Below are 70,754 nucleotides of genomic sequence, written 5' to 3'. Positions count from 1 at the left end.
CCAAAACAAAACACTGAAATTTGCATTCATGTATTCATTTGTATATTTATTTATGTTTTGCTCCAAAACTGTAAAAATGTTATCTATGAAGGGTTAACTTGATAATTTACGGTACAATCTTGTTTGGAAACAATTATATAAGTGATTTAGTCACTGCTCGTTAAAACAGGATAATGACAAAGTTATTTATTTATTACATTTATATTTCTAGATTACATCAATATATTATTCCCTGGAACAAACTCTTTCGTTTTAGTTTTTGGCCTGCTACTAGCCCACACTGCCGCTTTTCCGCCATTTTGACTTATGTTTTAATACAGCATATGTTACCTTATATAGATTACTCTCTGTTAGAAGCAGATGTCTTCCTCAAAATTTAAGCCTTTATACAGTGTTTGATTGACTTGTACATGCAAGCATATTTAGTAATAATTAAACAATGTTGCAGTGAAAGTCTTGGCAAAACTTTCATGTTTATTTGCTCGCAAACCATTTCATGGCCACTTGGTTCTTTTGAGAAAGTTTATTCAATTCAGAATTTACCCAAGGGCAAGTAGGAGTCACAAATCAAAAAGTTCATATTGAATGCGACAGTCTACGTCTAGTTTTGGAAACACTGCAACCGGTTTCTCTCACAAAACGGTGGAAAAGTTGGAATCCTATATGTAGGTTACACGATAAATGAACCAAAAATAACTAAAAGTTTGATTGCCAGTAAATGTGTCATATACTACTGTAGTTTGCACTTGCACAATAGGAAATAGAGTGGTTGTGAGTAGAGATTATCTTTCATCCTCTCACTGAACAGAAAGAGAAGAGAATCTGTGTCTCACAGGGTAGTACTTTCTATTCACTGAAAGAAAATTCCTAATTCACATATTTCTATTACATTTATAAATACATCTGATCATACAACTGATACCAATACCAAGAGAAGGAAAATGCCAAATGCCAGGAAGGACATGATCTCAGGGACTTTGTGAGAGATTACATCCTTAGGTTTGATTAAAAAAAAGGTTATGAGAGATTAGAGAGTTTGAAAAACCCATTGTAGGTCTGATTTTAAAGTGTTTTTTTTATTTATTTAATTTTTTTTAGGTACCAGCCTAAGAATATTACTCAGTCAACATGGTAAGTTGCTGTTTTCCTTTCTGAGATAAGCTTAAACTTTGAAACCTTTTTTTTTTTTTTTTTTTTTAATTAATTAATTTATTTATTTGCAATAACACAAGGGAAACCAATGCTTACTTACAACACTAACTCTATTTACATTATATTGCTCTAATTATTTACACTATTTAAATTACAATAACTAAACGACTTACATTACTAACAAATACAGTTACACGACTTACACAATTAAGAAATACAGTGACGACAAGGGGCAAAGAAAAAAAAAAAACTGAGAAGAAAAATAGCTAGTTATCATTACAGCTTGAGGTTGTAGTACAGAAACATAAAAAAACAGACCAAAGGCATGTGGTACATTAAAAGTAAAATGAGTTATGCATCTGACAGGAGATTAGAAATAGATTAATGGGTAGGAGATAGATAACCCTACAGAAAATATAATCTAAAATATTAATTAAATCCTCATGTATCCTGTAAGAGGTTTCCATTTCTTCGTGTCTCCACTTTTTGTTTCTATCTCATATTGTAATTTTAGTGTGCATATGAAAAGCGTAAGATTTGGATGATCATTTTTTGTTTTAGCGAGCCATATGTGATATCGTGCTAAGAGAAAGCAGTAATTTATAAGAAGCGCAAATTGAGAGAAATCTGGCCTCAGACCCAAAGCAGTAATATTTGTCAAAGCATAATCTCTAGGAAGTAAATTTAAGTTTTTCAGCCATTCAGTAAGTTTATTCCAAAAGTGAGATGTTTGACAGCATGACCAAAAAAGATGAATTATTGACTCAGAGGAGGTGTGACAAAAACTGCACTTTTCATCGCCCTGTAGACCTATTCTAAATAAAAAGTTATTGGTTGGTACACGTCTATGTAAGAATTTAAACTGAAACTCTATCAGCTTAGTGCTCTTTGTGCATTTTTTAGCTAAAAGATAGGCAGCATTCCAATTTATGTTGTCATTTATTGGTAGGCCACAATCCTCTAGCCACTTCTTTTGACTTGACTCTGGGGTTAAACTCTTGTTACTAATCAGTTTTTTATATATTATTGTAGTTGCTTTTTTGACCTGCAAAATTCTTGTTGTAAGTGGCTCATATTCGTGGTCGGTGTTCTGTAAATCTTGAAAATTAGAATCAGTCCGAAGAGACTTTACAGCCGATATTAATCCGTAGAAGCTGAGAGGGCGAGGGTCTATTTCATACTTACAGCGGAAATCATTTAACGAGAGAAAGTTGTTGTCCGGTCCTAAAAGATGTTTCACCCGAGTTATTCCCTTGGTGAACCAATTTTTAAAAAAAACTGTTTTGTTGGCTATCTTTATTAGGGAGTTATGCCAAAGTTGTTGATCCAGAAAGTGATCTTTCGATGTTATTTCAGGTTCAAAGTTAACTTCTGCCCAGATTCCTAATAGTTCTTTTAAAAAGGCATCCGAAGTTGTTATTGTTGATAAGGTGTCTCTAACGTTGAGGTTGTAGGAAAAAAAGTTTTGACAGCCATATTTTTTTAGGGTTATATCAAAAAAGATTTTCCATTTTCCCTTATTGTTGTTATCTAAATATTTTTTAATCCATCTGGTTTTGAGGGATTTATTGAAGGAACTAATATCAATCATTTTTAGGCCACCACCACCGAAATCATTGATCATTACCTTCCGTTTTATCTTGTCGCCTTTACCATTCCATAGAAAAGTGTAGAGTAAATCATTTATTTCTTTTAAAACCCTGTAGTTTGAGCGAAGAGGCGAGAGTAGATAAACCAATTGGGAGACCACTAGTGATTTGATAACAGTGATTTTCCCTAACAATGTGAGTCGGCGGTATTTCCAGCATCTCAGGATTTCTTTCACTTTTTCAAGTTTCTCATTGTAGTTTAAAGAGGCAGATAGTTCGGGATCTGTTGAAATCCATAGACCTAGGGATTTTACTTTGTCTTTTGGCCATTTAAGCTCTTTTCCTGATAACAGAATTTTATCACTTCCAATACTTGCGCCAATCCATAGAGCTTCCGTTTTCTTATCATTGAGTCTGAGGCCAGAGACTTTGCTGAAATCGTCAAGCATTGCAAGGGATGAAAGGAGAGATTCACGTGACCCGTCTAATATAAGTGTTGTGTCATCGGCATACTGACTTAACTTAAAAACTTTGAAACCTGGGTGCTTTTCAAAGTGTTGGAATATTCACTACATGATCAACAGGTATTTACATTTTGGACATGAGACATCTCCACATACATATACGCACACACTAAACCTTGAGTTGGCCATGAAAAGTAAAGGTACATGAAATAAAATAACTTGATTTTAAACACTGCTGTGTAAAGAAATTGAACACCAAGGGTCTCCTTGCACCCTGTAACTTGCTGAGAGTCCCTTGATGTTTGCTGGGAAAGCTCCTTACACAGGCTTTCCTTGTGCATGTTACCTTGAGCATCATAGTCCGGGAGTTTGTCATACGTTGTTCTCCTTCAGTTCTATGCTAGTACTGGTAAGAGCTGTTATCACTGGTTTGACATGCAAATGAGGCAAAAACGTCAATTTCCCTTTGTATTTGACACTTTTGCCTTGTGTGTATGCCTTTTACAAAAGAATTTTAACCTCAGACTCATCAGCTATCTATAGTGTTCAGCTATTCTCCATTCACAGATAATTTTTGCCCGGGAACACTGTAAAGTGTATCAAAGGATAGATTTTCTCAGCTGGGAACATTCTATTGGGCATCATACAGGGCAGGAAAATAAAATTGAAATCCAACTGCCCCGTGGGCCATTACATTTCAGATTTCAGTTGTTCCTAATAAAATATTATGCCTACTTGCCCAGTAGGCATGGAATGTTCATGCCTTATCAACTACATTATTTGCTAGGTTGCTGGTGAACCTTAGTGAGGCAGCACACTATTTCACGGGGTCAGTGGTGTTACACGACATAAAAGCGTTGAAAAATTTTGATTTTTTTGGATGTCAGATTTGGGGCATGTACAGTTTGGTGTTACACAACATTTAAGCGGTGAAAAATTTTGACTTTTTTGGATGTCAGATTTAGGGCATGTACAGTTTGGTTTTTATTAAGTGATGTCACAATTAATGCTTTGTCTGGCACATTCCACTCTGCATGTGTTACATACTGTACATGTTGCTGGTGGTAAGAGAGATTTGCCCAGTGAGGCACAACATCTCATTCTGACAAAATATTTGACCGTCAAGGACGTTCGCGCGAAAATTTTCTAACATTGATTTTTTTTCTGAGACTTTTACCACTGTGAGATGATGAGTTAGTTATGTCAGAAATGTAAAAAAAATGAGGGGTCACCGACTTGGAGAGAACATGCCCGGAAGAACACCCTAAATCTGAGAAAATCGGGCTTCATTAGCAAAAAAAGACCACAGTGTCCATAAGCCCAAAAATATTGCAATTAGATCTTTGAAATGAAATGTTCTCTGCCAAATATTGTTTAAGTGGACCTATTAAGGGAATTAAGTCAACTGGTGAGGTTCCTTAAAGAACAAGTTCTCATTTAGTGACCATAGTTTCACATGCCTTGCAGCTGCAAGATGACAGGATTCGATGTCCTGTAGACAGAAATCTTGAAATTTTTTTTTTGTAACCTCCCACATTGATTTTGTTGTTCATTTTTGGACAATGTGGAGATAATTGTAAATATAATCTGTTTCTGCAAAGAAAAGTAGGGGTCACCAAACATCCAAGATCATTAAATCCAGGCAAATCTATAGCAATGGCCATCTGCCCTATCATTGTTCATTTTATTACTTAGCGCGCACTCCCATGCATGGCGTGGTATGTGAATTTGCGTGTGCGCAGTAAGGGTGCACAGAAACAATTAGCGTGAATGTCCTTAAGTCAAAATTTTTCTCGTTGCAAATGTTCTTCTTCTCAATCTAAATGTTTTTCCAACATGCAGACAAAGTAGCATTATTTTAAAATGTGCTAGATAGTTATTGTAATGTACAATATTTATTTTGGAAAATGCCATCAGGGATTGATAAATGTAAATTGTGATACGCAACATCCAAACTGTTCTTGGAGCCCAGCCTTTATAAATACTATCCCTTCCAATAAGTCTGCAATATTAATTCTTGGAAATGTCACTATGGCATCATCACATTTAGATTCCCAGAATGAATTGGACCTCTTTGTTATTGTTATCGTCTTCTTAAATGCAACTTTACCTTCAATATCAGAGAACTGTTTATAGTTACAGTTAAGAATTTTGTGAGGTATTTCACATCCTTCACACTTGTGCTTACACTTGTCTTGAACTCAGGGCCTAAAACCCTTTGGAAAATGGCACGATAGTCATTGAAACCCCACAGATTTTCTAGCAATAGAGAGACTAGCTAGCTAATGGTATTTCACTCTATAACCAGTTCTCCCAATGTCACTTCACCTGATGGCAGTTCGCCCAGCCTTAAAGTTCAAAGAAGGATGTGTTAGATTCTTTCTTTTGACTGAACAAGCAAAAAAGACAACACTGTAGGCATCATGAAAAAAAATTACACAAGACCTGTTTATTTATCATTTGTTAATCCATTGACCAGGGGGCTAACAGTCTGCACGAACTGACTTACAGTCTGGACGAACTGGTATTGGGCAAAACGACCACCATTCATGGTAACACAAGGGGCCGGTGTTAGATGTAAAGAAGACATACCAAAACATTAGAGCACAAATCAATAGTTGCCATCATTTGTCCCCTCCAAACACCCCATCTTTGTAATAAGGGAGTTCCCTGGGACTGTTGAAGTAACTTAATTTTCTCTGTACCTCTCCTGTATCACAATAATGACCGCTTTCCCCTCGTCTGCACTCACTTTCACATAACATTAAAATTTCTAGTATTGTATACAATCAAGTAAGCTTGGATTTTAAATTAATCCATGCTTTCAACTCACTGTTTTGCTCCTCTTGCAAACTTAAGTTTTGAAATTTTTTTTGATTGGAAATTATCACTAACAAGACCACTGAAGCTAATTTCTCTTACCGAATGGACCACCAAACTTCCATTTTCTCTTGCCCAAGAGCAAAATTTACTTGCCTCAGGCAATTGTACCTGATTTTTTTTTTCCTGCCCTGCATCATAGTTTACCATGCTGTATATATCATCCCCTTTCAGGTTTCTTTCTGACAGGTCCCTTGCGTAGATTTTCCCTGGGAACTTTTTTAATAATAGCATATCATATTATTATCATATTTTCATGCCCTCAGATATATGCTGGCCACTTACAGCCCTGTTTATTGGGCACATACATGTACTACTGGGGTGTCTGCAGTACATTGAATGTAGTACATAGCAGTAACATCACAAATACCCCAAACTCTGTCAAATTCTACATCAAATTAAAGTTTATAGTTCAATAGTTCAATGTAATTTTTTTCTGGAGAAAAAAAATTAATGCTTTTTCACTTCAAAGGAACACTGTAATGGTAATATAAATTTCTAATGGTGAGGGTCCGCTTCTTGGGAACATTATGAGGGGGATAGTCTGAGAACTCCTCAGTGCCATGTTTTGGTGTCTTTCAGTTGTAATTAAAAATTGTAGCATATCATAGGCAAAGGACTCCACATATATTGCCCTCCTCAATTTCATTACTAACAGGGTCCTGTCCCAGGCAACAGTATAGCACAGTGCAGTGTCACATCAAAGTTCAAGAGCTCCTTAATACCATATATTGTCTACCAGCTTTAAGCTAACAGTGAAGGTCCATTGGATAGGGTTTTGCGCGTTATCATCAGGTATTATGGTCAAAGAGGTCCCTACATATCGTTTTTGACTGGATAGCATTCATCAGAACGTGCTTCCCTGGGAAATGTTACAGTGCATAATTCAAACTTACAGCTCCATGCACATTTTCTTTACTAGAAAGGTTCACTGTATCATTGTAACATAGTCCAAAGGCACCCTGTTTGTTCTCTTTCAATTTAAAGTTATTGACAGGGCCCATGGCACAGGTTTCCACTGGGAGCAATTATATTTTAGTCCAAGGATTCTGCATAATTTTAATTTTCTGGCCTCAGTTCAGGTCTTATTTACTCAGACCACTCCTTTCATTCAAGTGGCAGTCTACTTGTATTAACATTATAATTTGTGTTTTTACAGTCTAATATGAAAGTCAGTGACGAATGTGTCACAAAATACAATGCAATGAAGGCGGACAAGACCTATGGGTATTTAATCATGTCTATCAAAGACGAAAAGGAAGTGGTTGTTGATGAAGCTGGAGAAAAATTCGATAAAAACATGACACAAGATGAGAATGAAATTGCCTACGAAAAGTTGAAAAGCAAGTTGCTGGAAGGTGATAAGGACCCTAAGTATGTGCTTTTTGACTTCAAGTTTGAGACCAGAGAAGGCCGCAGAGACAAATTAGTATTTTTAAACTGGTAAGCTTAAAAATATTTTCTGTCATATATTGTGCATTTTTGAGTTTTTTTTTTTTTAAATACCTCTTAGTGGATGAGTGAGTGAGTGAGTGAGTGAGAGATGTGTGTATGTCACACCAATCAGATTGGAGCTGCTGTGAACTACCTTCCTCAAACTCATTAATAATTCATCAAGTTAAAACAATGGAAATGACAACCATGAAGGAGGTTTGGATACCCGGTCTTAATTAGCATAGATTTTAACGATTTTACTTCTCCTTGTACTCCTTAGTTTTTGTTTCAATTGAGAAGAAATATCAAACACTCGAGGCAGTGTTTCATCGGGTGTCCAAACACCTCGAATTTTGTCAAAAATACTCAGCTGTGTGTCATATTTTCAACTCTCCTCTCAGTGTATGGACATCCTGATGAAACACTGTCTCTCATGTTTGACATATTACATCAGGTTACTGCTTGTAAACATCATTCATGTGGGTAAAGATTTCATCCCCAATTTAGAATGACCATCTTTGTTTATCTGCAAACAGGAGCAGGTATTTTTGTGTTGGCCTTACTCTGACATTTCCAATGTCGTGTTTACTGTAGTTAAGCCCAGGACTTTGTGTGTGGGTTTCAAAAGAGTTCAGAATTTGATAATCTGCCGAGGAATCAGTCTTTGTCATGCATACACTAATGTGTAACCAAGGTGCTGCTTTTCGCATTACGTGAAATTTTGGATGAAATTATTCTTAGCCACTTGTCAACTAAGAGGTGTCTACAACAGAAACAAATTATTGTTTTTAGTGAAGAAGGCACTGCTGGGATGGGGAGGGGACTTTTGTGTGTGATGGTATTTGCAAGGTTTCAATCACTACTGTAAGTCTTCGAATTAGCACCCCCGCCCCTCGAAAGAGTGTCCCTCCTATCGGCCAAAATTTAAAATAAGTGCCGCCCTCACCTCCCCTATTTTGTGGATGAGTAATGAGGCAGGAAAGGATGTATAGTTTTCGTCTTGTAGTATTAGATTTGTATATTGTTTCAGTTTGTGACCATGTGAATTTCTAATGGTGCTGCGATCTAAACTTTAGGATCAGCTTTTTACATCTATAAAGAGCTTATGTTGTTGTTTGCACGCAGATGATGTATTAAAAAAATGATCGTGTCAGTGCACGATTTGGGAAAAATTAAAATAAGCGCCCCCCTCCCCCTCGATTTAGTACCCTCTCGAAAAGGCGTCTAGGAATTATTTTGGTGATCCCAAATGAAACTTTAAAGTGATTTTGACTTGAGCAAGTAGTTAAATTAACAATTATTTTATTATGTCACAAGCTCAGTCAAATAATCTGTGGCTGCTAAAAATAGTCATCACTCTGTCACATGTGAAAGTTTGGTGAATGTTCAAGAGAAAGATTTTGTATGTAGCTTTTGGGGCAATTCTCTGGCTTTTTGCAAGTGTAAGAAAAAAAGTCAAAATGTTTCTTTTTGAAAATCCCATGGCTTAGAAAATACTGTCATTTGAACAATTGAATCTATTGACCAGACCGTCAGTTAAAGGTCCTATCATTGCTTTCATTGACTTTTTTGAAAAGTTTAACTCCCCATAAATAATCAGGTATAATAAGTTGACTTCTTCATCAAACTAGATAACCTAGGAAATGTTTGATTTTTTGGTGTAGGATTTCTAATCTTGACGTCCTCTCATTATCGCATGTTGTCAATAACCCCAGGAGATATCCTGAATAAAATTGCTCTACTCTACACTTCAAAAAGCCAGGCAAAAACAAATGCCATGAGAAGTATCTTCGTTCAGTATTCATTCAGTATTTGTTCAGCGAAACTGCAAAAGAAGTTTTAAAAAGGAGACGGCGAATGAGACATCAGATAACAATTTTCACTGCGTCTGTAGGTGTAAATCTAAAAGTTCAAATGCAGAGTTTCAACTGAGAATTTACATTATGTCTTTGACATAGGAGATCATCCAACTGCGGTGAAATGTTTGATGATAGCAGCGGAAAGCTTCAGGTGAATGTCCGGTTTCAAGTGAAAGTCCAGTTCAATCTTTCAAATGCAGGGCAGAAAGGCCAAGCTCAGTGAATTTGTATTCACTGACTTGGACGATGCTGTTGAGCAGCAAAATCACTAAAATGCTCACAGTCGGGTTGGGGGCGGAAAGCTTTGCCAAACAAAACACTGGATAAATTTAAATCTTTGCAAAGCCTGTTGGCCAATTCACAAGAACATTGCGGGTTGCAAAGCACGATTCCAACGCTTCAATTTGCTCTGGTACCGCTTTGATTTGCTCCGGTTCCAAAACATTCCTGCAAGACGTCACATGTATCTCAAATGTTGACAAGATGTTGTCAATGCTCCTAACATAAGCCAATCATATTTTTGCATTGTGAGAGCAACGCATAATTCAAACTCTTGGGATTAGGCGGTAGTCCCTCGCCTCCAGGATTTCGCGCGGCCGTTTTTGTCTTGCAGTTTTCTTTCGGACTAAGCGAAAGAGGGACTACTCGCAGTCTACCTTTGTTTAGTCATGCGGATCAAGAATGTGAAAACATTTCCTTTTAAAGTGCATATGAAGTAAAAATCAATTGCTGCTTATTTGAAAGACTTTTCAAAGTACAGAAGAATGGTGTTTTCCTTTTCGGAATACCTTCTTTCATTTTAGAGATATTTTTGTATTATGCAAATGAGGAAAGTGATGATGTCATGATGTCATTACAGTTTTGTATTGTGCACTTTTTGCATGAGAGACTAAACAAGAGTAGAAGACATAACTAAAACTGTCATTTACGTAGAGTTAGAGACCATGATGTGATCATTGGTAATAACAAAATGTAGCTTTCAATTAATCTTCTTTGACAAAATCTCTGTGATAATTTGTGATAACAATGATATAGTGCTATGTTAACAGGGAAAGTCAAACTTGTTCAAATGTGGGTAGAAACCAGCCAGGAGTTATCTGTCATTTTGTATGCATACAACAACACCAAAAAGCTTTCTAAATTACTTGGCTTGTATAATTTAATTTCACTACTGAATTAATTACAGTCGAACCTCTGGTTGCGACCACCTCTCGTAAGCGGCCACCTCTCCTCAGTGACCAGTTTTCCAAAATACCAAAAGTTTCCAAGTCAAATCACCTCTTGTAAGTGACCATCTCTTGTAAACGACTGCGACCACTTTTGGAGCTGAAAGTTTGAACTTTTTTTTGTTTTTAACGTCCCGTAAGTGACCACTTAACAGAAATAGACTCAGCGTAAATTGAATAATAAGGTGTTGTAACCACATTGCATTTCTGGGTAGTATAAGAGACGTAAATTTGTTAATGGGAAGCACAGGATTTTTCTCGAAATTGACTTTTGACATGAATAAAACATTTAAAACATGGTCTCTGCAGTTACTATATGCTAATGAGGTAAAATTCTGACCCAATATGGTTTAAGCTCTGGTAAGTGACCACCTACTGTAAGCGCTTACAGGAGGTTTAACTATAGTAACTAATAAAACCACAAATTAATTATAAATTTCAGAGCGGTTTTCATCTGAGTGTCGAAAGTAATTAGACAATTACTTTGGTTTGGTTTTGGTTTTACTTCGGTTTGAGATTGGCTGATTAGTCTAATTGGTAAGTAATTGGTTTAGTTTTGGTTTTACGACACTCAATTGAAAACCACTCTAAATTGAATCATTATTTTAATAAGTGTCAAGCTTCTTTGTGAATATGTATCTTAGGTATAAGCAGGCTTACAATTGGCAAGGTGATTGATGATGGGATAAATGAACTATATGGACTATATAGTTTGGTCAAGCTTTTGTGTTCATTGCAAACACTTCGAATTGACTTAATTAATCAAAGAGCTGATCCCGGCGTCATGAATATAGAGTGCAAGTAAGCAACATGTTCATGTTATATTTCATTGTCCCTCCAGAGTGAGTACTTAGAGAGTTTAAAACTTATTTTGCAATACTGAAATGGGCCTAAAGAAATTATAAGCATATGGCAAATGAGAGAGGTGTCAAACTCGGCAAAGCGATGTGTAGAAAACAGCAAAAAGTCCGAAAGCCATGCCTTTGACCTCTAGAATAAATTTGCTATGGCACAGCCAAACGGCTCCTCTCTACTTAAAATTCCAGAATCACGTGTGAAATAATGAAAGGTCAAGAGACCAAAAATTAAATCACAACAGCAAATGCAAAATGTCTTGAACCACAGGAGTCATGTTGAGCGGTCAACCACATTTTACAAAGACCTGTCAAGTGTTTATCTCAAAGATGTCAACAATCAGCGATTTAACCAATCATATCATGATACCAGATCCTGGTATCATGGAACGGTAGCCTCCTACACAGATGTTCTTTGGGTTGGTCACACAGCATTCTCCCCCTTTGTGGAGAGGAAGATCGGTGCTGGGCCCAAAGAGCAAGTGCATAGGAGGCCCAATGGAATGGCAGCATCAATAGAACGTCTACAGGCTCCCTCGCTTCATTTGGACTCGCCAGGAGCCTGTTGGCTGGCTATGTTAGCACTTAACTTGACATCAGCATGAATAGTTTATCATGTGTCATTATTTTGCTTGATGTTTTGCAGGTGTTCAGACAATTCAAATCGTAAAAAGAAGATGTTACAAGGAAGCTCATGTGAAGGCGTAAAGAAGCATTTTCCAGGTTTTGCTGCAAGCGTCCAAGCCAATGACGATGATGAGCTGGACTACCACACTATTAGGAAGGATGTTATGGCTGGGAAGAAATAAATGTTTTTTCGTCATATAAAACCTGTGATATAAGCAGTGAAGATTTGTGTACAAGTAGTACTTAATCAGTAAGACTAGTCCTTTGTATAAGCATAGATAGCTTCATGTGTCATCACTACTCCCTTACCATTAAGAGCTTTTTCAACACGTGATTGATTTAGGTTATATAAATTCCCATCCCTCCCCCCTCTAATTATAAGCCCTTTAGTCTGGTGTTCAAGGAGATATTAATAATTCAATAATTGATTTTATTAGTAATTAAAGTTTCAAAGTGCAAATTCCATGAAATATTGTAGCATATCCCAGTTGCTCTTAAAACCAATGTGCTTGAAAGACAAGAATAGAACTTAATTGTTATGCTCTATACAGTGTTATTGTTAATAATTGTTGTTTGACTGACTGACTTGTAATGGTCTTATTAATGATCACTTTCCTCATTGTCTTGATTATTTTACTGTATCATTTTGAGATTTTGTCCACTGGTGATACCTCAACCCCCTCTCTTACCCCTGTTGGATATACCAACAGATCAAAGTTCCAGTCTGCTTACGGACATCAATTGACCAGGGGTTGCAGTATTTTTTGTCACAAAACTCTAGTGTGGTGGTTAAGTGCTGTTTTTAGAGTACAGGTGCCTCTTTAACTTATACACCGTGGAGGGGGGGGGGGGGGTACTTTAGAAAGTTTTATGCTGGGAGGCTCTGCCCCAAGGTTCAACCCCTTACCATTTTGTATACCATTTTAACAGAAAATCTACACCTTTCATATACCTATTATTGAAAAAGGTACCTCTTACACACCTACTTTAGAACACTGCATCCTTTTTTTCAACATTTTAAAAAAGTTAGGAGAACACCAACCATTAGCAGAAGAGATGTTAACCAAAAAACAAGTATTATTTGTTCAGTTCATGCTGTAGCAGGAGTCAAGATACTCTGATTTTCCTACCCTAACCTCAACTTGTGAAATCCCTGCCCTTGAATATACCTGAAGCCTGGAAAAGATACTCCTTTTGGGCAGAGCCCCCCATATAGGCCATTATGGAGAGTACCCAACCCCCCCCCCCCCCCCCCAAGGCTTATACATCTCTCAGTTGTTGGAAGATCAAAAGCCAATATTGGGAATGAAGAATTACAGTTGAGGAAAACTGAACAAACTAGGAAACCTTCCAGAACAACTAATCACCAGGAAATGATGGAATCCCACTCTGATTAGTATGCATTTCATATGTCTTGGGAATGAAAGATCTGAAGACCGCCTGATAGTCTAAACTTCTGTTCGGTATAATATTGTTCATAGAATGGTATTTTTTAGGGGTCGAATAAAGCTTGAGTCGTATCTAGATTAGTCTCCTGTATGGGTCTAATTTGAATTTTCAGTCTCATTTTCATAACATTTCACATTTTGCATGGGAGTCTGCCCTTGGTTTAACACCATCCCCCCCCCCCCCCCATCTACCAAAAAAGAAAAAAAGAAAAAACTATTGAGTCGCAAAAAGGAAAACAGCACTGGCAGAATTATTTACGAATAGAATATTTCTAACCTGCAGTTAACATTGCCTTTATGCATTTCAGCAAGTGGACCGTTATTACGACAACTGATCATTGAGCAATGGAAGTAAATTTGGTTTGGTGTTTCGCCCCGGCCGCCCCCCCCCCCCCCCCCCCGCGAAAATTGTAGATAATGGTGTTCGTCCCAGGATTGTTTCCTACTTAAACATTCTCTTGGTTGGTCACGCACTTCTCTTCCACGTTGGGGAGGAGTGCGTTACAAATCAACAGAATATCTGCGTATTCGTGTTCGCGCGAGTGAGTGCTGACTTCGCGAACAAACTCAGTAACTTTAAATTTATGAATTTGCTTTGGAGACTTAATATGTAGGCAGATATTAATGAAGCTCCATATGGATTAGGAACAAGCAGAGTTGGTTTGTCAAACCTCCCTAAGCCAGCAGGGATTTCTGGGACGTGGTCTGACCAATACCTCAAGCGTAAACTTCATCCCTTCTATTTGACAAGCAATGTTGACAGGTGTCCCCCTCTCCCCTCCATTCAGGAGCGTTCTGGATTTGTAATGGCTATGAGTAAATCTTTCAGTTCACCGAAAAACTAGCAATTGTCCATCACCTATTAATTTTCATCGGGTTGACGCCTGGGATGAGGGCAAGTGCAAGGTGGTAAGTTTTTGACCACGTACCCGTATCCAGGGAATTGATATATGTACTACAGTTCCTAAACCCTCGGGGATATATTTCATCTCAAATCCCCTTTGTTTTCTCACTAATCATCATCTCGTCTCGGGGAGGGGGGGGGGGGGAAGTTGTTGGGGGTTTTACTTTGACTTCTGCTTGAACAGTATCAATTCGTCTCTTCCAGAACACTGCCGAGGGTGAATAAAGGTTATTTTATCTTTTTGTTTAATCAGTCAAGCTAATTCCAGTGTAAAAAGCAAGTCTGAGTCAAATTGAATTTTGACATCTCAGGCAATTGTCTTCATACCGTCATACCGAGAAACACGAGACATTTTTACACACTGAATTCAAATTGTAGGTTATCATACATGTTAATGTTTCAAACTCAGCATGACTGAATCACGGTCGTGCGCCTCGTGAGATGGTTGCCGTTATTAGTGTAGCTTACATGGTCGCGGGAATTACTGGACTTAATTATGATTGCCAATTTCCCAGAGATACACTTAACTACGAAAATTGACTGCCCCCGTATTAACAATACATTCTCGTTACTGCCCCCATAACTCTGATCAACTTCGTCGATCTTTTAGTTAACCGTTGTCTAATATGTTTTTAATCAACATCGAACCAAAGAAGAACCTAACATGACAACGCTACTCCGCCTGGCCAAACTAGTTTTAACCCTTAAGTGCTTTTCATTCTCTGGTAACTTTTTCAAACAAGCACTAGGGTCCCACCGAGGAATTGCTCGAATGAGACCAAGCTATGACGATCTCTTTCACGTAAGAGAATTGCATAAGAGGCTCGAATTTTTTCCACCAAGCACAAATACCATTTTAGTGCAGCAAGAAGTTGTTTTGAGAAGTTAAGGTAAAATGGTACCCTAACAATGACCACAAGAGTTTCTGGAATTTGTACGAAGTATCTTTTAGGCTCACCTAAAGTTGCCCGAAAGTTCGGCCATTTTAGACCGCTTGAGAGGCCAAAATCATGATGTGGTGATATCTCGAAGAAAAACTAACGCCTACCTCGGCAAATGTCATGGTTGTTTATCTTTTCGGATAGCTTTTATTCTGTGAAATGATGAAGGTAAACGGCCGACCTCGATCATTTGGTACTGCCCGAATTTCTCTGCCAATGACACTTAAAGCGAAAAACGGATTTGCTATTTGACACTCGCACTTAGTAATTTGCTGATTGTGTTTGTTTAGACTTCCTCGTTGTGTTTGTTAAATTCATTCGGTTTGGTGAAATGCTTATTGGTGAATTATTGGGTTAAGTCAATTATGCAACTATTCTTTGAGAGCTCCGCTTTTAGGCTTAGCTAAATCTATATATTACTTCCCCCTGGATGTGAAATCCATCGCAGGGTTCCACTCTTTGATACACCTGGGTAAAGAGAGGCACTGTGAGAGTACAGTGTCTTGCCAAAAACACATCACAATAACCACGGCCTGGCCTCAACCTGGACCTCTCGCACGATAAATTGAATAACGCCACCGGGGACCCGTTTCTCGAAAGTCCCGGAAACTTTTCGGGCCCGTAAACCCATAGTAAGATCTCGAACCTTATGATTACAGAGCTGTTTTATTCACATATTCTTAATATGAAGAGAGGTTCCCTTCATACCAGAAGTTTCAGGTGTATACAGTTCTCCGTTTTCAGATACAGATGGACTAAAAATGGCTTTACGGGCCCGAAAAGTTTCCGGGGCTTTCGTGAAACGGGCCCCAGGCCCCTTTGGTTCTCCCTACCAAAACAAATGGGCAAACTTGTATTTCAAATTTATCAGGATCAACCCCTTTCCTGGTTTCTTTCTTCTTTTCGCCCACAGGTGTGCTTGGGAGCGGGAAGAAGACAGAGTCTAGGAACGAGATTGTTCCGTGACAAGGTTATCGTCCTAACACGGTCATGCTCCAGGCAAGAGTAAAATAACAACTTAAAAACAACACAATTTCGTTCAGAACAAGAAACGTTTTATTGTAGGTCAGAATCAATAAATCAGAACAATGTCGTACAATGGCAAAAGATTCAAAAGTCAAGATGATGTGTAAGACCACAGTTATTTATCGCAATTTTACTACTGAGTCTATGTGCAAAGTTTCGTGCTTTAGGTAGTTGTTTATGCTATAAGAGAAGGGTGAACACTTGTTGAAATGTTTGTGCAAAGTTTCGTGTTTTAAGATAACACTTCTTCAACTCAACTGCTGTTTTATTTCTTTTCTAATTTTTCTACCATTTTATTAAAATGCAAATCTTCCATGTCATTAGCGTGAATTTCCCCTTGTAAGCCTTCAAGTTTTTTCTTTAGTGTATCCTTTGTGGAACTGAATAACATTTTTGATCTCAGGGGGCAATCGCCAGGAATACCTGGTGGAACAACAAAGAGAAGAAAATTAACAAAATAGGACCGCAATGCGTACATTTGAGGCTCGAAAGTGATACCAGAAGTCACACTAAATAGGGCTTAATGCAGTTTCTAGCCTGAAGGTAACATTTTAAACATTTTTTTTTTGTGGTTGATTTCTAATTTTAGCCACAATACAGGACAATGATGACTCCAATTCTGTTGCATGAACTGGCTGCCGAGGGTATTACTAGTTTTCCTGAATAGCATGCTATTTCTACTGGTCAGTTTTATACCCCAGAAAGAGTTACATTAGAAAAAGTTGTGATATTAATGAGCTGATTTTCCTCAAATTTTGTAAAAAGACTTGGTATCTGTTAATATTGTTATGTCAAAGTGTAATGGCTCAGAAAAATATCAGTGTAAAATAAGGGGATCAAGCAGTTTGAAATAAGAACGCGTAAAATTGATTTTGAGTAAATCGACAAAGCATTGAGAGATTTGTAGTTGAAAGAGGAGCCATGATTTATTTCTAGCTCTTTTTTCTGCTTTTGTTTTCAGACATCTAGAGAATTTTAGTTTCAAGAAAAGTTTTATTTACTAGCTTACTGCCGGTGCAATACTTTATATGTGTCAGTATTTTTTTCACCACTTAAAATAGTTCAATTCAATCGTAATTGAAAATATGTCATTTGCCGGCCTTGGTCGGTCTATACCTGACGTCTTGAATAGCCAGTTTTATTGAAACTGCGAATATTAATAACGCCGATTTTGAAATCGCGAAAATACGCAGTAAAAAAACAAAATTGAATGATTTATGATTTTACCTGATAAATTGTGATATTAGCGTTGTTTAGTTGTTAGGTTTTCATTAGTTACTAGGTGGAATACTTGTAAACGTAGCTCTCAAGCTAAGCATATATCCACGTTAAATAAAGCATTCATTCATTCAAATGCCAAGGCATACTCAAAAGCAAAGTCGTTTCTCACGATACTATTCAAAGAAGGCAATTGAAAGCAGGTAAGCCTTTTTGGAGCATTTGGCGTTTAATTAAACGTCCAAGTTTTACAGTGAAAGATTTTAAAACAACACGGTCGCGCTGTTTGTTCCACACTGATTGGATGATGCTAAACAATGCCCTGTTATAAATGTCTCGTGTGGAAAGGGAGAAGGGACATATTCGCAGCGGCGGTTCATCTAGTAACTAGCCTGGTGTGAAGTTTATGGCGCGTGACACATGACTTGTAGTAAGTCAACGCAAAACCCACGGCATCGCTCAAATTCACCATCTTGAGCCGTAGAAACAATAATTCACAACAACTGAGGTAGGTTTACGTTTATTTTGAGCTTTAACGTAGACATTACTCGATAAACGTTTCGAGTAGAAGATTATCGTAATCTCTTGCATGAAGTCTATATGCCAGATGAAATCTCGAGTAGTCTAAAATAAATGCGTTTGAGGTGCTGGGAGGTGCTAATGTTTAAGGTGGCTGAACACAGTTTTTGATACCTGTGTTTCATTCACCTTTTTCTCGAAAACCCTTTATCCCTCGGTCGCAAAAAATGGCAGCAAGCAAGTTAACAACACAAACGTTGGTTTTTTGATGGTTGAGCTGACGTATGTGTTGTTACCATGGCAACATGAAAAAAATCTAAACAGGCTTTTAAAATTGGTTTTGTTTATTTGTAGAAAATCTAGTCATTAGATTTTCTTCATAATTTGCATGCAACAAGTTTGTAACGATTCTCACAAGTTAACACCATTTTGCTAATAATTTAACAGAGAGATCTTTAATTATCCCTTATTTAAGGTTCACTGGAATATCTAAAATTTCCCCTGTTAAAGTTCAATTATTTTCAATACTCCAGTTACTTATTTCCTAAAGTATTTTCGTACCAAATTACGTGAAATTCTAATGAGTGGTTCTCGAGAAATAGGCGCATTTCCGAGAGTGCAATTTTTCATTCAATCGCAATTTTTTTGACTTACTACGCATGCGCTGCATTTGACTGGGTTCTTTCGGTAACAAAGAAAAAGCTGAGAATTGCTGGGTTCTTTGCGTCGTTACCTTTTCTAACATATCCTTGTAATAAAGGACTAAAGCCATCAATACACTGCGTTCAATTATAGAGAAAAATGGCGAAGATAGTGCGGGTGTTGAGTAAATAAAACGATAACTCTGTTGACGGCATGTTTGTTTTTTGCAATCCTTGGCGCGCGGTGAATTGCATCAGCAAAAGCGCGCGCGAAAACTGTGTTAGGCCACCTTAAGCGCACTTGAGGTGCTCCGAAATTATAACGTTTCATACATTTAAAGACGCTTGAGGTTCTTAGAAAAATTTCACAGGCAAGTGAGAAAAAGAATATAGCGAGAAATTACACAACTTAGTGTGAGATTTGGCCATAGGCGTACGGGCAACTTTTTGCCAGGTCGGGGGGGGGGGGGGGGGGGGGGCATTTGCCCAGAAAAAAAAATCGCTCAAGTTGTCCAAATATTGACTAAGAGAATTAAATTAAAACTTAACTAGTGAGCAGCACTCTGCGAACTGTAGTTGCATAACTTCTTTATTTCTCCTACGCGTTTCGTGTGACTAACGTACACTTCGTCAGGGAGTTTAACAATACAACACGAAGTGCCGGTATATATACCTAACTCATAGTCTTTCCTATATGTATATCCGTAGGTGTGTTATTACGAAATGTAAACTCTAGTATGAGTTAGCTATATATACCGGCACTTCGTGTTGTATTGTTAAACTCATTGACGAAGTGTGCGTTAGCCTGACACGAAACGCGTAGGAGAAATAAAGAAGTTATGCAACTACAGTTCGCAGAGTGCTGCTCACTAGTTTTTATTAAATTTATTAAACTGAATTTAAATGGTTTTACCACGCCGCCCTCAGGTTAATTAAAATAGAAAATATCTATCTCTTCGAAAAAAAGAACATGGAAACTTCTGGCTTTGCTCAAATTTCTCTTGTTGCCCAAAACATTTTGTGTTGCCCAAATTTTGGGGTTGCTGCAGCCTCCCCTCCCCCCCGGCCCGTACGCCTATGGATTGGGCAAGCCAAGCACTGTGAAAAAATTGCAAGATTTCCATTTTATTATCCAGCTGCAGCGAATACCGGCACATGCCTTGGGAGCATTGTAAGCAAGAAGGGAGGCACTGATGAGGACATTCAGGCACGAATTGGAAAGGCAAGACAGGCATTTGCGATGCTGAGACCAATATGGCGATTCACAGCACTAACAACCAAGACCAAGCTGAGAGTCTTTGGGTCAAATGTGAAGGCGGTGCTCTTGTATGATTCTGAAACTTGGAGGCTGAAGTTACAATTGTTCATCAATAAGAGCCTGAGGAACATCTTGCGGATTTGGTGGCCTAGAAAAATCAGCAACAAGGAGCTTTGGAGACAAACAGGGTAGCGACCGATAGAGTAAGAGATAAGACAAAGAGCTTGGGGCTGGATCGGCCACACGTTGAGGAGACCAGATGGACATGTAGTCAAGAGGGCACTGGAGTGGAACCCACAGGGGAAGCGAAAGAGAGGGAGACCCCAGCACACCTGGCCACGTACGAGAATGGCAGAGTTGGAGAGGAAACATCTCGCGTGGAATAAGGCAAAGGGCACTGCACAAAATAGGGTTAGGTGGCGCGCTCTAGTTGAGGACTTATGTTCCACTAGGAACGAAGAGGAATAATGAATGTATTATAAAACACGGCACAAATTGTAAAAATATACAAACAAAACAAAAAACAAAAAGACTTTATTTAACGAAGGTAACATAATTTACTGGTTGCCCAGTAGTTTACAATATGGCCCTCCCTAATTTTACATAAAATCATTTACATATTATATACTTATGAATAGTGATTAAAATTAGAGTTAACTTAATACAGCGATACTACACACCAAAACATCTAATAAGATATATATATTGAGAATATGGAATATACTCAGACTGCATACAGGTATGCAAAGTTGTAGTATCTGCAAAGTATGAGCTGACTCCAAAGATTTAAGTGAGCAGTGGTACAACTTGAATGTGATTTGTCATGTGTAGACACGTACTTTCATTACTAATTTATTTCAAAACTCTTTGTACTCGTTTCATCTAAACTTTGTACATTCCAACATCTTTGTGGGAAAAGCATGAAATTTTGAAACATTTGACCCCCGGGGATGGGGGATAGTAAATTGGCCGGGAAAGCCTGGCGAGAAGTAGGTGGGGCAATAAACATGGCTACCTCGAAAGTACTCGAACCGAGAAAAACATTCCAGTGATTCATTTACAGCGTTGGTTACACTATTATCTGGGTCGAAAAAATCGGTTAGTTATCGACAGTCATGAACAAAGCAGAGTTTGCTGTGTGCCGAATCAAAGAAAAGCTTCCCGGCAATCAAGGGTTTTTAACAAAGGGAAGCGGTTGTGTAGTTCACTGCGAGACGCTGACAACTTCGTGGGGTTGGAAATGTCATCATTTTATTGTAACTCCCAGTGTCGTGCTGTGTCGGGAAGATTTGTCCTCAGACAAGACTTTTGTCGTCGAATTCTTGAGCAAAGATAAAAGAGGACTCGAAACGTTCGAGGTGAAGCAAATGGCCGAAGTTTGCAAGGATCTTGCTGGCCGCAGTTTAGACGGTGACTTTATCCGTGACCGCAATCTCACCTTCTTGTCTGTTGAACCACTTGATAAGCGCGGTTTTCTAAAGAAAATGGTCAAGAAAGGTAGTCTGCAAACATTTCGTCCCTTGGATTGCCTCGACTCTCGGAGTAAATTCGAAGAGGAATCGCTAATTAATGAAGGCTTGTTCTGCCACGTTATTGCAGATTTGTTTAGTGAGTCAACAAACCAGCCATTTTCGACTCAAACTTTTAAACTTGTTTATGAGTCACAAACTAGACAGTTTAGCCTGCAGGACTTTGGAGGATCAGCTATAACGTTCAGCCAGGGAAAGCCTCCAATTGGGGCTGTGATTTTCACTAAAAAAGGGGAATTTGCGGGAGTTGTAAACTTTGCGGAGGATTGCACCGTGTCGCCTGTCTTCTTGCCGGAACCTTCCATGACAGGTTTGTGAACTGTGAGCCATAACAAGAAGATCTGTTAGATCTTATAACCGCGCTTTTAAAATTTAACTGTTCGCTTAGCACTACCGTCGGAACGCAGTGCACATTCCAAAGCAGTCATTGATGATTCTTTTCTTACTGTAGACATCACATCACTTGATCAACACAAACTGTATTATTGCACCATCAGTGGTAGCCTTTGACAAATCTCCGATGACTTAATGGTCTTAATCTAGAACTTTCTTCGGGATATGTATGGGCATGAACGATATCAACGACACAATAATAACACTATTAACAACAGCTTTCTTTCTTAAAAGTCATGATTAAATTTAATTGGTGTTTTCCACGAGTAAAGGGCTAGCAAAGTAGTCACACAAGTCATAAAAAAACCCTATCCCGACCGATGTATCGACTTTGGTCACTCCAGTGACCACAGATTGAAAACGTGACAGAAAATTGGCGTTACTTTTGATTCTCACCAAATTTGTCGTATCCCCCCCCCCCTCGGGAGAATTTTGTTAAGTTAGCTAATTTAGTATGCAAGCCACCGTAATGGCGGTCGCCGCCGGCGAAATGTTTATTTGCTCAAAATTGGGGCAAAATCTTTCGGAGATGGAAATCAGGACATTTGTAAGGATACAGAAAGTAATTTGGGACCGGTTGCTGGCTTCTAAGGCTGAATTTATCCAGAAGTAAGCTGTATTTTCGTTTTCGTGTCGAAAGCCACGCGATGAAATATTATCGGCTTGTTCTGCTGTCTTGTTCTGTTTTTTCTCTTTGTCGTTTTTGTAGCCCGCCGAGGCCAGTCTTTCGTCTAAATCAGTTGAAAAAGGTTCGAAAAAGATGTTCCCATTCAAGTTTAAACTCTCAGGCGATAATTGTGGAGTTTTTTGGCCGAAACGTCGGCTTTGTTATGTTGGTGTTTTTCGGTTGCTATGGGCGACCGTTGCTTCCTTTGTTAGGACAAGTCTGGGAAGTGAGGTCACAAAAAAATTCTAATTAATTCTGGTTTTGTTCGATTTCGCTGAAATTTTAACACGATAAAGTTGGATTGTTAACGAATAGATTTACCGCCTGCCGATGTGTGGTAGCTATTAACGCTGAAGTGTTATATCGCTTCGAAGTCAGGGTTTTGAAGAGATTTTTTTGCAACATGTGGGTTCGGCGTGATTTTGTAATCTGAGGTTTCGGTTGACCCCGAAGGAAAAAATATCCGGAAAAGGTCATTTCATCGACGATTCAAACAAATAGAAATATGTATATGTTCCGAGCTAAATTTCTGGTGAAAAAATATAATTTTTGACGAGCGCTGGGTTTTTAATTTATTCCCGCGAAAGATGAGATTTATTGTTTCAACAGCTTTTGGCGAGTAAACATCAGAGGTTGCGTGACTCAAAATTTGGCCGAGTGGAAGCTTGGGTCTGCTCGCACCGAAGTCGAAAAAAAAAAAAACCACGGGTAAACCATGAACCACGCTCGGCCCATGGCCGCGCGGTTAATTATGAGACTTTACTTGCTATTTACCTGAACGCGTTCTTCAAATATACACCCAGGGTGTTATTTTAAAGGATTTTTTCTTTTAGTAGCTGTATGTAGTCTATACTAAACTTTTTCGGCAGTAGTTTGTCCAATTAGCTCTTTGCAGTTACACCTGTACTTTATTTGTTAGAAGGTACAAATTAATGAGGTTCTCTATGCAATAAATAATTAACCAAGCCAGGAGTATGTTTTTGGCAAGGGGGGAGGGGTGGGAGCAACGGTCGCCTGAAATGTCAGTATCTCTCACTGTCACCATATGTCACTGTCAATTTTTATTTTGCACTTTAGTGTGTAATGCATGCTCTCTGCACAGCAACTCAGTGTAAATTGGCGTGACTTGGTGTACATGTACAAGCTGAAATTGAGAAACTGCAGTAAAATCATTTTATTTTGAACTTCAAACCATACAATGCTGGAAACCGCCTGAACCAGAAGTTCATCCAGCAATGCAGCACAGAATTGTTGTTTGCTCCATTACCTCTTTCCACTGTGAAATTATGTAAATTGCACTAAGAAATCCATTCATTTAAGTGAAGGAAAAAGTCTAAAAGAACACACTGAAAACTAGTCACGGCAAAGTAATTATGTCTACAGGCAAATTGATTGGTTTTTATTTGTATGGTTTGACCATGTGAAGAAAAGTTTTTCATACAAAGGAGTTCAGTTAAAAGAGTATAGCCTGACTGTGAAACCAGTTTTCTTGAGGCTAAAAACTTAAATAAACCCCATGGTTGACTTAGTGATCTTGCTATGGATCCATGTTAAGTCTTGTCAGAATCACCTAAAACAATGAGACCTTCCTGTGGCGTCATTAATGGTGAACTCGTACTGAAAATGTAGTTTATTCATGGTGCTTTTTTCAATTTCAGAGAGTGGTCAAGAAGAGAGGCCAAGGTCATGTGATAGAATGAACGTCAGTGCACTATCAATGGCAAATGATGAGGAATATTTAACTGAACGTAATCCAGAAGAGGAAACACATCCTGAATCTGATGTTCTTTGTGATGAAAACAGTCATGGTGTGAAATGTTCAAAAGATGATGTGTTGCATTACAATAACAATGCTAGACTGTCCTCAGAAGGGTTTCTCCCACATGGGGAATTGACAAATTCTGCAAAATCTGAATTGCCTGTTGTTGATGAAGGTAGTAGCATTGGTATATCGCAAGAAGACCAAGGCTTTACAGATAATGTTACTTCTGGTGCTCCATGCAAAACTGATGAAGTACAAAGTGGAAATATTTTGGATTCTAGTAATGGTAGTACTGCAAATGTAAAATCCAACTTTGAGGAGAGCCCAGAAGAAGATAAATCAAACTTTCCTGTTACTGTGGAGGAAGCCCCTGTTAAAATGGAAGATGCTGAGAGAAGTATTAGTCCAAGCTCAGATACTCAGAGGCTCATAAATTCAAATGCAGAGATTGAACAGACTGCTTTGAGCTCACTTTCAGGAAGTAGCATTACAAGGGATGATAACAATTTAGTCACTGTCATTCAAGGTACTTAATTTGTTGTGCTAGTGTTTTTAGACATACACTGTAGCTTCTTAGTATCATGAGCTTACATTTTTTTGATAGCACATGTTAAACGTTTTAATTTTTAAAGAGGAATTGCAATGTAAATTAGTGCCTATTGCTGTTTGGGACTTGTACACCATGTCCAGATAATTGCCTCTTAGTCTGATTCTCACTGTCTTATAGCAGGTGTTACTTTACAGGGTTTCCCTGGCGTTGGTGGAGGTTTTACTGTTATGTATTAGAAGTCAGAATAATGTTAACAGAAGTGAAGCAAAAGCTGAAATGTGTCTTAAAAGAAAGCCTCGAAGTTATAACCCTACATGTATAAAAAAGACTCCTTAAAAAACAAAAAATGCGAAAATAAATGTCATTGAATAAATCGTTTGATTTGAAAATGGGGTTTCAACTTGGATTTGAAAAGGATGGTAGCTTTTGGCTTGCTAATACATCCCTAATTAGCAGACTGTTCCATGGACTAAGCCAGTAAAATAGGAATATTTACAACTATTCAGTCTCACAGGTTCAATGTAAAGTTTCTTTGAGTGCATTGCTCTGGCAGACTTACTTGAGGAAACTTCAAAGAAATGCTCAAGATTCAATTGACAAACCCAGAAAACTATCTTATAACACTGAATTAATGAAAAAACATCTTGGTGGCTTACAATCAGTTAGACTCAGCCAGTTTAATAGCTAACATCAGTCTCGTACATGTATGGCATTTTCCCCTTCATGGTTAGTAAGGGACAGTGGGTTCCTCTAGATTTGTTTGGTCACCAAAGTAATTAGTTTCCATAAATTTATGCAGAAAATGGTGAGAGTTATTCTCTCAAATATTGTTATGGGAATCTTTATTATATCTTTTTAGTAGGTGAAATGAAGCCTGTAGAAATGGAAACCACTGAACAAGTAGACACTTCAAGTGAGGAAATTGCAGAGCAGGATCATTTGGTGTGTAGCAGTGGAGGGATTGTATCTTCTGATTATGAAGGTTCAGTTGCCACCAAAGAACAAGGAGACATTAGAGAAGCTGTGATTGAATGTTCATCAGATAACGAAGATGGACAAATGGTACCAACCAGCAAAGATGACTTGGGAGGCGATGAAAAAAAATTGGCAACTGATGATTCCAGTTTTTGCATCTATACAGAGAATGAACCTGTTGTTTTGGTTGGCTCCATGCCAGAAGACAAAAACAATGAAACAGATTCTATTCAAAAGCCAAATACACATGTGGGCACAGAAACCAGTGTCGAGAATTTACAAGGTGGTAATGCAACATTAGTAACACTGGATGACAAAGACGTGACTGATTATTCAGAAGGGACATTTAATACTTTATTAGAAAACTCTGAAGTCTCTATTTGTGTTACACCTGCTAATGGGGATGATGTAAATCAAGGTGAGGAAGCTGACAATTTAAAAGAAAGCCACTGCTTCCAAGAGGATGTTTCTGAGGATTTCTGCCAACAAAATTCTTCTGGGGAAGGTTCATTTTCCACAGAAGTTACTGATGAAATGACAGGTGAAGAAATAAAAGATTCCCAATCAAATATGGACAATGATACTGATCTTCCTGGAACTGAATCTGCAGAAGTAAGTGATGCAAATGTTTCTTTGACTTTGGATCAAGTAGATGCTGAAGAAAACACAGACGTTATGCATAGAAATCTTAATGAACTTGTTGAAGCAGAACTTGGACAGTATTCTCCAAGATTTGATGGAGATCAGGCAGTTAAAACACATAAAGAATTTTCCAAACTAGCTGAGGAAGAAAATTCTGATCATAACCAGAATGAATTAGACACAGCTGAATCGCATGATCTCACTGGAAAAGAGCAGGCGGACAAGTGTCCCATTGAAGACAGCCCTTCCTCTGATGTTGCCTCCTTGGAAAAGGAGGTTGATGGACAGGATGTGGGAACTATCTCGCAACCCAATACAAATGAAATTGAAGGTGTTGCCAAGGAAGTTTGTCACAATTCCATTGAAGATACTCCTTGTTCAAATGTTGTTACCTTGGAAAAGAGAATAGATGGGCAGGATATCAGAACTGTCATAGAACCTTCCAGTGATGTCACGCAAGCTGATGCTGTTGATAAGGAAGTGTGTGGGGTTTCATCCCTAGATGATGCACTTGTTCTGCAAAGAGTTGATGCAGGTTAGAACTGTAAATATAACATGTTTATATAGCAGACTTTATTATTAGAGTCTGGTCTACGGCATTATTAGAGTCTGGTGTACAGTGCCCATATGATACATAAACTTGATTAGGCACACCGACATTAACTTGTAATTGGCTGACAACACTAGTAAATGTGTTGTCTCTAGACATTTTTGAACCATCCTTTCAGGATTTTTCTAAGCTATATATTTCAAATTAATCCTTGCAACTTTGCTACTGTCGTGTAGGAACATTTTGACCCTACTTCAATCCCCACAGGCAAATTCATTTTAACACAATTTTAATCTTACTTTGAACAAAATGTGTATCATTAGTAATGTAAGTGCTGGTCAGGAGAGCTCTAGACCTAGTCTTTTTAGCCTTAGGCTTTGTTGGTTCTCAGTGAATAGAAAAGCCTTGTGAATAACATTTTTGGGTGGGTACATGAATTTGATTTTTTAGTTAGGTTTTTGATTTGATTTTAATCATCAATTTTGCTATAGGGATTTGAACTTCTACATCAAATATTATAATCATAATTAAACAAGTGACATCATTTTCAGGTACCTACACGTGATTATCTGGTTGTGTTTTTGTACACTTTGTATATATGTACAATGGTTACATATGTGTACTCTCTACTTCGTTGCTTTTTCACCAAAATAACTGTTTTTTTGTTGTTGTTGTAGAAGCTCCTCTGAATTTTTTTTTATGACAAACCTCTCGTTCCTTGAGATCTTTGTTCACATGCTTGTGAACTGAATGACATTTCAGTGTTTCTTGTTTCCTTTGTATACAGTTGCATGGGTGCACGTACTGTGTACTCCATAAGTTTCTATTTTCATCAACTGATATTGCTTTGTTGCAGATTCTCTTCTGACTGAGACAATCACCAACAACCCTCCCATTCTGAGAGATCTTGGAAAATGCCTGGACACAGAATACCAACATGGACGAGTACCTTGCTGGAGAGACCTGGCTGAATTGTTGGATATTCCACCAGAGGCATATGAGCACTGTGGTACCTTCTCAGCGACAAGTCCAACTGAAGACTTGTTTGTGTTTTTAGCAGCAACAAAACCTCAGCTTACTATTCAAGATATTCAGGAGGCCCTCAGAGATATTGACAGACATGAAGTAGCACAGTTACTAGACAGAAAAATTGCAGGTTTGTGTGAAGAATTGTTAGTTGTTTAGGGAATATCAGTAATGGCTGTTGTCGTTTTGTTGTGGAATGGACTCTGGAAAATCATTGGTTGAGAAGCTGGAGGGCCTTAACCTAGCATCAGGAGGAGTTTGATTGGGGTGTGGCAGACCTGGGGTGGTGGTGGGAGGCGCAGGGGCCTAATAATGTAGGTCTGCTGTAATTTTGGGCTCGTCACTTTTCTAGATCCCAGTCCCTTGCTCCCATCAGGTGTACTAAATATTATTGGTTACTTGATATCGAGTAACATCTCCAAGAACCACCTCATGCTAGAGAAAGACATTCCAGATCCATCCAAAAACTTACAATAAAGTGAAAAAGACCTCATCTATAGGTTATTTTTTTTTGGGGGGGGGGGGTATGCCTGCTGGAGGGTGATCTCCTCACATGAATGGAAACTTGTAGTCATTTTGACTTGTCTTTTCAACTGCATATAATTATCTGACTGTGTGTATTTTAATCCACTAGGTGGGAGAATTAGCAAGGAAAGTGTTGTTGGCAGCCTTGTGGAAAGAGATGACACAGACATTCTTGGTCGGATGGCATTGAAACTTGATAGAAAAAGCATAAATGACTGGAGAGGTCTGGCACTTCAGCTGAGCGTACCACAGCGTGTATTGAGAAACTTCGGTTCTCATCAGAGACACAATTCATCCTTGATGCTGTTAAAGTACATTCCAATATTTGATCCTGAGTTGACCTTGGAGCACTTGAAAGACTGCTTGGTCTCTATTGGCAGACAAGATGCTGTTCAAGTCTTAGAGAATGCTGGAATTCCAGGTATTACATGTACATGTAATTTTTTATCTGTACTGTAGGAGATATTTAAATATCGTCTTTGAAGCTGTACATGTACATTGAAGGATATGTGAACCTTAATTACGTTCAGAAAACGCAAATCTTATTTTGACCTGTGGCTTTCTGGAGTTGGTTGTCCTGTGCATGGTTATATGCAGAAAAATCCGCATTCCTGTAGGGACACCAAAATGGCCACCCTGCTTGATTTTTGCAGGAGCATGTCACGGCCAGTAAACTGGTACTGTTACTAAGACATGTGATAAACATGAGCATGTGGGCAGTCCATATGAGGTCGTCTTGGCGATGGATCTTTCTTCTCCATTTAGTTGCCATAGGCTTTGCCATTTTGTGCTGTCAGTGTTGGATTTTGGTGATGGAAGCCATTATCGGAATCTGAGGGAATTTTCCTTGTTTATTTTATATGTTCATGAACACGACTTTGAATTGCCTTGGCTTTGGGATGCAGGGCTTGAAATTAAAAAAATCGTAAGGTCACCTTTTGGCGACCAACTGGAGAAATTCAGTTGCCAGATGCAAATTTTTAGTCACCAGTTTGTATAATCAAAAGAATATTAATTTTGGGGCTGGTTGAAAGTGTTTAAGCTTGTTTAACTTCATCATCCGGTTTCTGGTCGCGTGGAACTCACTCGCACAAGTAATTACGAAAATACGAGGACAAAAAACTAACATAGTTATACAAAACAAGTAAATAAGAGTTTCTAGCCGCTATCTTTGTAGCTTACGGGAGCCAAACATGACTGTATGGAGATAGCACATATGAGTGTAAAATGGGATTGACTAGCCTACACGACTTCTATGGTTTGTGACATTTGTACATTTGCTGTTCTCTGTTCAGTCACTCAACCTTTCTTGTCACTTCACTCGTGTTCATGAATGGCACTTCATGTTGTGTAATAAGGAGGAATTTTAAGTGGAGTTGAGCCGTTAGATCGTGCTATGGCAAATTTTTTATAGGTCATAGGTCTGCATGGTTTCTGCTGTTATCTGCATGGCGACTCGTTGAGTCTGACACCTCTGTAATTTGCCATGTGTTTATGCATTGTTTAGGCTCATTTCTATTATAAGATATGCTTTTAAGTCTCCATGAATTTGCTTTTTGAGGGACAAAATATGAAATTTACCATGAACATGTTGCTTACTTGCATTTGGTGCTGATGGTTCCGGTTGTTTCTTGGCCTTACTAGAGTCCCCCAGTCCAGCCATTTCCACGGTTCTTTTTTGAACTGGTTTGCCGGGTGGTGTTTCACAGGTGGTGGTCAACTTCTTTTGAAACGAAAACAGTGTCGGCTGTGATTTTGGCTTCACAGTGTTCAGGTTTTTCAAAGATTTGCCATGCTTTTCTTTGTCTTTGTCATTGGCTTTCCACTTATTTATGATGGGAACAAAGTGATTGGGCTCATACCAAGTTCCAGGGCAATTGTCAAAACCTCCCACTCTTGACCATAGAATGTTTACTTGGCCCGGTGGTATTTCTGATTCAGGCGACAATCTTGGAATCACAATTCTATGCAACAACTTTCGATAGCGGAAATTAACATTGGGGTAAACAGAACAAAGTGGCCGTGATATTACAGAGGCTAGTGCTAAGAGATTCAAGAAAGATGACCATTCCCCAACAGTACATGTAAACAATGCTTGAACTTTCACTGCCTCGCACTTGTCCTGAGTTTCTGAAAACTTCTTTTCTGCTTGACGTTTATAAGTGTGATTGAAAACAGTGTTTCCACGGAGATGTTGGTATCGCTGGACGTTTCGCAAAAGACTGGATGCTCGGCATAATATTTCGAATTAAAAAACAATTTGCCAGCTACAAGAAGTCGTAGCAATGACGCCAGAGACTCATCCCCACGAAGAGCAGTGGACATTGCATTGTTATGCATGAATGGACGTTGCTAATTTGTTATGCATGATGATTTACATTGTCTCGCATGTGTTCTCTCAGAAACCGGCGGAAACCCAAGCAGAAACCACGTGAATATGTGAAAATCAAACACTTTGTTTCAGTGGTCTTTTTGCAAAATTCTGCGCCCGTGGTACCAAGGGAATAGCTGTAATGGCATTGAAAATATCACGGACAGAAGTTGGTAGAATTTGGGGTAAACTTGCTTTGTTTATGCGATTTGGCCTGTTTTTTTTACAACGCAAGCAAGGCAAGACAAGACAAAATGTTTGTTTTACCTTTAATCTTCTAATTTAAATCTAAATCATAGAAAAATCTGGTCGCCACATATTTGGCGACTAAACCAGAATTTTTAGTCACCAAAGAGAAAATGTTAGTTGCATTGGGGACCATATCGGTCGCAATTTCGAGCCCTGGGATGTCAACCGTGGGAAGAGCTGTATTTGATTGCGTTTGCTGATTAGTTCCAGTCGCGGCAGATACATGTAGCTCGGTCTTAATCCGGTCTGATGAAAAGTGTTGATTTTAGCAATAGAAAGAGGTTGAAAGGCAGCTAGTGAAATCATTTAAGGTATCATCTATATCAAAGTGACTGTGTTGAACATACTCTCATAATCTTTGATTACCACTAGTTTATCATAAATATACAGTGGGCTTATTGACTTGTCCCAAGGGTAATGGCGTGGTCTTTCTTACTTGACAATGATTAGAACTTGATGATGAATACCTTTCAAGACTTTCAACATTGATGAAAAAATAAAAACCAACTACCAACTAACTTGTCTACACAGGCAATCAAATTTAATATCCATGAAAGTATATCATTATACATTTGAATCTGGTCTTTAAAAAACATTCTCAACAAACAACCAGTGTGAGTGCTGCATGCCATGACCAGACAGCTACTGATTTTCTGGTTCAAAGCACAAGGCAGGTTAAGCATGTTTATGTTTATATTTTCTAGTTTTGATGGCTATCACTGCCACAAACTCCACAACACTTTTGTTCTGAAAGACACTTTTATAGAAGAGACATCAAAGAACCCATCACTGTTTAATTGTGGATTGTTATTCAGGGGTTTCATTAAGGGCTGGGCACCTGGCAAATTGACCCCCTGCAAGGACAATTTTGCCTATCCGGTCTGACCATCTAGAGTAAAGTTTTTCTTACAAAGAATTTCTGTTCAAAAAAGTACTGCTTGCCTGTGAAAACCAGTTGACCTTCTGCTGTAAACCTTAATGAAACCCCTGTTAATTAATCAGCTTTCCAACAAGCCTGTAATGACCAAAGTAGGCCAGGCTGATGGCAGTTCGATTGCTTGTATATTGAATAATTTTAGGCCAATTTAAGTTTCTTCTTTTTATTCTATTGTCTTTGTTTCAGGGGATGAACCTGTCAAAGATATTCTTGATGACTCAGACCTACTTGATCAAATAACAGACCTTCTGAATGAAGATCCTCCTGCCCCTCACTGGCGACATCTTGCAAAGGAGCTTAAAATTCCTCAGGAGAAATGCAAGATCTTTGAGCCTACAGAAGACAGTAACAGCCCAACTAAACTGTTGTTTAAAAGTATTGAAAACTGGGAGCCAGACTTGACATTTGAAGAGCTTGTTTTGGCACTTGTGGCTATGAAAAGACATGATGTCTTAAATGTCCTCCAGAAATATTTTTCAAGTAAGTTGAAATTTTTCACCATCATCAATCCTGGTACTGTAATATAAATTTATGTACTTTTCCCCAATTTCAAGTGTACGTACAGGTATCTTCTCTGGCACTTCTAGCTAGGAAATTCAAACAATTTTTGTTTGGTTTGTTTTGAATTCAATATCTACATGTATGCCTTGAATTAAGTGATGCTAAATTAACTTGTATGGGGGTTTCATGAAGGGCTGCACACTGGGCAAATTGACCGGCTGTGAGGACAACTTTGCCCAGTGGGTTTGACCATCTAGCAGAAAGTTTCTCTTACAAAGAAGTTCAGTTCCAGTACCCTTGGCCACCTGTGAAAATTAGTTGCCCCCCTGCTGAAAACGTTAATGAAACCCCTGCAAGGACAAAGTAACAATTCCCTTGCTAACTTTTCTTACATCTATTATGGCTCTTAGGTAAGGTAGGTAAAGTCTGCATGCGAGCCAAGTGGCCCATCAGGCCAGAGCTTATCCCGGTTTCTGTAGCATGAAGCGACTAGGGGTATTTCTACTCCCCCTGGAAGGGATGCTAGTCCATCGCAGGGTTACCCCCAGCATTAAGTTCGCCGGTACCCATTTATACACCTGGGTGGAGAGAGGCACTGGGAGAGTAAAGTGTCTTGCCCAAGAACACAACACAATGTCCCCGGCCAGGCCTCAAACCTGGACCACTCGATCCAGAGACGAGCGCACTAACCATGAGGCCACTGTGCCTCCCATTATGGCTCTTAAGGTATGATTTATTAATTCTCGTCTTTTACACCTTTAGCTGATGATGTTGACCAGATTTTGGAAGAAAATAATCTTTTAGCACCAATGGAGGATCACCCAGATGAAAATGAAAGTTAAAGTACAAGTAGTGAAATATTTTCAATAGATGCTAAAATTCAGCTGCATTGCTTTCTGTATGCATTGCATGCCTATAGTGTCAGTCATTATTTTAAATGGGCTTAGGAATTCATGGAGTAATTATTTCTCACTTGCAGCTCATTTCATTACAGTCACTTTCCTTGCAAATTGTGTTCTAGTTATCTCATTGAGTATAATATTTTTTTCATCATGAACTCATGAATGCTACTCATGTAATCTCCGTGCATGTAATCTCTATGCTCTTTCCCAGAGTAATTACAAATATTTTTGGCTGGTTGGGGTTGTTTGGGGGGACCGCCTACTGTAAGAAGAACAAGAGTGTGTTTTTCTTGTGCTTATTCTTGTGTTTCTTGTACCCTCAATAGTTTATAACAATGGCACAGCTTGTGCTCATGCTTAAATATTTCAATACAACTTCAATTAAGAAATTTATGTATTGGTGGAACCATTTTGGTCTGTTTAGTATTAACTATTGTATGATGTCATTTGAATTTTGACTCAATTTGGGGTCTTGTTAAAATATCACAAATACAGACATGTAACTGTAGACCGTATGTCGCTCACACATGAAGTGATACAGTACTATGCACATGATGTTTCTACTTCAAACGTACCTCTAGAATGTAGATAGTATAGACAGAGACCTGCACACCTTAATGTATTCGTAGTCTCAGATTAAACCACTGTTGTGTACATTTGTAATCATGTGGAAGCTAAGTTATGTGGTCATGCACGTGCCATGTTGCCTCATGTAGGCATTGAAATTGAGTTATTTAATTTGCTCAAAGATATTAAGCTAATGGACATGTAAATAATATGTTGGTAGATGTAAACATAAGCAGGCTTGTAATTTATTGGTGGCCATTAATTTTAAATCCAGCAGACTCTCTGGTGCTGGATTCAGTAATTATTTTATGACTGTTTGTCTACCTCTAGGTTCTGTTATTGTTGTAACATCATCGCCATCATCAAAAACTTAGCATATGTAGTTGGTGTTAACCCCCAGGTGGGGCACTCAATCGGAACTGCAGTACATGATTAAAATCAGGCCAAAAGTAATACCGACATGATAATGACCCATCTCTTCCAAAAGGATTAGATACACCTAATCTCGGTTGATTTTGTTGATGGGAGTTAAGTTGAGTGTACAGCTCGGTTTCAAATACATGGTAAGTGTGTTAAGGTACGTGTCTTGCCAGTTGTTTACCAAATTGGATTAGAGTTTATCGTCTCCAGGTTCAGGAGTGTGTAAGCCTACATTACTGATATTAATCTGAAAATGCTGTCAAAGAATGGAAAGAAAATGTCAAGAAGTATCAAAAACTACTGTGTTCTGGAAGGACAGTCTCCTTTAAGGGTGGCATGAAATTAATGTGATAATGACAATTGTTCAGATGTAAACAAGATGACAGCGGCCTTTTCTGAAAGACATGTCTTTGCATATCAGGATGAATGGTCAGTTAAGTAATACCCAAGGTTTCCAGAGATTTTGCTGATCTTGTTCCGTAGAACTGTCTGCATTAGTTGTAACACAGTCGCCTAAAGATGAGTATTTTTCTACGCTTCGTAGTAAATGTACGTGTATTTTTTCAATGGGTATTTCATGCGTGTAATTAATTTCGTAGTATGTTTATTTAATCTCTGCTCTATTAAAATCCATGTACAGAATTATTATCAAATATTTTGTATAGCAATTAAGATCAATGTCATTGTATAAAGCTTCGGGTAATATTTTTTTATCATCAATATTATAACTGTTACAGTACGCAGAATTAAAGCAATTGGTACAAACTGAACTAGGCTGTGTGAAGGGATGAATGGGTGGGGCCGGGAAGGTTTAGCAAGGGAAGAAGATTATTTTACAGTTGGTTAAGACATTTTCTGGACAGCTTATTGGTTATCCTTGACTGGGATGACCAGCTGATGGGGACGTGTTAAAAGATTAAAGTTCTAAGGAAGGAGAGGGCAGATCCTTGCAGTGAAGATGTTTGTTTTGTGCAGTTTTTGGTGATTACTCAATGAAGAGCTCTCATAGAATATAATGCCTAGCAAGTTTCCGAGTTTGGAGTGTCCTGTAACTAATTTGTTTCTTGTCACATTGCTTTCTACTGGTATGTTTAAGTCTTTACACGTGATAAGACCTATTAGGATTTCTGGACTAGAGCTGTTTTCAATTGAGTGTCGAAAGTAATCAGGCGGTTACCTTGGTTTAGTTTTGGTTTTACTGCGGTTTGAGATTGGCTGAGTAGTCTAATTGGTTAATTGGTTTGGTTTTCCGGTTTAACGACACTCAAATGAATACCGCTCTAACAAGTCAGTAATTTGATCAGTGTCATTTGATTTGTTTATCATATTTATGTAATATTGAGACGGCTAGCAGATAAAACGACAATTGACAAGACCTTGTTTGCCCGGCAAGTATTAAGAAGTCTACGTAACAGGCGCTTCAGTAATTTTCCAACTCTCGCCCGCTGGAATAATGTATCAACTGACTGCAGGCTGACTGTCGAGCAGAGAAATTGAGTTAAATTGTCGTTCAACTCTTGTCAGCTGTCGTTTTAAGGGCACTACACCCGGGAGGCCGAACTCCCTTTTAAAACGACGGGGGTACTCGTTGTACCTTTTAGGGGTTAAAAAAGCGGTTTTGGTACCCCTGAGGGTGTTGAGCCTAAAAGGGTCCACAGGGGGGAGCTTTTGCAGTACCTTTTAGGGTACTGAGCCGAAAAATATATCACAAGAGGTAATGTGTTGTTAGAATTGGTACAAACTTTTCAAGCCACGCCCACAAAACAGGATCTTGTTACCTCTCCTCAAAATTTCCGACGAGTACCCCATCCTTTTGATATGGGAGCCCCCTCCCCCCCCCCCCGCGGGATAAGATAGTACCAGAAGTCTCCTGTATATCTTATTATCTGCACGCTGATTATCGATAGGTGTTTTGATGCTATTTTGTCATCTTATTGCGTCTGTTTATTTTGTTTGCCTCAGAGCAATTTGTCCAAAAATATGGATTATGGGTAAATACTATTTAAAAATTGGGGATTGTAGCGATTCTTGAAGGTAATAAACTGAGTTATGAGGAAACGCGTCTGTATTACATGTGTTCAACCCATGTATAATGTTTTGTAGCCGATATAACGCGCGCTCTGATTGGCTTATTCTAGGGGATTCTCCCGTTATTCCCACGAACCGACTACGGACGTGCAAAGTAAAATGTACGTTGTAATTTTAAAAATGTAAATATATTTTCTTTTTTTCTGAGAATTGTAGCGGCTGAAAATTATGAGTGGCGAGGAACACTGAGAGTGAATTCTATTACCCTGACAAGCCACAATAAGCTACAATTTCAGCGAATTCACAGCGTTAAATTATGAACGAGTTGGTCCCGGACAGGACGAAGGAAACAGCCAAACAGCTTTTAATAAGCCCTATACAGTGGAACCTCCATTTACCGTACCTCTTGCTGGAGATAGAGCCGCGACATTTGAGAGCAGAACCGAGGTCTCTCTAATGCCAACCATTTGCCTTGAAGGGATAGTAGTAATAGTACAGATCATTGTACATATCGTAGTCGGCCTTTGTGTTTCCATCGCACTGATAAACATTACACCAATTTTTGTACCAATTATAATCAAAAGCAACAGACCACATCACAGCAAGTGTTCTGTCGATGGTTGGATTGTAGTAGGCCAGGACTCCAACGGCTCCCGTTGCGACAGGTCCAGCCATCGTGCGAAGTCTTCTTCTTCCTGGGTGACTCACCTCCTTCAATTCGTACAACATAGCTTGTCCTGCGAAAAAAACAAAATTAATTTAGGTGAAACCGAGTGAGAATGTTTGTCACTCTTCCGACAAGCTACTGTAGCCTCCTACGCAGACGATCTATGGGCTCGTCACGCATTCTTCCTCCCCCACGTCGGGAAGGAAGATTGCGTGACGAGGCCATTAGGCCAAAGAGGCTACCGACAGGCCGGCAGTTTCCATGTGGGGAACTCGGAACTTCAAAATGCTCATAAAAACGCCAACGAATTTAGTTGGATTAAGTTCGATTTCCGCACGCTCGATTGTGTATCTCAAGCGAGGAGAAACGGTCATGTTGGACATATTCCCGGAGTCATATTTTGTTACGCTGTGTCTTTCAAGATCAAGCGTGATTACTACTATACTAACGAGCCTCTGCAAATGCTATATTCACTTTTACCATCATCTACAGAATGAGGCAAGTTTTCTTCCGCAGTGTCAGAAAAGAAGTTGGTACTGAGGGCGTCTGCCATTTCATTCCACTGCCGTTGTCAAAGCCAATGGCCACTTTGCGACTCATATCATCAATGACTTCTAAAACGTCTTTCAGCACATCGACTGCAAGCTTGACGCCTTCACGGTTCCTGGATCAACTAAAATTTAAAAAAAGCAAGTTAGTGTGATCTTAATAAAACCTTTGTACCGTTTCTAAGAACCGAAATCTTGTAAAACCTTGCCAGAAGTTGTACCGATCTAGGGAAGCATATAAAAGAGCACCAAGGGTGAAGAAATCAACAAATCAAATACTTTGACTTGTTACTCGTTGGCCGGGGAGGTACTCCCTTATATGGGCTATATAGGTATGTGCGGCCCCAAAGGGTATGGTTTTTCAGCCGTTTTGGTCATAAATAGGTTATCGATTTTGGCCATTTTGGTCATAAATAGTGTATGGTGTTTGAACTCTACTCTTGAATTAAGTATGTTTTTTAAAAGAAGCTACTTTTTCATCATTATCGATAACACAAAAGCCCTTCATAAATTATGTTTAGGGCAACTGTGTAAGCCGCAACGGTCATAAATAGGGCATATATTGAATCTTTGGTCAGGTCATAAATAGGGTAGGGAAAATCGCGGATTTTGGTCATAAATAGGGTAAGGGTTTTGGGAAGCGGGCCGCACACCCCCACTCAGTTTTTCTGGGGTAACTCCCCTCCCCTCCCCTCCCCTCCCCTCCCCCTGGCTCTCTAGTCCAGGCTGGGTCTCTCTCTATCACGCAACTCTACACTCCCGGGAGAGGGACTTTACTCCTTGCGTGACAGTAGTTACTCGACTGATGATCACAAAATGTTCAGTGTCAGACTCCTTCGTAAACTATTCAGCTCCTGATTTTCACGAGTGGCGACAAACCGTTGTAGCTCTGCTATCTTTAAGAGTGCTACTTCTGGAAAAATTTAACAGTTTTCGTATCTTTTGATTTTCTCTCATACCTACTGATAGCGCAACGGCTGTTGTTAATAGAATGGATCACTGGTCATCCTCACAGTTCAGAAACAAATGTTATCCTTATTATTTAACTTAAAGACGTTCGCGCGAAAATTTTCAAGTCGATAGAGATTTTTTTTTAATTTTTGCTGCAGTCAGATAATGAGTTACTTGTGTCAGAAATGTAGAAGAAATTGGGGGTCATCGACCTCATTTCAGAGAAAAAGCGTGTGGAAAATTACTCTGATGTTGAAAAATTGGTGCGCGAAATTCAGCAAGGTCTACAGGAGTTTATAGTTAAAAATATCGAAGCTGAGTCAACGGAGGCAAACGATCTTAGTTATATTTTGTAGAAGTGGGTCTGTTGCGTCCACAGTAAGGATGCGCAGGAACAATTAGCGCGAACGTCCTTAAATGGTGTTATGTGGCAAATCAAACATCTTCGTAAAACTAGCCCAACTTTTCTATTATTAAATGTTCTAACTGATATTCAATCTTGATCCACCTATTAGACAATCCATTTCATGTGTCCACTTACTAAAATTACTAAAGACAATTTACCTTTAACTTTGGACATTTCGTTTTCTTGGTCCCTCAAAGGTCCTCAAACTCTTCGGCCCTGCGATCGCTTCAAAAGGGCTTCAAGTTCCTACATAGAAAAAAAGAAAACAGTCACCCCTAGCTAATGCGACCTGATCAATGGCCGAATGTTGCTCAGGAAATTTGGATGTCACTGGTTTACCAGTGCTATCTTTAAACTGGTAATGATTAAACACGACAAGAAGCTAAATGTAATATCCTTTCAACATTCGATCACTTACTACATTCAAGTACCAAATATTGTGAACTTTATTAAAAAATGAAAGAAAAAATATTGTTCGCCTCAGTGGGACGACAGAAACAGGAAACTAAGTTTAATTCGGTAAATAATTATTTACACTTTTCATTCTTTCAAAGAAAGCATTTTTTTTTACCCAGCGGTGATCTGGATAAACAAAATCAAAAAGCATGTAACCTGCGGCTACCGGTAACGCTATAAAACTGTTGTCTTTTTTGAGTTGATCAAGTAAAAAGTTAGAAAATTCTACCCACAGCCAAAAACAAAGCAAACACACACACAGACACAAACCCCCCCAAAAAACAAAAACAAAAACAAACAAACAAAAAAAAAAACGCAAATATGATAATTTCTTGTCACCTGGCAATTGGAAGCCATTTTAGGATAGTGGTCCAAACCAGCATCTGATAACGATGCTTCAATTTGCTTTGAAAAGAACCAATTCTTAAATGTTAAAATAACGATCAGCAACATTTCAAAAGTTGATACATTTTATTTAGAATGCTTATACAATATTTAACCGTTTCTCTGACTTGTATGTTCTAATTCTCATTTTAACAAGACTTACGGTTAGCTAGGTTGCACTCAAAGAAAAAAGAAAATGCTGTCATGTCTGCTGAAAGTCGTAAAGGTTCGATTTTCTTATTATGACCACGCGCCTTGTATAGCTGACGGGGCAATTCAAGCGTGTTTAAGGCGGGGCTCTATCTGAAATATGCCTTTTTTTGCAAAGTGTCGCAACCATGATTTTCATCAAAACTCTAACTTAATATACATCCAACTAAAAAGCTAATTGCTTGCAAATTATAATTGCTATGTCAATTATTGTAATTTGACACCGGGCTTTCAAAGTATTACATGCTGTGCATGACCCCTATGCACTTGAGAGAAGATTTCTATGTACAATTTAAAGAAAAAAATATTTTGCAAAATTCGAAAATGCGGAACTCTGACAACCATCTTAAGTTGTGCAATCTAAATTGTGTAACATTCATTTTGATAACTTTTATCCTAAGAATATATTCTACGGCAAATTCCCTCATTCATAGCAATTAACCCAGTGAGATCTACCAATCCTAAAAATGTGAGAAAATGTGAGATATCTTTTCTCAAAGGCAAAAGTAACTCGTTTTGAGAAAACGAGCTTTGAACTTATAGGGAGAAATGCTTCTCAAGATAAAACTTCGATACCTTAAGATTCAAATAATAATTCCGATTTAAAAAAAATTCCAGATTTTTACCCCCCCCCCTCCCCCCATTCACACAAAAAAAGTTTACCTACCCTAGCTACGCCTTTTTAGTCGGTCTCCTTTGATAAAATAATGCTCCAAAATCACTTCAGAGGTATGCACCCTTTTGTGTTCATTTTTCTTTAAATACTTGATATGTTTTATAGTAGTTTAAAGAAACACGCACGACCGACGAACTGCCGACACACCGTGACCTACCGACTGTCGGCCGACTGTTTGCGACGACTGTCGGCCGACGCCTGGTGGGATCGTCTGTGAGATCAAATTCCCAAAATCTTGCAAGCTTTACGCCAATAATCACTCTACACAGGGAAGCTCCACAAGTGTGGCCCTCTCATGGTTCCCTCACGCACTTCCTCCCCATCGGTTCTCATTTTTCGAGGCGAAACCTCGTGGTTGTTCCCCGGTTTTTTCCACGCTTCCAATTCCACACATTACCTCATTCCCTGCAGGTAAGAAATACCGAAGAGTCCTGGGCTCTGAAAAACAAAATGGCAGTAGGCTCTTGGCAACTGTTGTTTCTGTATTTTGGTTGTTGTTTTTTTTTTTTGCATCTTTAATTCAGAGAGATGGAAGGAGCTCACCAAAGGAAAGGAGACCGTTTGGTAAGAAAACTTGAACTTGAAAAACAACGGGAGGAACTTCTTCTTGAAAGAGCAAGGCTTCTTTCACTGAAGAACGAGTTTGGCGAGAGACAATCCAAACCCTCTTCAGAAACTTCAAGAAACAGCTCTGCATCCACGTCGAAATTGTCAGCAGCAATCGAGAGGACGAAAAATAGAATTCCAGAATTTGAAAGGAAAGTTCAAACGCTGAGACAAGAAAACCAAACAAGAACGGATTTACTGAGAAAACCTTATGATGGAGAAATGGGAATCGGGTCCTACGAACCTTGGCAGCTAGAAGATTTCTACTTTGTTCGAGAGTTTGTACGGTCATGGATTGACGAGGTTTTGGATTTTATAATTCGAGAACGCCCCAGAAATACATCTGAGCACGAATTATCAACTATCGCTGAGCGGTTTTTTGAAGAACTTGAAGTGGAAAAGAGACATGATAAAATTTTCCAGTTGAGTTTTGATATTGAGGAGAGTATTCTCGCGGATGTTATTCACCAGGCTGCCAAGGAAACAGCTAGAGAAATTATGGCGTTTGAAGCTCAAACCAGGAACATGCTTGACGGTATCATATTGCATTCTTTTGATCTACAATCCCGAGCAGATGCCCAGAGTACCTTGATTAACAATGCTCTTTCACAAATGAAAAAGGAAGCTCAGAGGAAAAGGGATGTATGGTCTCACAGCCAAACGTTCCACTTAGAAGACAGTGTACAAGGAACTGACATGGCAGTAAATGAAGAAGACGACAGCTTTGATGGAACCATTCTGCACTTCCACAACATCAAACCTTTCAGTGACCTACCTGATGAAAGTCTACTCTCGGAGCAAGTTGACTTTCAAAATGAAGAATCAGAATTTTGGATGGGTAATGGTGTCGATCTTTCAACTCTGCCATTACCAAGACGATACAAAGGCATTTCATGTAGTGCTGTATCACCCAATGACAGCCTCATTGCCCTTGGCTCTGTTCAGGGAGATATTCTTACATGGGATTTGACAACCCACCCACCACGCATATTGAGAACTAGCCGTGGGAAAAATGCTGCTGTCTCGCAGCTCCACTGGAGTTTTGACTCTTCGTTAGTGGTCAGTCTCAATGAATATGGTGTTGTTACAGTATGGTCTCTAGGCAACACTGTATCTGTACCTTATGATGTGAAATCATTTGAACCTATTGAGCAGAATATTGGTTTTAAGTCCACTGCATTAATTCCCTTGTTCACTCTTGAACCAAGTGACTTGGTTTTCACAAGTGGACCATTTTCCAGGTCTAAAGATTTTGCACATGAAGCAACAGCAGTAGCATTCCATCCTTCTTCTTCACTTCTCGGGAAGCAAGCATTTTTAATGGTAGGATTAAACAATGGTAACATACTGAGACTGAAGTTCACTGATGTGGCATCTGTGATGTCTTTTCCACAAGTTCACCCAGCAAATGGTACAACTCATAAGATTGGTGAAGACATTGATGCTGAACTGTTCAAAGCTCATCGTCATGGCATTACACTGATAAGTTTTGTAAACAACATTTCTCCAATGGTAACTGCAGATGAGAAGGGATTTATTTACTTGTGGGAGTATTCCAGTGAACACTTATCGGGATTTGGCTGGTTTGTTCCCAGTATCAAGTACAGACTGAAGTTGTCAGAAATGACTTACAGGCCTGTTGTAGGAGCACAGGAGAAAGTTGAGTTCACTGATGTTGTGAAAGGTCCGAGTAGGAAACAGCATCGTCTCAGGTAACAACAGTCTTGAAAATTCAGTCTTCACTTCCTGGGCAAGCTTGATGACATGAGCGATGCTGTAGAGTTCCATTACAGGAACAGTTTTCATCAGTTACTCTTGTAATAAGTTGCATAAGAATAAATGTATGAAAAGGGTTTTGAAATTTTTGTTTTTGTTTTTTTTTCAATTGAGGGTGAGATTAGAAAAGGGAATCCATGATAAAAATTCTGCTACATCTAAACTCTCTATATATATTTCCAAGGGTCTTAATAATAGCAGGCAAGTCAAGAAATTAAAGAAAATGCTTTGCTTCATTTTGTTGTCACAATTAGCATTTTTCTACTTATAAATTCAACTTCCAACACTTCGTACATTAGTCAACTGAAGATGACAGTTGGTTCTGTCAAAGCATGTCTTTGAAACTTAGAAGTTTTGTCATTTTCTTTATATGAATGTAGTATATTTTTTGTAATTATTCACATTGGCAATCTGTATTTACATGTAATACACATGTGTGTAAATTGCTTATAATTACAAGACAATTCAGGCTTGGACAAATGAGCTAGAAGTGCTAAAAATTCTACTCAATTTTCAATTTACCGACAATGTTTTTGCTGTCGTAACACCAAGTTACACTAATGATGACTGGTATTTCTTTTGGAAGAGTGGAGAAGCAGTTGGCATAAATTTCTTTTTTTTTTTGCTTATTTTGTTTAGTTTTATGTTATTTGCATGTACTGTTTTGTTAATTTATTTGCTATAATTTTAAGCTATAATTTGTGGTACTTTGCTTTTTTAGGCAAGAAATGATTGCAAAGCAGAAAAAGACCCAGAAGTATATCAAATCACTTCAGTTGGGAAAACCATGGAAGATGGATGAGGAAGATGACAAAGTTACTTACATTTTTGTGCCAAAGAATGTCCCTGAATCAGGATCAACATTTCACTGTGTAACTTATAACACATCATCAGGTTTATTAGCCTCTTATGTCACCAAGCTGTACAAACCCGTCGAAATTCCATGCTCAAGGGTTATCTCCTGTGCAAAAAACTTTGCAGGAACTAAACTTGTGTACATGCTTCTGTTTCCCAAAGCAGAACCACAGGAAGCTCATGTATCATTTGTCATCATCAATCTTGAACCTGAAGTGAGCGTGAGCAAGAATTATGTTCACATCAGGCTCAGCAATGATGATTATGTTAAATGTTTGTATGGGGATACATGCTCCTTTGGCATCTCACAAGCCATAGATGCTACGGCAAGTGAATACATTGTGACCAATGTAAACAGCACTTTAACTGCAGTTTCCATGACAACAGGAAATGAAGTCATGGCAGAAACTGAGGATAGATGGGTGGGTTGCCATCTTAGGTTTAAGAAAGGCCAGATCCCTCCTACATCCAAAGTACAAGTCGCAAGTACATGCAAGGGGCTGCAAGTGTTACTGTATGCCAGAAGGTCCAATTCAGCAATTTTGTTACAAGTAAGAGATGAGAACAATAAAGAACAACGTATTAGAACATGGAAAGCCTTGCAGAAATGGATACATGTTGACAAGCGGGATGATGAAAGAACTCCTGCTACTTTACAAACAATGAAGCAACTTACTTGGACTTTTGATGGGCATTGTGATGTGCACGTTCAGTGCTTCATGGAATCGTTGCTTCTTGATTTGATTGACGACGCTATTCAACTGGTTGATGGTGCATTTATCAATGAGCAAAGACAAATGTTCCATGCTGAAAACATTCAAATTCCATTTTTAAGAAAGACCTTGCAGTACTCAGAGGATACTGATGACAAGAGTGTGTCTGCTCATTCTGACAGAGAGACAAATTTATCAGCACAGTGGGAATAAACTAAATTTAGAATGTTATCCAACTTAAATTTGTGCTGAGGAAAGAATGGACAAATGACCAAAGAATTATATATGTGGTACAACAACAAAGAGTGTATTTGTATATACAAGGCTTAAGTCTGTCCAAAAAAGTTTTGATTATTAAATCTGATACCAGTTTTGAAGAAAGATATAGATTGAAATAATATGATAAATGAAGCAATGAGGTAGGGTAGTCTTTTTATTAACAGCTACCCAGCTTTTTGAATAATTTGTTATAAAAGGGTTATTCCATCCTCAAAGGGTGTTTTCAAAATGAAGACACAGAAATTAGGACCCACTGGACTAAACAAAGACTTTTAAACTAAAGCGGTGACCTTCTAGACTGCTTGACTGCTTGGAATAAACCAAATACAACCAAGAGACTAATATATACTATAGTAGCATCTACTGGTAGCATTTTGCATGACCTTACTTGGTAATAATATGGCATAATAGGGGAATTGTAAAGGAACATATGAGAATGAACATAAATAATTTATTCTGTTTGTTCTTATCAGCAAAATTGACTCTTTAGGGGCTAATCTTGTAGCATCTGTCCAATTTTCTTCAAACCACTGTAATTTTCTTGGGAGAGGTTGTTTCTGGGAAAAAAATTCTTCTTGATATTGTGGTCAAGTGAACAGAAGTGAAGAAAGAAGCAATCATAGATGCCCAGTGCATCCATGAGCTATTTTGTGTTTGGCACCGGATCATTGTAATTACAATGTGCTCCCTTAGTTCTCTGAGGTTCACTTGCCATTGATTTGAAGTAATGGTAGAGCATTTTAAGCTCAGCTGCCACTGGCTCAGAGGTCAAGGTGCTCTTGCTTTAGCATAAGGTGGCCAGTATGGGATGCTAGTCCAGTGCTGGTAACTCCCCAGGTTTTCAGGTTGCCCCAATGATTCACCAGTAATCATTTGGGCTTTACGTGGGATTTTACAATAGGCCCTTTGCAGCTAAGCCATCACGTGACCTATTTTTCATAAAATTATGGCCTATAACTTAACAAATGCCAGAAATGGAAAAAGTATGTCGAAAATATCAAAATGGCCAAGTTTGAGGCCCCCATTATTAAAGAAGGAGATTTCACGACGGTCCGAATTTTTAAAAGAATAAGAAGATTTGTATGGAAAAAGTTGCTGGAGAGCAAGGCCTTGCTCTCCAGCAACATTTTACATACAAATCCTCTAAATTTTCCGAAAATTCAAACTGTCGTATAAACTTACTCTTTAATTCCAGGGGCCTCAAACTTGGCTAGTTAGATATTTTCAATGCGCTCTTTCCATTTCTGGCATTCTTTAAGTTATAGCCCATAATATAAAATTTTTCTAAAAAAATTTGGTCACGTGACCCCAGCTGCAAAGGGCCTGTTGAGGGAAATTTTCCAAGGGCCTGGTTCGAGGATACCCAGCTCCCCAGGCGATAATCACGGCCAACATGGCGGAAGGAACCTCGACGAAATTTCCGAATGTTCCTGATGTGGACATTGATGCTAATGGACGTTTCAAATACATTCTTATCAAAGTGATGGATAAAACACCGGGTGGTGCTTTCAAATACATAGTAAGAGGATTCGACTGGGCGGATTACCACGGTAAGTTGAGTGACAGATCACTGTAATGTTGAACTTCTTTAGCTTAAGTTGATGTTGCAGACTGTTGGGGGTTCACTAATCACTCGATTGGGTTTGTATATTTTCTCTCCAAGAAATGCATTGCCTTGCTAAGCTGAGTTACATGAACGGTATAGTAACATCGGTAAGATCGAAGGCGGGCTGGTTTTTCTCAAGGTGTATCTTAATTAGAGAAAACAACTGACACTGGACTCAAATCTATCACCCACCCCTCTTCAGCTATGTATACCTGCCAACTCTCACGCCTGCGGATCTAAAATTGTGATCTCACGCACTCTGACCAATTTCTCACGCCTAACTGACAATAGCGAGTGTAATTGCTTAAAAACCGATTAAATAAAAATGTAATTTTTTTTCGGCAAAAAACAGTTGGTGAGTACAGCAAAAAAGCGTCTTCAAGCTTACTCCGTTATGCGTACTGAGTTCGCGACACCAACGTGTTTAGATTGTGTGATGTGACACGTTTCCGGTTTACTTTGTCATGGTTAATCGATAATAGGAAATTTTCGGCAATCTTCAGAAGTCGGCGGAAATCTTCGGCAATCTTGGGAAGTCTTTGGAAATCTTCGGCAATCTTTGGAAGCCGTCGGTAAATCTTCGGAAGAGACGAAAACTCTCACGCATTTTACTGAAAAAAAGTTGGCAGGTATAGCTATGTCAAAATTCACCGTCAGTCTCTACCTGAAAAGATCATTATTTTCAAACATCATTTTATCTAGAAGAGTAAACAAGGTGCTGACATTTCACACCCTAAGAAACATTCATCTAATACATACCGTTAAACCGTTAGTAAGTATTAACCCAGTTGCCTGGGTGGCCTCAGCCAACAATGCGGTCCATATGTTGAGAAGGAAGAGAAGGGTAGAAGACTGAGGGGAGGAGAGGAAGTTGAAGAGCCCACAAACCTGAAATAGTCATCTGCCTTACCCATGAGAGTGAGTGGTGACGTGAGAGCCAGAGAGGGAGGGTGAGAGGTGGAATGCATATTCGAATGGGTCAGTAGAGAAAAAAAAAAAAAATTAAACCAAAATAGCATACATAGCACATAATTTAAAAAATTAAGTAGCAGTAGAGCAAGTTAACACTAATAATCGAGAACAAAATGGGAAAAGAGAACCTCATACTAATACTAATTAAAGAGCGAGTACTAATTAAAGAGTGACAGATACTCACACAGCCATCAAAAAGTTGTCAAAAACTAATGAAAAACTTTCCTCAAGTTGACAACTGTAAGGAGTGTAGCCCTGTTAGCATTTTCTTCATATTACATAATAAACTACCTTGATACTAAGTTAGCTTGCTGGGAAGCATTGGCCCTTGGTTATTTTGTATGCGTAGGGAGCCTTGCACTCAGTCCATACTGCTACAACCCAGTGGGCCTATATATCTCCCCAGTACAGTCCTTGTGCTTGGTTAGTACAGTAGGTTAATATTCCTAGCTAACCCTTTGTATTGGAGAAACCAAGTGTATGGTGATAACGTTTTTGCTTAAATATCCCTTCAGCTGACATATATGATAAAGTTGAGGCTGAAATTGAAAGTCTGGGATTGAAAAGCGAGTGTGTTGGTGGAGGACGAATACAACATGACAGAATTGACAAAAAAATCCTTGTGTATGGCTACTCCGTGGTAAGCTAAACATGTTTTTTTGTTGTACACTGATGACTTCCTTCTTTAGAAAAATTGGAAATCAAGAGGATTAACACTCTATGGAAAAGTACTAATAATTAAATCTTTGGGGTTGTCTGACTTAATATACTCAATTTCAAATGTTAACGTCCCTAAGGAAATAGTGCCAATGGTAAAAGATGAAATGTTTCATTTCCTTTGGAAAAATAAGAAAGACAAAATAAAACAGACTAGTATGTACCAAGACCTTTCTACGGGAGGCTTACGGATGGTTGCCGTCAAAGTTGCGATAAAATCGCTCAGACTTGCATGGATCAAAAGACTTCTCTTTAGAGATAACTGCAATTGGAAAGTAGTACTGGACTATTTTTTTAACAAACATGGAGGTCTCAATTTCCTGCTTCAATGTAACTATGATGTCAAATATTTAAGGCACATTCCAACATTCTATAGAGTCATACTTATTGCATTTGATGAAATCAAGAATCTGTACAATTATGATCAAGGAACCGACACCATTCTCTTTAATAACAAAGAAATCTTGGTTGATGGGAAACCACTACTTATAAGGGAATGGTTTATCAAGGGTATACACACGATCCAACAGCTTTTTAATGAAAACGGTCAATACCTAACTTTTCAAGAACTTCAAGCTAAATATCATTGTAACACAAACTTTCTCCAGTTCTGTCAAATCTTGAGTGCAATTCCTATGAGCTTGAAGAACAGAGCGCAAGTCCTAGGGCAAAATTTGATCTTTCATCAGAGAGAAAACTGGAAATTTTTTTCACTGAATGAAACTAGTCAAATCAATTTTGAACGGTATAGGGCAAGAGACTATTATTGCCTACTTCTCGCTAAGAAACACCAATCACCTCATACTGGCCCGGAAAGATGGAAAAGAGATATTTCATTAGACACAGAGAATTGGACAGATGTTTTTAAAATGGCTTCAAAAACATGCAAAGGAAATAAGTTGAAAGAATTTCAATTCAAATTTATTCATAGGATTGTCATTACAAAGAAAGAACTCTTCAGATATGGGATAAATACAGACAGTGACTGCATCTACTGTGGTGAGCCAGACTCCATAAATCATACCTTTATCGACTGCGAATTTACAAAAACCTTCACATGCAAAGTCGTTAATTGGTTTAACACTCAGAATGGTTCAAACTTTAAACCAGATACAAAAGAAACGTTTTTCGCCATGTAACACTCTATGGAAAAGTACTAATAATAACACGGAGCTAGTGAGAAAATTCAATTACACGCTCCTCACAAATTTTACAGACTAGAAATCGTTCCTCCTCTCCCTTCCCCAGGCTATTAGTTGTTTGTTTGCTCTTTTGTTTATTTTGTAATTTTAAGTTTTCCTTTCCTTTTATTTTTTCTTTCTCTTGTTTTCTTTCTTGTTTTTTATCCTGTTTGATTTGACTGTAGCTAATGTGTGTTGTCAGAATTAATTAATTACTTTATTTTATTCGTTTTCCTAATGTAAGTAAATAACACCTGGTGTAAATAAGTAATGTACACTGTAGTATCAGAGTAGCCATACCAGAGTACTTTGTTATTGTAATTAACCGCGTGGTCATGGGCTGAGCGCGGTTCATGTTCTACCCGTGGTTGTTGTTGTTTTTTCTTTTTGTGTCAGTGACTAGACCCAAACTTCCTCTTGGCCAAATGTTGAATCGCGCAACCTGTGATGTTTATTCACGTTGGATTCGAAGGAAATAATAAATATGCTAAAGAGAGGTATTGCGTCAGCTAAGGAATGCGCTGACATTGCATCTTCCACTTTCACTACGTGACAAATAAGATCATGTTTACTTTGCAAGTTTATTTCGCTAGGAATGACAGTCTTTTTAGTTTTCCGAGTATTTTTCGTATTTTTAGACAAGAGAAGTGAATTGCCGCGCTGTAAAATTGAAGCGAGTTCAGAGATCGGAAGGAAAATTAAATATTTGCAAGCCAAGCAAAGAACGTGTCAGAACGTGCAAGGACTTTGTCATTGGTAGGGAAATAAACACTGTACTAAAGATAGCCATGGATAATGTAATTCTTGAATTATGTAATTCATGTGACTACTTTGCTAGCCCTTTACTTGTGGAAAAAACCAGTTAAATTTAATCGTGACTTTTAAGAAAGCAAGCTGTTGTTAATAGGGTTATTATCAAATCGTTTGTATCGTTCATGCCCATACATATCCTGAAGAAAGTTCCAGCTTACGTCATCGGAGATTTCACAAGGGCTATGACTGGTGGTGCATTAAGACAGTATGTGTTGATCAAGTGATGTGATGTCTACAGAAACAAATGAATCATCAAGGACTGTTTTGGAATGTGCACTGCATTGTAACAGTAGTGCTAAGAAAACAGTTAAATTTTAAAAGCGCAGTTATAAGATCTAACAGATCTTGTTTGTAATTTGTGACACGTGTAACTTTAAATAAATGAATAAATAAATAAATAAATAATAATAATAATAATAATAATAATAATTAGTTAAAAAAAGAACACCCAGATTTAAAAAAGCAATTCTCTTAACTAACTTTTAGATGGGTTGCAGCTACTATAAATAGAGTGTGTATCCTTTTGTCAGTATCCTTAACTATAAACACGTCACCATTTTGGAAAGTTCTAGTGCACATATAATAATATAAGTATGTAACTGGAAATGTTTGTTTCAGACTTAAACTGCAGGATTTAGAGTAGCAAGAACAGGATGTTCTTTTGCAGTTCACAAAACTCACATGACTACTTCTCCTGAAAGAAAAATAAATTAAGTATTGGAGGGACAATAGTTACTGAACTGATGATTTGAATGTTTTGACCATTAAACACTTCATATGAAAGAATTATCATGTAGTTAAACAGTAACAAATAAATGTTAACAGTCTGAGTGACAAATTTGCAGCTCACTGCTTAGATGTCTCTTTTCAGAGAAGTAGCATGAACAGAGGTACAGGACTGTTTCTGACAAACCTGTAGACCATTCAGTTGCTTCAGATGAATTAACTAATTTTGTTCACCTTGCAGTTAAATTTATTTGGGGGATAACGTATTCCTAAAATTATTATTATTATTTTTGTTTTCAGGGGTTTGGTCGAGCAGATCACTCTATGACAGTGGAAAAACTGAAGAATGTCTATCCAGACTACCAAAGTATAACATTTTCTAATGAAGGTTACTAGGATCCAACTTGAGAAATGATAACAGAAGTCTAGTGAATAAATTTATTTATTATTAGATACTGCACATTCAGGATGGGATTTTTGAGTCACTGCACCAAGATCTTGACCAGTGAGCTGTGGATGCCTATACACATGACCAAACAGTCAATCATGTGTCGTTTCACTGTTTTATTGTGAGAAATACATGATTGTATCGTTGCTTTCTAGAAGCCTTTGTGAAGTTGTAAACAACTATGAGTTAATGTGACATTTTATTTCATATGGCTCAGGATTTGAATTGCTTTTAAACAGAAAACAGGTGAAAGGCTCAAATGAAGAATTGGCTATAGTCATCCAAGGGGTGGTCGTGGATAATAATGCTATTCAATTGTTAAATCGCTATCAAGTTAATTTAACAAAACAAACTATATACACTATCCGCTGGATGGTGCTTTTTCTGGTGGATACTGTTATCTACAATTAAGCTTACGTCTATGAATTTCTATTTTAAATATTATTATAGACAGTTGTAAACAAACCTTCACACCTTGACAAAATTATTACTCGTCAACAGTTCAGCTATAAAGGACACTCACTAAAAGTCTATTTCACAGCTAATAGCAGCTATAGGTATAATGTATGGTACCACTACGGTACATTCAATACAGTTTTAATTTCTTTCCTATCTTAACACACTATGTGTTGGAGACAATAAAGACGAAAATAAGTTCCCCATACTGACTCTATTTCATGGGAGCCATCAGTTCTGCACAATCATTAAGTGAGAACTATTCTACAAGGTAAAGTAATAATTAAATAATAATAATTAATAAATGCACTCTCTACATACATGTAACTTTTTACACAGAACCAGTCTACAAATTATTTACAATAGTAAGAATTAAAAGCCTCATTAATTTTATTGATAAATGCACTCTCGACATACATGTATCTACTGACAGAGCATTACCAAAGACCCCTAGCTGGCCAGGAACGTTTTGCTAGTTACAAATTTATATTGAATGATAATATTTGTTAATGAAATTTCAAACTCAATTTCAATTTCCGCACTTTACACATAACATAAAATACATGTACCTGCATGACTTTGATAGGAATCACCTATGACATACATCAACAACTACACAGTCAAGTGACAGACAGCCACACAGATTTTGGAGCTGTTATGGACATCCAACGTACCTGCACTTTACAGTGTCAGAGTAAATGAGATGAGCTAATCAGAGACTAGACCGCTCTATGGAAGGTCTTGTTTGAAGAACTCGAAATTTTTTTTTGAGTAGCTTGTGCCACTGGGTATAAAAATCTTTCTCATATTTTTTAGTTGATTCAAGACTCAGCTACTAGACAAGGAGGTCTACATGTAGACTACATAGATGTTCTTTGTGGCGGTAAGGGAATCTTTCCTTTCTCAAAGAGCCTCTGCGTACATGTAGGAGGCATTTAGCAGGCTCTTTACAACAGGTTGATTACAAAAATGGCAACAACTTGTAAAATACATGTCACGGAAAGTCCAGCCGGAAATGAAATTTTATTGAAAAGGGATCGGATGTAATTTATGTCTGATCCCAAAACTAAAAAATTCTACATGTATATATATTTACTAGTTAAGAATAAATTAGGATTCTATCTTAATCAGTTTCTAACTGATAATTGTTTAAAATTGTGCTAACTCTAAGTCTACACTACTAGGGTGACAACATACCAGTATATAATGATATTTATGTACAAAAATGGTCAAGTTCTAAAATTCACAAGAATTTACATGTAAGATGACCTAAAAATCTGATTACATATAATACTAGATGTATTTAACCTAGTAACTGGCTCAGGCTATTAAAGTAAAACTACATGTAAAAATATCACAACAGCTAATTTAGAAATGCCAGGCCATTGGCTATGACTGACTATAATATTACTTGACTTTAGCCTTTGACTAAGGAGAATTTAAAGTCCAACTCTGGTCTACAACTTGTATGCATGCATCCTTCAGCCCTGTCAACTATGACCTAGAAATCTCAAGCTTGTTATCTATTAGTAAGTCAGTGGCCATTGTTCACAAGCCAAGTACACTGATCAGCTAGAAACGTTCCTCTGCTATGGTAGTATTTCCGGTGACTAACCCATAGCCGGATGAAATACCTGGAGGAGTTGGCTGCTGTCGCGAAATGGAGGATGAATTTTTAGAAGCACAATGCTTCCAGTACAGCCATGAAAAAGATACCGAGATTAAATACAAAACCCCATCTTTCAAAACCTCATCTGCAGTTTGTCTTCCATGATATGACTGCCCAGCAAGAATCACCACAACAATAAGAAAACAAACGGCAAGAAAAGCTGCCAAACATGAAAAAAGTGACTGGCAACCATGATCACTGTCAGAAGATTTATATGTGAAGACCGTGTAGGTGAAAACACCAATAACAAGACAAACTACCAGCAAAACAGCGAGCCCCCAAGTTGGATTCAGCATAATACCAATTAACAGCCAACAAAAATGGTAAACAGTCAAGTTTGCGCATGTTGCATAGAAGGCCATAGCGTACCACTTAACTTTTTTAGGACAGGAACAATGTGTACTTCCTCCTACCACAAAACCTAGACCTGCAATCAATGGATATATTGCAGGAATGAAATTTTGAAACTTAGATGCCAAAACAATGCAACAAGCAAATAGAAATAGGAATATTACTAATAAACCACAACATAAAATATCTATTGTCTGTCTCTCAATCTCTGGTCGTGTTTCTTGGTAGTTCATTACATAAGATGCCAACAATGGTCCACTCAGTATGGAAAAGAGAAAAGAACAACACAAAATTATTCCTATGCGCCAACTTTGTCCTGTAGCCAAAATGTCTGGTTTATGGCCTTCTGTGACACACTCCGCAGAATTTAGCTGGAGATCTCGTATACTGGGTTTAACAGCCAAATCTTGAAGCTGAAGGGAGGGAAAATAATCTATTAGACATTTTCTTTCATTCAATTTCTTAATTAGTTATTTCTACTGGCAATTCAAGTTACTAGTCGAATAGATAAGCATTCTAGGGAGAATAGAGTTGTCATAATTGGCAATAGGTAAACTGTATGTAATACTTGATTTACATTTTAAAAAAGACCCCTAATAATAATATTAATAATGATATTAATATCAAATAATGTTTTTAATCATATGATAATAATACATATTGATCAAGTGTTACAATGCTATTAATAACAGATAAAATTATTAAAAACATACCTAAAAAATGGGGGCAGAGCTCTCCCTTCTTTCCCCCCCCCCCCACCCTCTCTTCTTTTCTCTTTCTTCGTACTCTCTCTCTTTCCCCAATCATTGACTCGAGAGCCTGTTCACAGGCTAGAATTTATCCTATCTTTAGGAGGACTCAGGTTAATATTGATGTGAAATAACACTTTGATTTTAGATTAGAGAAACAGTGAAATTTAATGTAAATGATACTGATTACAATTAACTATTTATTTATACTTACTGCTGCTAGTACTCCATCAATGTGTTCTTTTGATTTCCCCTGTGTCACGTCACAGCAGAGAATCGAAATTGTTAAATTTAACCATTGAGTGCGCCTTGTCACCATGATGGACCCGAGAGACCAAACTTCAAGGACCTTGGCAGGAAAAGCAGCGTGCAAACAGGATATGCTCCAAGTGTAGTTTAGTGCAGGCACTGAATTCTCTGTTTTGTTTGGGCCATACACATTCACAAACACACGAACTGAGGATGGCTTTTTGGCTGGGTACAAAGCTGATTCAATGTTGAAACTGCTCTCTGACTTTGCTAAACTGTTATAGACCTGTTCATAGGTGATGCCACTGCAGGAATTTGTTACATTGGTGGAATTGATGCAGTTGTTGAAAACAGTTCCCTCAGTAGTACGTTGATGGAATGTTAAAATGACCTTCATGAAGAACAGAAGAGCCAAATTGAATTGTGGAGACGGCATACCTGGAATAAAGCCAATGTCCTTGTTTCTTTGGATTCACTATACCTGTGGGACATGTTATGTTTTCTATGAATACAAAACTAATTGACACAGTACACTATAGGGAGTCTCAGGCTTTATATGATATCACCACCTCATAATTACCCTTTAAAAAACACGTCCTCAGTCATGAGATTAGTGATGATGACAAAAGCACACAGAAATGGCAGAAAGATTGTCCTCAGTTACAACAAAAATGTGGCAGAACTTTGTTTTACTAACATGTTCCTACCATTAGATGAGTGGTGAACTGGCCTGTGGCCTCATCAACTATCTCCTTTCATAGTTCACCACTAAATTATTATTGGTAAATTGATCACGTGACATGATAGTGTTCATCGGCAGAGACACTATCTGCCCATAGTGCCCATCTGAGTAAAATATCCAGATGGATAGTAGTACTCAACCATAAAAACTTTTCTGTCAACAACTGTGGGCTTGTAGGACAAAAAATCAAAGATTGATTGATTTGCACTCTAACCCTTTGACTGCCAACGGCGCATTTACACACCCTGAGTGGTCATCTTGGATAAGAGTTTTGATCTCATGCCTCAGCTAAAACTGGGGAATATCCGAGTGATATTTCCCAGTTTTCAAAACTGCACGTGTTGCGAAAAATATTTAAAGAATAATAAACACAGCGTCCATGTGGCGAGAAAATATGCTCGGATATTTGTCCGCGGACATTATCTGTTCCTAGAAGCGTACAGTTTTCCGAGGGCGTAGGATACAAGAATAAACTGTATCTGCAATATAGTTATCTGGTTTTCTTGGCGTCCCGACAAGCGTTTTCGGCAGTTGTTTTAGGGTACCAGAGCCATTTAAAAAAACAGCCGCAAGTTGTCTTCGAGAAAAAATTCTTAAAATATTTATAACTTGAGAATATCTGCTTTTCATGCCGTCAATGAATTGGTCGAGGCCCTAACTATAATGTTATTGCAAAGGAAAATCCACAGATAATTTTCGACTTACGCTGACAAGCCATGGACTTGACAGAATTTCGATAGTTCGAATATCGAAGTTTGGCTCGATCCGGACTCGACGGTTTTTATTTAATTACTCTCAAAAATATGAATATTAGAACAAACTAACCTTGTTTGGTTTACTTTGGCACAAAGGTCTATCAATATAGACAATATGAGCGAAATCGATTTTTTGGCTGTGTACGCGATTTTGATGATCATATCTGATTTTTACTGACACTGACTCTTAAATAGCCTTTGATAATCTTCAAATACCTGGCATTGCTAAAGATTTGGTTTGAGCAAATACTCATCTGACGAAATCACGAATCACTGCCTACAGGCAACCAGATTTACATTTCACGAATCACCACTGAAATGTCTGAAATGTTATCAGTTTCCCGAATGACACAAACATTTCGGCCAATAAGGCCCGTTCCAAACGCCGCTCCGTTCATGCGCCGAACCTAACTGATGAGTTAAGTACGTTTGAATCAGTTTGGTTCGGCAGGTTAAGTTTGGTGCGGCAAACAACATTAAATTCGGCAGGGTCTGTCGCACTATGCGACGTTGGAGCGGCAGCTGATTCAAATGGCGTTCTCCTCATGTGTCGAACCTAATGCATAAATTACTGTAATTCTTTTTCATATAACGGGAATCGTGATTGGCTCAAAATTGAGTGGCGTGACCAGTCATGCATGAAGCTCAAAGTCGTCGCTAAAAATAAAGACAACAAACTACCAGTATGCCTTCGATTTAGAAGAAACGGGACTGTATGAGCGAGTTTCTTTAGCACAAATTCATTTTTGGCTTTTCTTCGTGATAATAGCCCAGCTTATTAGATTTCCCTTCAACAAGTCGATTTAAACGGGAGAAAACCTGTCTAAATACAAATACTGAACCTCGAGATTGAATTTGCTTCCCTAAATATTGCTATAACAACATGATAACAGCGAAATGTTAGTCACAGCGTTTCTACTTGGACGGAGTTCGTGAATTCAGAACGCATATTTTCTCGTCGAAAATTGTTACCACTGGCTTCACGAATTAAGTTCGACGCAAGTACGCCGTCTGAACCAGCCGTCGCTCCAAAGTCGCGCTAAAGTCGAACTTAATCAAGTTTGGTTTGGCACATGAGTAGAGCGGCGTTTGGACCGGGCCTAAGGCCCGTTCCAAACGCCGCTCCATTCATGCGCCGAACCAAACTGATGAGTTAAGTACGGCAGAAGAGCGGCGTTGTGAATCAGTTTGGTTCGGCAGGTTAGGTTTGGTGCGGCAAACAACATTAATTCGGCAGGATCTGTCGCACTATGCGACGTTGGAGCGGCAGGTGATTCAAATGGCGTTCTCCTCATGTGTCGAACCTAATGCATAAATTACTGCAACGTATTTTTCATATAACGGGACTCGTGATTGGCTCAAAATTGAGTGGCACGACCAGTCATGCATGAAACTCGAAGTCGTGGCTAAAATTATCAGAAACGGGACTGTGCCAGGCGAGTTTCTTTCGCGCAAATTCATTTTTTGCTTTTTTTCGTGATAATAGCCCAGCTTATGAGATTTCCCTTTAACAAGTCGAATTAACCGGGAGAAAACCTGTCTAAATACAAACACCTAACCTTGAGTTGAATTTGTTTCACTAAATATTACTGTAACAGCGAAATGTTAGTCACAGCTTTCCTATTTGGACAGAGTTCTTGAATTCAGAACGCATATTTTCTCGTCGAAAATTGCTACCACCGGCTTCCCGAATTAAGTTCGACGCAAGTACGCCGTCTGCACCAGCCGGCGCTCCAAAGTCGCTCTGAAGTCGAAGTTAATCAAGTTTGGTTCGGCGGCATGAGTGGAGCGGCGTTTGGATCGGGCCTAAGGCACGGCATAACCATAATCCAACATTCAACACAGCCCTAATCAGACTAGATTTGGGATTTTTGAGCTTAGCTACAACCAAGATGTGTTATTGAGGTCAGTAGAAATATTTAACATTGGACTATAAACAACGCGATTTCAGACGCACCTGGCTAATCCCTAAAACAAATGGACTACATGTTCTACTTTTCATACAAAAAAGGAGTTCAAACAAAATTACCTCTGGAGAGAAGTTCAGACTTGATGTTTCTTGGCAATTCTTTAGAAGCTGAGCAAGATTTCAAGAATTACGTTGTGGCAGTACAGCCGAAGAAGCACACGGGCCAGTGATCATGTTTGAATAATTGATCACGACGGATTTCCACGAAAAACGAAAACAAAAACAAAAACAAAAAAACAAAAAACGGGAAGTCATCAAAAAAAGATGTCAGCACGTTTGCAATGCGAACGTTAGCCAAGCAAAAAAAAAACATATTCGAGATTCATAGACTTGTGGTGTGTGTGCTATCTTAATGTTTTGCTGGCTTGGTTGTTTTTGCCTCGTCTATAAATTTTACGTATGAAAGCTTGTTCAGTTTGGGATTTACACTACGAGTGATATTTGAAATTCTCTCAAAACTGTACAAACCTTAAGGCGAGAGTTATTTAACATAATTTTCAAACAATACGAGACAATAACTTCTGTCCACTCCCAGGACAATATAGTGTTCTTCTTGGCAACAATTTATAAGGTTATTCCATAATTTTATTCTATTGTTTCATTTATATCACACTTCTATATTTTAGAATTTTTAGCGCCTCTTTCATCAGTTTCACCCATAGAAGACGTTAGTTTAGGCAGTCGAAAGCTTGGGTTTTTTTTTAACATTTTTAGCCAGAGAACGTTTTAAATCTTATTACGAGTAGCTAATCATTAAGCGCTACAGCCCTCATTTGATCTCTCGTTTGCTTGAAAGCAGTATTGGAGTTAGCAAAACGGAATCATTTTTCTTCGAAAAATGCTTTCTTTGCAAGCCAACTGTATACTACTTTCTATTTTAAGGTAATATTTTATAGAAATATTTTATGGAAATATTTCATGGAAAAGTATATGTTTTTTATATTTTTGGAAAAATATGTTTATATATATATATATATATTTATTTGGAAACCTATGAGTATTTTCAGTGTGGATGTGCGTTTAAAATGATTGCATGACATTTTAAAAACTGCTTTGCTATCTGATTGTGACATTTGATGTTGCGTAACATTTCTCAGAAAAACGGGAAGTTGATCAGTGATGTCATATTTGAGGGACTTTCCCGCTGAAATGAGTCATCAAATCAGCAGCCTAGTGGTCTCAGACCTGATGAAACACGTGCTGCGAGTTTTGGACGACTTCAAAAACATTTCACACAAAGCGTGATCCTTTAGAATCTAAACAGTGGTTCAAATCGTTGTTGTAGGGAAATATTAGCATGCAAGAAAAACAAGCCATGACGATAATTAATAGTCATAAGTCACCTGCAGGGTCGTTATATCTGATAAAACACCGCATGCTAATAAGGAGGAGGTCTTATCCATATAAAGTCATTGCACGTGATGAATTATCGACCGTTTGATAGGTTAGTGGGCTTATGAATTATTAATGAGTGTTTGAACAATATCTACGGAGGCGAATCAGACAGACATATATAGTCGGTTTTCATAGAATCCTACATAAATTGTCCCGATCCTAAACGCGGAACTTCTTATCACAGCTATTTTTTGAACTGCCTTCCTCGGTGGAAATGTCCAAGTTAGGGCTTTTAAGGGCAGGATTCTCAGCAATCCTTGGCAGAGAAGTGGTACTACAGGAAGGTGGAGCGACGTTTTCAATCGATGATGTTTTAAAACAAACACACGTGATGAAACCGCTGGGATTCAGACCGCCTTCCTCAAAACCTGTACATGAGACGTTTCCAATTTTTGTGAGAGGCTTGTTTGGATCTGGGATTGGCTTCCCTAGTAATACACTCACTTTACAGGTGACAGAGGGGCATTCTGTATTTGAAATGAAACTTCAAATTCAGGAAAAATTAGAGATAGCACTGGAGCAGTTTGACCTAATATTGGGTAATAAGTGTCTTGATGACGATCGAACTGTGGAAGACCACGGATTACAGCCCCGAAGCACCATTTACTTGGTGCTTCGCCTTAAGGGAGGTGGAGGTCCGTTCACAATAAGCAAAGAGGACCTTGCTCCTGAGTTCGATTACGACTTCACTGATGTCAAAGATGATGGTCAACGATACATGAGAGGGGGGTTCGAGTACAAGCGACCGTACGGTTGGAAGCGATTTGGGCTCAGGGCTCTTGGAAGGTACGAAAACGACGATTGGCTTGGCCCTAATGGTTTCCGGACGAGCCAAGCAAGAGGAGAATGGCCTGTGTCTTATTACGGAACGAATATGAGCAGCGCAGAGATGATCGTGAAGGAGGGCTATAAGCCCGGGCCAGCAACTAAGTTTGGTGTCGGCATCTACACAAGTCCAAGCCTTGAAATGGTTGAAAGGTTGTATGCGCAGGAATTCACTTACGACCGGAAAAGGTACAAAATTGCTTTTCAGAATCGAGTTAATCCTGATCTTAATGGTCACCTTAAAATCATCAGTGCTTCGGATACTGGAGTAGAAGCTGACTACTGGTTGTCTCCAAAAGATAATAATGATGTGCGCCCATATGGACTTCTCATCCGTGAAGTCCGACAGACCGAACAAACAGACCAGACATGCTCCTTGATTTGAGTGCACGCATGTAGTGGGAGAGAGAGAGCCAGGATAAGATTCAAATTTCTGCTTTACATACGGTTCCAGATTACACATTTAGAGTTTGCCACTTCGAGAGACACCATAGAATTCAACCGCCATCTGTTAGGTTTTCATGTACCCAAGCGCAATCTTAGTTTCCCAATGGATAAGAAATTGATAATTTCACTCTATGATCTATGTTGTTACGGTTATAGATCTTTTTCTGTATCCGCGCCAACTCTTTGGAACTCCTTAGCTTTCCGAAGAATATACGATTACGTCAGCCCTTAGATTGTTTTAAAAAACAGTTAAAGACGCAACTTTTTTGGAAAGGCGCACATTAATTTTGTATAGCTTTAATACTTAATGTTGTAGTATTTTATTATGTAGAATTAGAATGTTAAAAATTTCTTTAAAAACTCCGACATTAGACTATTTTAAGAATTAACTCGTAAGAAAATTGTCATAGGTTTTACATTGTTGTTAAGTGTACTTTGTAAAGCGCCTTTGGACATGAAAATATTCTTAATTTAAAGTACAAGAGCGAACTCACAGCTTAACTATTATTTTTAACTATTATTTTCTTGAAGGACAAATGTCCGAGGAAATAACCGCTATTGATCATCAACACAAAGAAATGTAGTCGCTATATGGAAACTAAACCAGAAGTTTTGGTTGCCATGAAATGTTACACGTAGTCGGATTGGAGATTGCATCAGTCGGAATTTTGAGCCCTGCGAAAGTATTGTATTTGACAGTACATGAATGATGGCATGAAATATTCTTAATGTAAAGTACAAGAGCGAATAAAGTTGGTGTTGTTGTTGTTGTAATGCTCCAATAATTATCCAATGTTTTGCTTGCTTGGTTGTTCTTGCCTCCCCTATAAATTTTACGTTGTATTACGTTGCATAAGAATAAATGTGTGAAAAGGGTTTTGAAATTTCTTGTTTCTTTTTTTCTTTTTTTTTCCAGTTGCGGGTGAGATTAGAAAAGGGGATCCATGATCAAAATTCTTCTACATCTAAACTCTCTCTATATATTTCCAAGGGTCTTGATAATAGCAGGCAAGTCAAGAAATTAAAGAAAAGGCTTTGCTTCATTTTGTTGTCACAATTAGCATTTTTCTACTTATAAATTCAACTTCCAACACTTCGTACATTAGTCAACTGAAGATTACAGTTGGTTCTGTCGAAACATGTCTTCGAAACTTTTGTCACTTTCTTTATATGTACATGTATGTAGTATATTTTTTGTAATCATTCATATTGGCAATCTGTATTTAGTTCTTATATTATTAACCGAGCAGGAGGTCTGTATGGGAGAATCTTGACCGAGGTCGTGAGTACAGACCGAACGCAGTGAGGTCTGTACACACGACCGAGGTCAAGATTCTCCCATACAGACTGACTTAGCTCGGTTAATAAGATGTTTATTATATGGCAAAGAAGAAAACTTTAATTCGTTTAATGTAACTGGTTTGTACTAGCTGACATTTTGCTTGCGAACGGCGATGAGCTTCACTTAAACCTGCCGAAATTTGCTCGTCCTCTCTACTTTTTTTTTGTCATCAGGCTTTTTGGCACTTCCATAAATGATTGAGAAGAAAATAAAAGAAAATGGTGGACATTTTTGTATTTTAGTTTGCTACTTTTTCAACGCAAAATGAAACCAGTCTAGATGCCGGTCTAGATGGGAAAATCTAGACCGCGGTCAATATCGATTTCAGCCAATCAAATTCGTGAATTCGGTAGTTCCCAGTCCTTGTGAGACACAGCCATATAATAATTACATGTAATGCATATGTGTGTAAATTGCCTATAATTACAAAACAATTCAGGCTTGGACAAAAGAGCTAGAAGTGCTAAAAATTCTATTCAATTTTCAATTTACCGACAATTTTTTTTGGTGTCGTAACATCAAGTTACACTAATGATGACTGGTATTTCTTTTGGAAGAGTAGAGAAACAGTTGGTGTAAATTTCTATTTTTTGTGCGTATTTTGTTTAGATTTATGTTATTTGCATGTACTGTTTTGTTAGTTTATTTGCTATAATTTTAAGCTATAATTTGTAGTACTTTGCTTTTTTAGGCAAGAAATGATTTAATAAAGTGTATTATCGCTTGTCTCACGATGAAGTCACTTGAGATGTAGATCGCGACGTTTCGACTGCTTAGTGCAAGTCTCCTTCAGGCGATAAGGTCCATAGAAAAATCGGGAAAACAGGGAGATCTATGCAGGAGAGGATCAAAGAACACGACAGGGATATACGACTCGCCCGTACCCAGACCTCCGCCGTTTCCGAACACGCCCGCGAGACCGTCCACTATCCTATCTGGAATGAGGTCAAGTTTATTGATCGAGATCCTCACTGGTACACACGTAGGGTCAAGGAAGCTATTTACGTAAGACTTCACCCTAATAACATCAACAGGGAGAGTGGAATTGAAATTCCTGAAGCATGGATGCCCACGATCAAAATGCACAACAACAGGAGAACGGTACAACAGCGGACCACTGAGGGAACAGCTACTCGCCGGAACAATGGAACAATAAGAGGATCAAAATGCACCAATCACAGCCGACCTTTGTGATATAAATGATACCGTGCAATCAGTCGACCTTATCGCCCGAAGAAGAGTAGCAGAAAGCAGTCGAAACGTCGCGATCTACATCTAAAGTGACTACATCGTAAGACAAACGATAATACGCTTTATTATTGCATCTACCACGATGAATAACAACCACCTTTTCCTCAACAAGAAATGATTTCAAAGCAGAAAAAGACCCAGAAGTACATCTAATCACTTCAGTTGGGAAAACCATGGAAGACGGATGAGGTAGACGACAAAGTTACTTACATTTTTGCACCAAAGAATGTCCCTGAATCAGGATCAACATTTCACTGTGTAACTTATAACACATCATCACGTTTATTAGCCTCTTACGTCACCAAGCTGTACAAACCTGTCGAAATTCCATGCGCAAGGGTTATCTCCTGTGCAACAAACTTTGTAGGAACTAAACTTGTGTACATGCTTCTGTTTCCCAAAGCAGAACCACAGGAAGCTCATGTATCATTTGTCATCATCAATTTTGAACCTGAAGTGAGCGTGAGCAAGAATTACGTTCACATCAGGCTCAGCAATGACGATTATGTTAAAGTGCCTTTGAAATAAAAAAATAATTGCTGCTTATTTGAAAGGCTTCTCAAAGTAAAGACGAATGGCGTTTTCTTTTTGGAATATCTTTTTTCGTTTTAGAGATAATCACGTTTTTGTATATATAGTGATGACGTCACAAATTGTTCCACTTAAACAATAAAATGCTGAATCAGGAATATCTCCAGAAATATTGTAGCAGTGTTCTTCAAACTTGGCACCAGAAATGTAAATCACAAAAGAAACAGAATGACACCTACTATGTTGTTGCCATGACAACACTCTTGGTTCTAGTCTCTTTGTGTGAAAAACCAAATATCCCCATTTGCTACCTTTTAAAGTGAGACAGAGGTCTTGCTCGGAACACACATGGTTCCCATACTGTCTCATACTCTCCCCATTAGATTGTTGGGAGTGGATGATCCTTGTTTAAGATAAAATCTGGGAATTTTAGTCTCAATTAAAACAGGACCAGTGGCATAACTGTTGTCATTGCAATGGCATGATGGGTGTCATTCTGTTTCTTTTGTCATGTACATTTCTGGTGCTAAGTTTAAAGAACACTGCTTTAATATTTCTAGAGTTATTCTCAATTGAGTGTTATACTGTTTTAGTGGAACCACCTATGACGTCATCACCTTCCTCATTTGCATAATACAAAAACGTAAATATCTCTAAAACGAAAGAAGATATTCCAAAAAGGAAAACGCCATTCTTTTTTTACTTTAAATAGCCTTTCAAATAAGCAGCAATTATTTTTTATTTCATAGGCACTTTAAGTGTTTGTATGGGATACATGCTCCTTTGGCATCTCGCAAGTCATAGATGCTACGGCAAGTGAATATATTGTGACCAATGTAAATAGCACTTTAACTGCAGTTTCCATGACAACAGGAAATGAAGTCATAGTAGAGACTGAGGATGGGTGGGTGGGTTGCCATCTTAGGTTTAAGAAAGGCCAGATCCCTCCTACAAAATATACATCCAAAGTACAAGTCACAAGTACATGCAAGGGGCTGCAAGTGTTACTGTATGCCAGAAGGTCCAATTCAGCAATTTTGTTACAAGTAAGAGATGAGAACAATAAAGAACAACGTATTAGAACATGGAAAGCCTTTCAGAAATGGATACATGTTGACAAGCGGGATGATGAAAGAACTCCTGCTGCTTTACAGACAATGAAGCAACTTACTTGGACTTTTGATGGGCATTGTGATGTGCACGTTCAGTGCTTCATGGAATCGTTGGTTTTTGATTTGATTGACGACGCTATTCAACTGGTTGATGGTGCATTTCCCAATGAGCAAAGACAAATGTTCCATGCTGAAAACATTCAAATTCCATTTTTAAGAAAGACCTTGCAGTACTCAGAGGATACTGATGACAAGAGTGTGTCTGCTCATTCTGACAGAGAGACAAATTTATCAGCACAGTGGGAATAAACTAAATTTAGAATGTTATCCAACTTAAATTTGTGCTGAGGAAAGAATGGACAAATGACCAAAGAATTATATATGTGATACAACAACAAAGAGTGTATTTGTATATACAAGGCTTAAGTCTGTCCAAAAAAGTTTTGATTATTAAATCTGATACCAGTTTTGAAGAAAGATATAGATTGAAATAATATGATAAATGAAGCAATGAGGTAGGGTAGTCTTTTTGTTGACAGCTACCCAGCTTTTTGAATAATTTGTTATAAAAGGGTTATTCTATCCTCAAAGGGTGTTTTCACAATGAAGACACAGAAATTAGGACCCACTGGACTAAACAAAGACTTTTAAACTAAAGCGGTGACCTTCTAGACTGCTTGACTGCTTGGAATAAAACCAAATACAACCGAGAGACTAATATATACTATAGTAGCATCTACTGGTAGCATTTTGCATGACCTTACTTGGTAATAATATGGCATAATAGGGGAATTGTAAAGGAACATATGAGAAGGAACATAAATAATTTATTCTGTTTGTTCTTATCAGCAAAATTGACTCTTTAGGGGCTAATCTTGTAGCATCTGTCTAATTTTCTTCAAACCACTGTAATTTTCTTGGGAGAGGTTGTTTCTTCTTGATATTGTGGTCAAGTGAACAGAAGTGAAGAAAGAAGCAATCATAGATGCCCAGTGCATCCATGAGCTATTTTGTGTTTGGCACTGGGTCATTGTAATTACTATGTGCTCCCTTAGTTCTCTGAGGTTCACTTGCCATTGATTTGAAGTACCAGTAATGGTAGAGCATTTTAAGCTCAGCTGCCGCTGGCTCAGAGGTCAAGGTGCTCTTACTTTAGCATAAGGTGGCCAGTACGGGATGCTAGTCCAGTGCTGGTAACTCCCCAGGTTTTCAGGTTGCCCCAATGATTCGCCAGTAATCAATTGGGCTTTACGTGGGATTTTACAATAGGCCCTTTGCAGCTAAGCCATCATGTGACCTATTTTTCATAAAATTATGGCCTATAACTTAACGAATGCCAGAAATGGAAAAAGCATGTGGAAAATATCAAAATGGCCAAGTTTGAGGCCCCCTTCATTAAAGAAGGAGATTTCATGACGGTCCGAATTTTTAAAAGAATAAGAAGATTTGTATGGAAAACGTTGCTGGAGAGCAAGGCCTTGCTCCCCAGCAACATTTTACATACAAATCCTCTAAATTTTCCGAAAATTCAAACTGTCATATAAACTTACTCTTTAATTCCAGGGGCCTCAAACTTAGCCTGTAAGGTATTTTCAATGCGCTCTTTCCATTTCTGGCAGTCTTTAAGTTATAGCCCATAATATAAAATTTTTCTAAAAACATTTGGTCACGTGACCCCAGCTGCAAAGGGCCTGTTGAGGGAAATTTTCCAAGGGCCTGGTTCGAGGATACCCAGCTCCCCAGGCGATATTCACGGCCAACATGGCGGAAGGAACCTCGATGTTCCTGATGTGGACATTGATGCTAATGGACGTTTCAAATACATTCTTATCAAAGTGATGGATAAAACACCGGGTGGTGCTTTCAAATACATAGTAAGAGGATTCGACTGGGCGGATTACCACGGTACGTTGAGTGACAGATCACTGTAATGTTGAACTTCTGTTGATGTTGCAGACTGTTGGCGGTTCACTAATCACTCGATTGGGTTTGTATATTTTCTCTCCAAGAAATGCATTGCCTTGCTAAGCTGAGTTACATGAACTGTGTAGTAACATCGGTAAGATCGAAGGCGGGCTGGTTTTTCTCAACCTGTATCTTAATTAGAGAAAACAACTGACACTGGACTCAAATCTATCACCCACCCCTCTTCAGCTATGTATACCTGCCAACTCTCACGCATTATGGTGAGTCTCACGCGTGCGGATCTAAAATTGTGATCTCACGCACTCAGACCAATTTCTCACGCCTAACTGACAATAGCAAGTGTAATTGCTTAAAAACCGATTAAATAAAAATTTAATTTTTTTTCGGCGTAAAACAGTTGGTGAGTACAGCAAAAAAGCGTCTTCAAGCTCACTCCGTTACGCGTACTGAGTTCGCGACACCAACTCGTGTTCAGATTGTGTGACGTGACACATTTCCGGTTTACTTTGTCATGGTTAATCGATAATAGGAAATCTTCGGCAATCTTCAGAAGTCGGCAGAAATCTTCGGCAATCTTGGGAAGTCTTTGGAAATCTTCGGCAATCTTCAGGAGGCCGTCAATAAATCTTCAGAAGAGACAAAAACTCTCACGCATTTTACTGAAAAAAAGTTGGCAGGTATAGCTATGTCAAAATTCACTGCCAGTCTCTACCCGAAAAGATCATTATTTTCAAACATCATTTTATCCAGAAGAGTAAACAAGGTGCTGACATTTCACACCCTAAGAAACATTCATCTAATACATACTGTTAAGCCGTTAGTAAGTATTAACCCAGTTGCCTGGGTGGCTTCAGCCAACAATGCGGTCCATATGTTGAGAAGGAAGAGAAGGGTAGAAGACTGAGGGGAGGAGAGGAAGTTGAAGAGCCCACAAACCTGAAATAGTCATCTGCCTTACCCATGAGAGTGAGTGGTGACGTGAGAGCCAGAGAGGGAGGGTGAGAGGTGGAATGCATATCAGAATGGGTCAGTAGAGAAAAAAAAAAAAAAAATTAAACCAAAATACCATACATAACACATAATTTAAAAAATTAAGTAGCAGTAGAGCAAGTTAACACTAATAATCGAGAACAAAATGGGAAAAGAGAAACTCATACTAATACTAATTAAAGAGCAAGTACTAATTAAAGAGTGAGAGATACTCAAAAAGCCATCAAAAAGTTGTCAAAAACTAATGAAAAACTTTCCTCAAGTTGACAACTGTAAGGAGCGTAGCCCTGTAAGCATTTTCTTCATATTACATAATAAACTACCTTGATACTAACTTAGCTCGCTGGGGAGCATTGGCCCTTGGTTATTTTGTACCCGTAAGGAGCCTTGCACTCAGTCCATACTGCTACAACCCAATGGGCCTATATATCTCCCCAGTACAGCCCTTGTGCTTGGTTAGTACAGTAGGTTAATATTCGTAGCTAACCCTTTGTATTGGAGAAACCAAGTGTATGGTGATAACATTTTTGCTTAAATATCCCTTCAGCTGACATATATGATAAAGTTGAGGCTGAAATTGAAAGTCTGGGATTGAAAAGTGAGTGTGTTGGTGGAGGACGAATACAACATGACAGAATTGACAAAAAAATCCTTGTGTATGGCTACTCCATGGTAAGCTAAACATGTTTTTTTTGTTGTACACTGATGACTTCCTTCTTTAGAAAAATGGAAATCAAGAGGATTAACACTCTATGGAAAAGTACTAATAATTAAAACTTTGGGGTTGTCTGACTTAATATACTCAATTTCAAATGTTAACGTCCCTAAGGAAATAGTGCCAATGGTAAAAGATAAAATGTTTCGTTTCCTTTGGAAAAATAAGAAGGACAAAATAAAACGGACCAGTATGTACCAAGACCTTTCTACGGGGGGCTTACGGATGGTTGACATTAAACTTACAATAAAATCGCTCAGACTTGCATGGATCAAAAGACTTCTCTTTAGAGATAACTGCAATTGGAAAGTAGTACCGAACTATTTTTTTAACAAACACGGAGGTCTCAATTTCCTGCTTCAATGTAACTACAATGTCAAATATTTAAGGCACATTCCAACATTCTATAGAGACATACTTATTACATTTGATGAAATCAAGAATCTGTACAATTATGATCAAGGAACTGACACCATTCTCTTTGATAACAAAGAAATCTTGGTTGATGGGAAACCGCTACTTATAAGGGAATGGTTTATCAAGGGTATACACATGATCCAACAGCTTTTTAATGAAAATGGTCAATACCTAACTTTTCAAGAACTTCAAGCTAAATATCATTGTAACACAAACTTTCTCCAGTTCTGTCAAATCTTGAGTGCAATTCCTGTGAGCTTGAAGAACAGAGCACAAGTCCTAGGGCAAAATTTGATCTTTCATTATAGAGAAAACTGGAAATTTTTTTTTACTGAATGAAACTAGTCAAATCAATTTTGAAACGTATAGGGCAAGAGACTATTATTGCCTACTTCTCGCTAAGAAACACCAATCACCTCATACTGGCCCGGAAAGATGGAAAAGAGATATTTCAATAGACACAGAGAATTGGACAGATGTTTTTAAAATGGCTTCAAAAACATGCAAAGGAAATAAGTTGAAAGTATTTCAATTCAAATTTATTCATAGGATTGTCATTACAAAGAAAGAACTCTTCAGATATGGGATAAATACAGACAGTGACTGCATCTACTGTGGTGAGCCAGACTCCATAAATCACACCTTTATCGTTGATCCTAGCAGTATGTAGGACACCTGTCATATATGAACTCAGTTAAATGGCCTTGCTCTCCATGAGTTCTCATAGCTTAGTGGATAGAGCGCCTGCACGGTGTTCGGGAGGTCATGGGTTCGATTCCTGTCGGGGACTCAGAATTTTTCTTTGTCCCACGCTCGTGTCATGTTGATTAATTCACCTTCACATTTCATTACCGAGCTTAAAATTCACCATCTTTATTAACTTATCAACACTCAGGATAGTTCAAACTTTAAACTTTAAACAGTAGTGCTAAGAAAACAGTTAAATTTTAAAAGCGCAGTTATAAGATCTAACAGATCTTCTTGTTTGTAATTTGTGACGCGTGTAATTTGTTAAAGACGTGTTACTTTAAATAAATGAATAAATAAATAAATAAATAATAATAATAATAATAATGATAATAAAAATTAGTTAAAAAAAAGAACACCCAGATTTAAAAAAGCAATTCTCTTAACTAACTTTTAGATGGGTTACAGCTACTATAAATAGAGTGTGTATCCTCTTGTCAGTATCCTTAACTATAAACACATCACCATTTTGGAAAGCTCTAGTGCACATAT

At 38.3% G+C, this 70,754-nt stretch overlaps 8 protein-coding genes across 9 annotated transcripts in view; 6 read left to right on the top strand and 2 right to left on the bottom strand.

The window, feature by feature from the left end:
* LOC145485978 (uncharacterized) overlaps positions 1–13,609 on the top strand; it is a 15,853-nt gene extending 2,244 nt beyond the window's left edge. Inside the window, exons 2-4 of the mRNA XM_081464656.1 lie at positions 1,099–1,131; positions 7,245–7,528; positions 12,105–13,609. Of these exons, the coding sequence (XP_081320782.1) occupies positions 1,129–1,131; positions 7,245–7,528; positions 12,105–12,267 (450 nt within the window). The 5' untranslated portion in view covers positions 1,099–1,128 and the 3' untranslated portion in view covers positions 12,268–13,609. The remainder of the gene's footprint in view (positions 1–1,098; positions 1,132–7,244; positions 7,529–12,104) is intronic.
* Positions 13,610–21,004: 7,395 nt separating this feature from the next.
* Positions 21,005–31,586, top strand: LOC145485932 (uncharacterized). The gene is made up of 5 exons (XM_081464601.1): positions 21,005–21,879; positions 24,288–24,917; positions 25,801–27,093; positions 27,965–28,264; positions 28,769–31,586. Exons 1-5 carry the CDS (start codon positions 21,156–21,158, stop codon positions 29,116–29,118), a joined length of 3,297 nt encoding a protein of 1,098 aa, XP_081320727.1. The 5' UTR covers positions 21,005–21,155; the 3' UTR covers positions 29,119–31,586.
* Positions 31,587–36,566: 4,980 nt separating this feature from the next.
* LOC145485962 (DELTA-actitoxin-Aeq1c-like) lies at positions 36,567–39,453 on the bottom strand. Of its 2 annotated transcripts, XM_081464643.1 has the most exons (3): positions 39,365–39,453; positions 37,782–37,974; positions 36,567–37,371 (listed from the first exon to the last, which is right to left on the bottom strand). In XM_081464643.1, exons 2-3 carry the CDS (start codon positions 37,852–37,854, stop codon positions 37,088–37,090), a joined length of 357 nt encoding a protein of 118 aa, XP_081320769.1. In that variant the 5' UTR covers positions 37,855–37,974; positions 39,365–39,453; the 3' UTR covers positions 36,567–37,087. The 2 variants fall into 2 exon arrangements, with proteins under 2 accessions (XP_081320769.1, XP_081320761.1); XM_081464635.1 differs by lacking the exon at positions 39,365–39,453 and having other exon boundaries at positions 37,782–38,701.
* A 1,607-nt stretch (positions 39,454–41,060) lies between these two features.
* Positions 41,061–45,603, top strand: LOC145485914 (uncharacterized). Its single transcript, XM_081464579.1, has 3 exons — positions 41,061–41,343; positions 41,457–43,250; positions 44,036–45,603. Exons 1-3 carry the CDS (start codon positions 41,228–41,230, stop codon positions 45,093–45,095), a joined length of 2,970 nt encoding a protein of 989 aa, XP_081320705.1. The 5' UTR covers positions 41,061–41,227; the 3' UTR covers positions 45,096–45,603.
* Positions 45,604–45,658: 55 nt separating this feature from the next.
* On the top strand, positions 45,659–52,283 carry LOC145485923 (14 kDa phosphohistidine phosphatase-like). The gene is made up of 3 exons (XM_081464590.1): positions 45,659–46,711; positions 48,255–48,379; positions 51,477–52,283. Exons 1-3 carry the CDS (start codon positions 46,555–46,557, stop codon positions 51,570–51,572), a joined length of 378 nt encoding a protein of 125 aa, XP_081320716.1. The 5' UTR covers positions 45,659–46,554; the 3' UTR covers positions 51,573–52,283.
* A 1,369-nt stretch (positions 52,284–53,652) lies between these two features.
* Positions 53,653–55,867, bottom strand: LOC145464887 (uncharacterized). Its single transcript, XM_081448693.1, has 2 exons — positions 55,064–55,867; positions 53,653–54,513 (listed from the first exon to the last, which is right to left on the bottom strand). Exons 1-2 carry the CDS (start codon positions 55,532–55,534, stop codon positions 53,653–53,655), a joined length of 1,332 nt encoding a protein of 443 aa, XP_081304819.1. The 5' UTR covers positions 55,535–55,867.
* Positions 55,868–60,044: 4,177 nt separating this feature from the next.
* Positions 60,045–62,048, top strand: LOC145482676 (uncharacterized). The gene has a single exon (XM_081461314.1). It carries the CDS (start codon positions 60,174–60,176, stop codon positions 61,167–61,169), a length of 996 nt encoding a protein of 331 aa, XP_081317440.1. The 5' UTR covers positions 60,045–60,173; the 3' UTR covers positions 61,170–62,048.
* Positions 62,049–66,562: 4,514 nt separating this feature from the next.
* Positions 66,563–70,754, top strand: part of LOC145464878 (14 kDa phosphohistidine phosphatase-like) — a 4,796-nt gene continuing 604 nt past the window's right edge. The window contains exons 1-3 of the mRNA XM_081448681.1: positions 66,563–66,608; positions 67,148–67,372; positions 68,931–69,055. Of these exons, the coding sequence (XP_081304807.1) occupies positions 66,563–66,608; positions 67,148–67,372; positions 68,931–69,055 (396 nt within the window). The remainder of the gene's footprint in view (positions 66,609–67,147; positions 67,373–68,930; positions 69,056–70,754) is intronic.

The sequence above is a fragment of the Orbicella franksi genome, chromosome 1 (genome assembly GCF_964199315.1).
Source record: "Orbicella franksi chromosome 1, jaOrbFran1.1, whole genome shotgun sequence".
Lineage (NCBI taxonomy): Eukaryota > Metazoa > Cnidaria > Anthozoa > Scleractinia > Merulinidae > Orbicella > Orbicella franksi.
The sequence above is the reverse complement of the archived record's forward strand: the minus strand, read 5'-3'. Positions and strand labels throughout refer to the sequence as shown.

Bases quoted from the DNA above. Each gene is read 5' to 3' on its own strand.
- LOC145485932 (XM_081464601.1), top strand. From the start codon at position 21,156: ATGAACAAAGCAGAGTTTGCTGTGTGCCGAATCAAAGAAAAGCTTCCC. The intron at 24,918-25,800 runs GTACTTAATTTG...ATATCTTTTTAG, and splicing joins TTTAGTCACTGTCATTCAAG to TAGGTGAAATGAAGCCTGTA. The intron at 27,094-27,964 runs GTTAGAACTGTA...GCTTTGTTGCAG, and splicing joins TCTGCAAAGAGTTGATGCAG to ATTCTCTTCTGACTGAGACA.
- LOC145485962 (XM_081464643.1), bottom strand. From the start codon at position 37,854: ATGGCAGACGCCCTCAGTACCAACTTCTTTTCTGACACTGCGGAAGAA. The intron at 37,372-37,781 runs GTAAAAGTGAAT...TTTTTTTCGCAG, and splicing joins GCCTCATTCTGTAGATGATG to GACAAGCTATGTTGTACGAA.
- LOC145485914 (XM_081464579.1), top strand. From the start codon at position 41,228: ATGGTTCCCTCACGCACTTCCTCCCCATCGGTTCTCATTTTTCGAGGC. The intron at 41,344-41,456 runs GTAAGAAATACC...TCTTTAATTCAG, and splicing joins CATTACCTCATTCCCTGCAG to AGAGATGGAAGGAGCTCACC. The intron at 43,251-44,035 runs GTAACAACAGTC...TTGCTTTTTTAG, and splicing joins AGGAAACAGCATCGTCTCAG to GCAAGAAATGATTGCAAAGC.
- LOC145485923 (XM_081464590.1), top strand. From the start codon at position 46,555: ATGGCGGAAGGAACCTCGACGAAATTTCCGAATGTTCCTGATGTGGAC. The intron at 46,712-48,254 runs GTAAGTTGAGTG...ATATCCCTTCAG, and splicing joins CGACTGGGCGGATTACCACG to CTGACATATATGATAAAGTT. The intron at 48,380-51,476 runs GTAAGCTAAACA...TTTTGTTTTCAG, and splicing joins TTGTGTATGGCTACTCCGTG to GGGTTTGGTCGAGCAGATCA.
- LOC145464887 (XM_081448693.1), bottom strand. From the start codon at position 55,534: ATGCCGTCTCCACAATTCAATTTGGCTCTTCTGTTCTTCATGAAGGTC. The intron at 54,514-55,063 runs GTAAGTATAAAT...CCCTCCCTTCAG, and splicing joins TTGATGGAGTACTAGCAGCA to CTTCAAGATTTGGCTGTTAA.
- LOC145482676 (XM_081461314.1), top strand. From the start codon at position 60,174: ATGTCCAAGTTAGGGCTTTTAAGGGCAGGATTCTCAGCAATCCTTGGC.